Consider the following 72,089-nt stretch of genomic DNA (forward strand, 5'->3'; position numbering starts at 1 on the left):
TCACCTGGGAGCTTCATGGGAATGGAGGGTCTTGGCCCTACTCACTGAAAGAGAATCTTCATTTAAGCAGATGTCCAGGTGATTTGTGTGCACATTAAAGTCTGAGAAGCACTGCTCTATGGCCTGAGCAAATGTCCTCTTACTAACGTGGCTAAGGAGAGTGGAGGAAAGGCAGGAATCTGCCCCATTGAAATTATTGCATAATCGGTGTGATGTTCGGTCTTTAGATAGGGAAGTCTCCTGAATGTAGACTTATGGCCAGTCCCAAAGTTGGACTGTGAGAGGTGAATGAAATCATGCCAAGCAAATCATGCCAAGTTGACTCACATGGGGAAAAATCACACTATCCAAACAGGGAAATGGAAAGGCTAAAGTGTAGGAACTGTTTGTCTACAGTATACTTATAACATTGGCTGAATTTCAGGGAAAGGAGAGAGAAAATGAGGATGAATGAGCAAGTCCTGGGAGGTAAAGAGTTGGTTGGGGGTTCTTGAGGGATCCTTCAGGAAATGACATGGAGGTAGGGGAGATGAGAGGGAGATGGAACAGGAGGACATATTTAGCCAGAAGAGCTGTTTTATATATTTGGGTTTTACCAAGTACTGGAGTGGTATAAAGAGAACATGGATTGGCTTGCATGCCATGTCAGAAATGTGACTGAAAGAGGGAACAGTTTTAATCTAAACAATTATAAAAGTTCATGAAGTGTTTTCAGACCCTCCTTTTAGGAAATGAGAGAAAATACAGAGACTGAGGACATTTATTTTTGCAGGTACCTATTATTTAATACAAATACAAAGCACCCAAGGCATCATCACAACTTGATCCCAGATCTCTTTTCAACTGAGCCTGGAGTTCATCTTAACATACAACTCTAGCAGGCACTAGCAAATGATTAGAAATGGATCTGGAGGTGAAATTCATTTACAATTTTGGGTTCCAGGAAATAGAAAAACATGTGAATAATTTCTCTAGTTATCTATATTTTAGTAATGTAGTGATGATTTTGTATGGGGACAAGAAGTGAGCATGTGTCAATTTTCCTAACTACTCAGTGCCATTGAACACCCTTCCTATTCCTGGGGTATTTTCAATTTTATGATAACACCTTCCCAAGAAGGTGGCCCACAACTCATTTTTCCCCATCTTCCCTTGCAAATAGACTCCACCAATCATGTGTACCTGTGCAAGATTTCTGATTGGAAGAGAGCAGCAAGATGAAGCTGGTACATCACAGATTCCATTTTTGGTGAAGGGGGTTGTGAAGGCATCCAGGTTCCTAGAATATTAATGGTAGAGATTCTGGCATCTGGCTACCAACTTCAGTGGTGCAAGCTGAGGTATCTTTACCTAGCTACAGCAGGAATGGGGTCCTGGCTGGAGCAGAGGTACCCTGTGCTTTGGGCATTGTTGTTGACTTTGTAGCCTCTAGACCTTATGCTCTGGCCCTTCTGGAGATTCTTCAATACTCTTTCATATGTTTCTTTTCTGCTTAAACTAGCTAGAGTGGATGTTGTTTGCAATTAAGTTTCCTGAACCTGTGGTTTTAAAGAAAGCTCCAATTCTTCATCTTTCTTTATGAGAATTGATAAATTACTCCATACTTTTGTGATTTACAACAATAATAAAACTATTATTTCTCATGTTTCTGTGAGTCAGGAATATTTAGGAGTAGCTTAGCTTAGGATCTCATTTGCACTTAAGATGTGTGCTGGGGCTGGAGGATCCACTTCCAACATGGTGGCAAGTTGGTGCTGGTTGTTGGTATTTGGCCTCAGTTCCTCTCCATGTAGACTCCTCTACAGGTCTTCTCGACTGTCCTTGTGACAAGTGGCTGGTTTCTCCAGAGGAAGAAACTCACGAATGAGAGAGAGAGAGAGAGAGAGAGAGAGAGAGCCAGGCAGAAGCTATCCTTTTTATGACCTAGCCTGGGCACCGTCACTTCTACAACATTCTATTCATTAGAAGTGAGTCACTAAGACCAACCCACATTCAAGAGGAGGGGAAACAGTCCCTGCCTTTTATTTATTTTTAATAAATTTTTTTATTTATGTATTTATATTTGGCTGCGTTGGGTCTTTGTTGCTCCATTCAGGCTTTCTCTAGTTGCAGCGAGTGGGGGCCACTCTTCATTTCTGTGCACGGGCTTCTCATTGTGGTGGCTTCTCTTGTTGTGGAGTGCAGCTCTAGACACGTGGGCTTCAGTAGTTGTGGCACGTGGGCTCAGTAGTTGTGGCACATAGGCTTAGTTGCTCCACAGCATGTGGGCTCTTCCCGGACCAGGGCTCAAACCCGTGTTCCCTGCAATAGCAGGCAATTCTTAACCACTGTGCCACCAGGGGAGTCCCAGTCCCCGCCTTTTAAATGGGGTAGTGTCAAAGACTTTGTGGGCACATTTTAAAACCACCAACCAGGCTCTTTGCCATGTAACTCTGCAGTGCCTTCTCACAGTAGATGACCTGAGCCATTTGACTTAATTTGGCCAACAGGATCTTTGGAGACAGGATGCAAGTAGACATTTGAAAAGTGCTTGCATGCCTTCTTTCACTTGCTCTCTCGCATCTCTACTGTCATCATGAGAATGTTCCCAGGGTAGCCTATTGCATGATGAGAACTACGTGGTACAGAGTCAAGTGTGTTAGTGATCCATGACTGCATAGCAAATTATCCCAAAAGTTAGCATCATAAAACAATAAGCATTTATTATCTTTCAGAGTTTCGTGGTTTAGGAATTCAGGAGTGGCTTAGCTGGTTGGTTCTGCTCAGGGTTCCAGCTCAGGGGTTATGTTCATCTGAAGGCTTGGCTGGGGCTAGAGAGTCCACTTCCAAGATGGTGCTTGCATGTGTCTGGCAAGTTGGTGCTGAATGTTGAGGCTTTGTTTCCTCACCATGTGAATCTCTCCATTGGGCTGATTATGAATCTTCATCACAAGGTATCTGGCTTCCACTTAGCTGAGTGATCCAAATGAGCAAGGCAGAAGCTACAGTGTCTTTTGGGACCAAACTTTGGAAGAACTGTGTTGGCTTTGGAATATCCTATTAGTTACACAGGACAGCTCTACGTCATGTGGAAGGGGACTGCACAAGGGCATGGACATCAGTAGGCGAGCATCACTGGGGACCATCTTGGAGAATCACAACCACATCACGTTGCCCCAGTCATTCCAGTTGAGGTCAACTTATATCAGACAGTAGCTAGCCTGACCCCAGGCACAGGAGCCAGCCCTGGACAATCAGCAGAGCTGATCCAGATGTGTGAGCAATAAACAAGGTTTTGTGCTTGTTTGTTTGGCAGCATTACTGTGGCACAGTCACAATTATATGCTGATACAGGCGCATTAGTGACCCTGGGAGAAATTTAGATGATTATGAATTAGAATTGCAACAGGAATCCCTAGCCTCAGTTTTCCAGTTGGCTAATGCTAAGATTCATGTATAAACAGAATCACTGCCTTTGAGGACTTTATTCTAATAATTTATACACATTTAAACATTTGAGCCATTGATTGTTTGTTTCTCCTGCAAAATAAAGCTCAGGAATAAATGCATGAAGTTGCTTTTTTTTTTTTCCTTGTCCCAATAGTATATTATTTATCTAAAGAATTATAGAAAATTATTATTTCATTAATTTATAGTAATACAGCTTTAGAGTATAACTTAAGACTTGAATATATAGTATATTTGTTGTATAACTTTGCTACAAAAAGGCAAGTATATTAAAATATACATATATGGCTGCATGTATTCTTTTGCTATTTTCAAGGGTACGAATTTGTTTTATTTATTTTTTATTTATGTATTTTTTAAAATTTAATTTTATTTATTTTTTTACAAAGCAGGTTCTTATTAGTCATCCATTTTATACACATCAGTGTATACATGTCAATCCCAATCGTCCAATTCATCACACCACCATCCCCACGCCCCTGCCGCTTTCCCCCCTTGGTGTCCATATGTTTTTTTCTCTACTTCTGTGTCTCAATTTCTGCCCTGCAGGCTGGTTCATCTGTACCATTTTCTAGGTTCCACATATATGCGTTAATATACAATATTTGTTTTTCTCTTTCTGACTTACTTCACTTTGTATGACAGTCTCTAGATGCATCCACGTCTCTACAAATGACCCAATTTCGTTCCTTTATATGGCTGAGTAATATTCCATTGTATATATGTACCACAACTTCTTTATCCATTCATCTGTCGATGGGCATTTAGGTTGCTTCCATGACCTGGCTATCATAAATAGTGCTGCAATGAACACTGGGGTGCATGTGTCTTCTTGAACTATGGTTTTCTCTGGGTATATGCCCAGTAGTGGGATTGCTGGGTCATATGGTAATTCTATTTTTAGTTTCTTAAGGAACCTCCATACTGTTCTCCATAGTGGCTGTATCAATTTACATTCCCACCAACAGTGCAAGAGGGTTCCCTTTTCTCCACACCCTCTCCAGCATTTGTTTTTGTAGATTTTCTGATGATGCCCATTCTAACTGGTGTGAGGTGATACCTCATTGTAGTTTTGATTTGCATTTCTCTAATTTTGTTCTGAATTGTTCTCAAGCTCTTTTGATGTGTAGAAAGTAGAATTACTTTCCATAAACTTTAAAATTTTTTTTAAAAAATCAGTTTTACTAAGTCTAGTTTACATATAATAAGTTCATCAATATTAACTGTGCAGTTTGGTTAGTTTAATGAATGTGTATAGTCTTGTAATCACCATCACAGTTGAAATATAGCACATTTCCATCATCCCCCAACATTTGCTCATATCATATGCATTTTTAAGTAAACTTTTTTTAAGTAAAATATACATGCAGAAAAAAGCACCAGCCATACTTGTGTAGCTTGATGAATTTTCACAAAGTCTATGTGTCATTCAAATCAAGAAATAGAATGTAACAAACATGCCAGGGGTGCCCACATGTCCCCTTTCCTCAGTGGCAACCACTAATCTGGCTTTCATCACCATAAATTAGTTGTCTGTTTTTGAACTTTAATATAATTGGACTATTATAATAAATATTCCATTCCATCTGGTTTCTTTTGTTAAACATTATCCTTGTGAGATTTTCTCATATTGTTGCATGTAATTGTAATTTGTTTATTCTCATTGCTATCATTGTATGGATATGTCTCGATTTATTTATCCATTTTATTCCTGATGAACATTTGGGTTGTTTCCAGTTTTTGGCTGTTATGAATAGACCTGCTGTGAACATTCTGATACCTGTTTGCTTGCACTTTTTGATGGCTTTGCTTTTTTTAGGGGATAGAAGGAATATAATGGAATCAAACACTGCTTGTTCATTTTGATCCAATTTACTACTGGGGACTCTGGCCAAAAAACAATAGACTTTTCAGAGGAAATTTTACCTAATAGAAGATTAGGCCTCAGGTTTGTATTTGCTATATTTTATGAGAAATAAAAGAGTGGATTTTGAAACTTGAGAGGCAGGTTACTGAGATGGTAAAATGTTCTTCACATTCTGGGCTCTGTACCAGCCTTTGATCCCTCTCTCCCTCCCCTTTTCCCCCTTTCCTTCCTTCCTTCCAATCATTTTTAAATGGATGTGAATTTCAAAGACTGAGTTGAATTGTCCTCAGATGGGGATTTTTTTTTTCCATGAAAGTGAAGATGAAGTCAAGTGGTTTTCAATTTGTTCTAAATGACTTCTTTTCCTGGGAAATAGTTTAGGCTTTCATAAACATTGAGACATTTTTGTTGTCTCAAATTTTGTTCTCCTTATTACATCCTTCCAGACAGGTCTCTGTAAGCCATAATGAAGGCCACAACAACCATCATAACACACATCCGTTCCATCACCAAGGCGCTGGTAGCCCTGCCATTAGAGAAACCTAACATTTCATCTGCCAGTGGTGATGAGCAAGTTTCAATCTGGGCTGGTCAGGCCTCGAAATGATCTACAAATGGCAGGTTGCAGGCTGTTATTTCATAGACTATAGGCTAGTTGGAAAGTCCTATTTTTTTCTAGGGAAGGTCATCTGTTCAATATTGAAATTACTTTTAAACAAGGGCTACTGAAGGGCAATCCCACGTCCCACATGCTACACGTATTTTAAGGAAAAAAATTGCAAATTCTAACTGCTTCTAGTTCTTTTCTTGGATAAACTACCAGTTAACCTATTTTTGAAAGGTCCTTCCAAGCCATGTAGACATGTAGTGAGCAGGTGGGGTCAGCTCTCCAGTCACCACTCCCTATCAATCCTTTCTCAAGGACCCTTAATGACCCAATTCGGTTCATCCTTACCCACAACTTCACAGTTGGCCCCAGTGGGTTAAGTCAGCTGCTCTTTAGCCTCTGATATGATCATCACTGGCTACACGTTGTAAGTCAGGCTAATCAGGTCAGCACAATTCATTTCTGGACCTTTGGTTTGAACTATTGGGACAGTTTACTGTTTCCATTTTGTAGGATTTGGAACTGGGAGCTGGGAATCTTAGGGTTGCTGACAACTATCTTTGATGCAAGGTTACCTGCTGTTGTGTAAGGAAGGAACATCAAAGAAGCAGTGTTTGTAGTATTTAGGCTCTGTCATTTCTGCACTCTCCTGAGTGAAGCTGGTAAAAAAGAATTTCTTCTTTGTTTCTCCCAGTTGTGTCCATTTCAGTAAACAGACCCATTTTTGACAACTGCCCTAAGGACCTGTGAATGACCATAGAAGCTAACTTCGCCTTCATTTATGAAAATATCAATTTGCATTCACAGGAGAAAAATTCAAGTAGCATCAAGGGTTGGGGTTTGTGTTTCTCCCCCTTAATTCACATAGGACTCTGAATCACACAGATTTTGGTGTTACAGTTTCATTCTCTTTGAGGCAGAAAACTCACTCAATGGAAGTCATTTGCATTTCTGTTTGAGCAGCCTGGAGACAAATATAGTGAAATGAATAGCCTTTTAATTTAAATGGCTTCCCAGTATGAATCCAAAAATAGAAGGCACAATCGTCTTGAAGTTACTGGAGAAATCACTAGATCCAAGCCCAGCACATCAGCACAAAACTACCCCCCAACCCCCAACCAGGGTGTTAGCATCTTTCTCACTGATGCCAGACCTTCCACAGAAACCCGGGTGAGTGGGAGTTTCCGGCAAGGGGATGTCTAGTCCCAAATGGACACACCTGTGTCTCTTTATTGGTGATTAGTTTGATTGTCTTAAAATATGACATATTTGTTATACATATGTGTGTGTGTTATTACATATTTGTGTACTTCTCAAAATCAAAATAGAGCCAATGACGAGAAAAAAATCTAATACATTTTGACTTTTAAAAATGAAAATAGGGACTTCCCTGGTGGTTCAGTGGTAAAGAATGCACCTTACAATGCAGGGGACTCGGGTTCCATCCCTGGTCAGGGAACTAAGATCTCACATGCTGTGGGGCAATTAAGCCTGCGCGAGCTACAACTACTGAGCTCGAGGGCCTCAGCTAGAGCCCGAGTGCCGCAAACTACAGAGCCCCCGCGCTCTGGAACCCGTGCGCCACAACTACAGAGCCCACAGGCCCTGGAGCCTGGGCACCACAACTAGAGAGAAGCCCATGCGCCGCAATGGGAGATCCCGCATGCCTCAATGAAGATCCTTTGTGCCGTGACTAAGACCCGACGCAGCCAAAAATAAATTAAATAAATAAATAAGAAAATAGAAGAGGGTATCATAGCACGGTTAGAAGTGAAAGCCTGTTTCAAGGGATGCCAGAAAGTCCTGACACTGCAGTCTTCTGCCTCTGAGAGCTAATATCCTGTTGGAAATTCCTGGGGTTAATCTTGCCTTTGGGTTGGAAGGGAAGAAAAAGGGAGAGGTGTATGCGGTCTGAGTTCAAGCCAACATTCTGAATTCCTTATACAGTTGAAACATCTCTAAGCAGAACACTAGCATCTTGTGGTCACCCCTTGTTGGGCTACACCCCGAAGGCCCGCAAGCCTTGTAGTTGCCCAGCCTTGAGACCCAAGAAAGAGACCAGAGACAGCAACAGAAACATCCAAGGTTTATTGGACAGGGGGGGTTTACACAAAGGGTCCTGGAGCAACACCCCACCACGTGTGGCAGACGGTGGGCAGGATGTGGCAGCAGTCTTTGCTATTTGAGGGAGAAGGAGGCTACCATGTATAGGGGAAAGTGACGTCAGGTGCGCTCATCAGTTACCAGGGACAAATTAAGCCCTATAATTAAGAGGTTGGATAGTCATGTGAGTGAAGCAGGGACTGGTCGAGCAGGGGATGTACAGAGAACAAGAGAACAGCCCCCTGAGTGTCCTGACCATACACCCCTAGAGCAGGATTTGGGTGGGAAGACATGCGAGATGGTGATGGATGTTGCAGGAGAGGGGCTGACGGAGAAGAACGTTAGGCACTGAGGAGAGCAGGCGTTTTCTCCAAAGGACCTTTCATTTCTCTCTGATGAGAAGAGGTGCTCATGTCTAGCTTCTCTGAAATTTTTTTCTCCACTCTGGAATGGAAACAAAATGCCTTAGGTTGAAGGATTTAATTCTTCTCTAGAATTTTAGTGGAATGCAAATTCTGAGGGAAAAATTGGATAGAAACACCATTAAAATAAGTTCATTTGATTAAAACAAGAGAATAAATTGCATGATCTGGCAGAATCAGAGGGTTCCTGAGAAGAGAAAGATCGGGCTCCCCTGCATAGCATAGAGTCCCCACTTGGTTCAATTCCTCTGCTTCCAGTTGGAATACATAGCAGAGTTGAGCTCCACCTGACACACCTTCCTGGACTCGTCCTCCCCATGTGCAGGAGCAATTCCCTTGATGGAAGTTTTGCCTTTTAACCCAAGGTCTGTATTTCCCTTTTTATTTACTCCCCCAAGACCATGGTCCTCGGCAAAATTATTATAGGAGGTGTCGTGAACTTTGGTTTAGTCGTCTGCCTTCTGCCTCTCCAAGTCCTTGGGTGTCTCTCTTCCCTCCCAGTCTATCCTCTATTTCCCAGCCATCCTCAACTACCCTCTACCTGTGTTCAGATCTTCAGTGCATCTACTCATTTCATTCTCAGGACAACATGATGGGGCATGTCCTATTATTGACCCATTTTACGGATGAAGAAAGTGAACCTCAGAAGAGGAACCATCCCAGGTTCCCACAGCACTCACGGTCTAGTTGGAGATTTCTGAAGACAGAGCAACGTCTACGCTCCTAAGGAATATATTCCCATAAGAGAATTCCAGGTGCTAGGAGGGACTGAGGCCCTCAGGATGCTCTTTAGGAAAACCACAGTTAGATTGGCTCCACCCATGCAGGCTGGTTCTTTGCTCGCAGTCTCCAGGGGAGGAGGGAGTGGTTCTATTTGGACTGGAGAAGCAGCCATGAGCTTTGGAACAATGAAAGTGGGGACTGATTCTTAGGCTTTGCAAACAATGAGTCCCTCTATTTTGGAAAACACTTCTCATCCTCCCTTGATGTCAAGTGTGGCATTGAAAGACGTAGAATAGAATAAAGAATAGGACCGGCAGTAAAAAGAAACATGTCTTGCTGCTAGCTCTTTCCATGACTCTCTTGAAATACAAGGGAGGCCCTTCTTTGGGCTTCAGATTTTTTTCCGTCTGTGACATGAGAGCTTTTCATTAGGTGATTGCTCAGGCCCCCATGTTAGCTAAACTTCTTCTTGCTCCTTGAGAAAAGGAATTAAATCCCCATTTAATATGCGTAGTCTAAATTGGAAACCTTCCGGTACAAAGGTTTCCAATCAACTTTTTTTTCCCCACTAGTGCCTTTATCTCTCTCACCTTTGGGATCAATCCTGACTTCCTTCTTGGGCTGTTAATAATTAATAGCACAGGCGTTTATAAGTCAGTGGTAATATGTTTTGATTTTATCATTTCTTTTCATGAATTATGGATATCATTAAAAAGCAATTTTTAAAAAGTCCAAGAAGGGAACAGAAGTTGATGGGAGGTCAGAGGAGATGAGAGGGCACACGATCTTGCTCTGCCATCTCTGTCAGGTTTAATAAATAGCTTTCAGCTTGAAGGAATTTAAAACTGCTGGTAGCTCCTGCTCTCTTCTCCTCAATTCTCTGCTTATCCTTGCCTGTGATCTCACACATGAGTGATGTAACACATGCCTTTGGTGGTGAAAGTATCAAATGATAATCCTTTTCTAGAGGACAATGTTGGCAGGATGCTTATCATTTTTGGTTTAGTGGTTGCATTTCTAGAAATGCACTTAAAGAGAATAGATGAGAGTCTGTGTAGTATTTGGCTCTGAGACTTTACAATGAAGCTCTGTCTTTAATGTCAGAGAAATGGAAGCAACCTAGGTATCAACAATAGGGTCTGTGGAAATGATAGCACACTCCTGTAATGGGATACATTGTCGTCATTAAAAAGAGTGTTAAAGACTAACATATTTTGATAAAAGAAGATGTTTATAGTCTATTGTGAGGTGCAAAGGCAGGCCGTAAAGCATAAATAGAGTATGGTCTTCTTTATTTCAGTTTTGTAGTAGGTAAAGGAAATTTCTGCTTGAACCTTGCCCATACACAGAAAGGCTTGACCCCTGCATAACCCAATGCCTGCTTAAGTCTTCAACAATTCATGCTGGACCCAGTTGAGACTCCAGTAGTAAACTGGAAATGCAAATGGCATCACACAGTGGTAATGACCTATCTCAATAGCGACTTTTCAATCCCCTTCTGCCACCAGTCTCAAGGAGCCTTTTGCATCCTCCCTTATTTGGAAAGGACTTCTCTTCACTGTGGTCTATCTGGCTCTCACACTCCCCATCAGGAGAGCCCAGCTGAACTCTCTTCCGATGCAGCTTTCTTTGTCCATCAGCGTAAACAGAGACCATTTTGGGGCTTTAGTTATTTGGTGACATATTTGAATGTAGTTTTTTACTAGTGGTAGTCAAACAATTATTATCTACAAGTCTTCTCCGACTACCTTTTGCATGCCGTACACCTGTAAACATATACCTTTGAGTTACTGACCCAAGGGGACAGAGGACCTTGAGGAAACGATTTGAATCAGAAGTGAAAATTCTTCTCCCTCCTACCTTCTCTCCCCCTTCAGGAGGGCAAGGTAGGTAGGAAGTGAAAATAGGGAATTTACCGGCAGGATTTGGACCACTTCTTCCTTCCAGAACAAATTCATTTTCCACCCTGGTTGGGACATGCTCTCAAATGAACAGATAGAATCTACACCCTTGTAGGAATTTTGCCAGTTTGGATGGAGATGGATTTGTGGCCTGGTACACAGTCTTCCAGTTCCTCTAATATAATAAACAGAAACAGACTCACAGACATAGAAAACAAATTTATGGTTGCCAAAGGGGAAAGTCGGAATAAATTAGGGACTCGGGATTAACAGATACACATTACTATATATAAAACAGATAAACAGCAAGGATCTACTGTGTAGCACAAGGAACTATAGTATCTTGTAATAACCTATAATGGAAAATAATCTAAAAAGAATATATATGTGCATATATATGTATAACTGAATGGCTTTTCTGTACACCTGAAACATTGTAAATCAACTATACTTCAATTTTTAAAAAATGAAAATAGAACTATAGGCTGGAAGCTGTTTCTGTCTGGAGTGGGTACCAGGTGGGACTTGGCTCTGCATCTTATGTAGACCAGAGGTTTCACACTTCATTTTATTTAAACCTTTTCCCTCCCTTCTTTCCAATATAAGCTCACATCACAATATTTTGTCTGCTTTTCTAATTAAAAAAATGGGGCTTCACTGTTTGGTAAGACTGACAGATTTTCCTCATCATTTGTTTGATTAAAGACTCGGGAAACTTTGAGGAGTCCTGCTGATGGTTTCTTCCCACGTTCGAATGAAATGCAAAACAAAAAGCTTCAAGTGCCAAGGAGTAGGCAGGTGTATTTATATCGATGCTATCTATAGCTGCTGTTTCTTTGGCTGTTAGGGAATGAGTTGCTCCCTGCTGCAAGCTTTGAGATTGTGGACTTTTGGATAAAGTTAGGTCAAAATGCTCTTTTACGGTCTTCTCCTCTTTCCAGCTTTGCCCACTTTGGTCCTTGAGCCAGTCGTGTCCCTGGAGTTGTAGTGAGCCTGCATTAGAGCTCCCATCAGTGGGCAAGCAGGAGACCCCATCTATCCTGGAGACCTTGTGGTTTGCAGGTAGAGGAAGGGAGGCCTCCAGGCCAGGGATTGGCAAACTTTTTCATGAAGGGCCAGAGAGGAAATATTTTCAGCTTTGTTGGTCTCTGTCACAATTACTAACTCTGCCATGGTAGTGGGAAAGCAGCCATAGACAAATGAGAGTGGCTGTGTCCCAATAAAACTTTACTTACAAAATCAGGTGGCTGGGCTGGGCCGTAGTTCACTGACCTCTGGTCTGGGACATTTGGAATGTTCATGGTTAATGTACAGAGTGGCGGCATAGTAAGTGTGCTCACTAGACAGGCCTGAGTTTGAATTCTAGATTGTCCACTAACCAGGAATGTGTCCTTCGACTAGTTGCTGACTTCAGTAATAAAATGGTAATAAAAATCCCCACCTTGTAGGAAAACTGGAAAGAGGGCTGGTTCAAGTCCTGGATTGATCTTCAACTACTTGTAGAAACGTGGCCAGGGTATTTACATCACTGTTTCTAGAGACTAAACTAGAAATTAGACTTCAGATGCTGGGGCCTGTGGGCCATACTCAGCTAACTGGTGTTTTATTATTTGGCTTATGGAGTGTTTTAAAGACATGGGTAGCACCGAGTATGAATGCTTTTAGATATATTGTATGTTTTGATTTATCTGTCACTACTACTCTGTTGTCTTATGACTGAATAGTTTCACATTTTAAAATTTCCTGCCTGGTGTCTATAGGCGTTTAAATTTATGACCCCTTAATGGAAGGAGTCTAAAGTCTTGTCAAACTTGGGAAAGAATGTGACTCCCCCACTCTCAGAGGATGATGCCAAATATAGTTTCAGTATATGTTTCTGTGGAACTAGTCACACAAGTCATAGTGGTTTAAAAAAAGAGTCACGCGTTACTTCTGAGTCTAGGAGTTAGCCAGGCTGTTCTGCTGATGTGGGATGGGTTCAGTTGATCCCGCTGGGCTCTCTCATGCCAGTTGGGGCTCAGCTGGAGGAGGGCTGGTGTAGGTCTGCCTTAGTTAACATAACTCCACTCTCCTGCATGTGTCTCATAAACCTCCAACAGGACAGCTAAGGCCAGTACTCAGAGAAGCAAGAGGGGAAGCACATACCATGCTTTTACAAGCATCTGCTTGCATCAAGTTTGCTGCTCTCCTATTGGCCAAGACAAGTCACGTGGCCATGTCCAGAGTCAGTGTGTGAGGTCACTACCAAAGGCACAGGGAGCAGTGGAGAACTGGGACTATTAATGCAATAAATCCATCACAAACATTAAGGCAGCGGTTTGTATGCGGGTAGTGGAGACAGCATTATTCCCTTTGTCATTGCTGAAAAATGTGGTAACTTCCCCCAAACAAAGACAACAGTGAGTGTAGGTGTGTTTGAGGATGTGTGTGTGTGTGTGTGTGTGTGTGTGTGGAAGAGATGATGTTTCATTCTTTTCTCTTTTTCCCCCAAACCAAGAGCAAAGGAAGATTTGGAGACTTTGTTCTTTTGGGAACTGTTAAGAGGATGCTTTTAAGGACACTGTCAACTGGGAGATCTTTTTCCAAACAAACACAGCCCTCCTTTATGACATCTCGATTTTGACATCAAGAGCTACCTGCATTCTTAGTTTGGAATTCATTTTCAGAAAGTTGGTCATTTTTTTTTCTTGCACAAGCCAAGAAAAACTATTTATTTTAAAGGTGACAGTGAATTAAAAAAGAAACATGGATTGATCATGTTTGCAAAGTAAAAATTGTGAGTTTTCCATAGACCTGTGTTCAAGTGATGACAGCAAAAGATAGGGACCAATACTGACTTTGTAAATCTTTTCCTTTGGTACAAGTGTTGTGGATAAGGTCCCATAGGTAAGCACTGAGATAAAACTCAGAAGGCTGAAATGTTGAGACTATATAGCACTTATATTTATTCTTTAGAAGATAACTTAGGGTACAATGAGGAAAAAAAAACCCATGTTTCCAAAGCACAGAACTCTCAGTCCATTGTTCAGCCACTAGGTTGGCTAAGTGCTTAGTATCACAAGAGAATGAGAGGAATGCCACAGCTGAGAAAGCTGAATCCACTCAATGTCAGAGCTGAGAAAGCTGAGTCCACTGAGGTGAGGATGAGCTCCTTGATGCCCAAAGTGTGGTCCGTGGACAGACAACATCACATCATCCTGGAGCTTGTCTCTACCCAACCTTGGCTCCACCCAGACCTGCTGAGTCAGTCTTCATTTTATCAAGACTTCAGGGATTTGTGTGCTCACGAGCATTTGAGAAGCACTGGTTTATAATGAATTATAACATAAATGAGAGGCTACATCTGGCTTTAATAGAAACATTGATGTTACAAAACATTTATTCATAGATCACTTTAATAACGGCCCTGGATCTATTATCATTGGGCCTCAGTATTTACATCCGTCTGAAATGGAGCAGGACGCTATGGTCCTTCCCCACCATGTCCTCTGCCTGCCTTTTGACTGTGGAAAAACTTTAGCCAAAGAACAAGTTTAATCAGAGAAGTGAGAAAATGCAGAAACAAAGGAAAGCAGTCAAACAGGACAAAACAATAACAGTTTAGTCACTAAGCAAAGTCAAGGACCTTTAGTTCCTCTTCAAGGGCTATAGATAATATTCTGAGCCATATCCTGTGAGCTGTCTTGTACATACTGAAACCCCTGCCAGGTGGAAGAAGTTAACTACATGAAGACCAGACAGTAGCCATGACAGAAGCCACCACAATTCCAAGAATTGGCCTCAAGGAAATGGAAACAAACCAACCCTGAAACTGAAGATTAACTGTACTGAAAACAATCAAGATGATTCGGATCAGACCGCTGCATGACCAATTTCAAGATGACTGTCAGAGCTGACTGTGCTGTTACGGCATGTAGCCCTCTCCCTCTGTCTATAAAAGCTCTTGCCCACTGACTGTCAGTTGGCAGGAGTCAGCCTTCGGACAGGCGTCTGCCCTCCCCTCCCCCGGTTGCCGGTATCCAAAATAAAGCAAACTTTCCTTTCCACCAACCTTGCCTCTTTATTGGCTTTTGAGCGGCGAGCAGCCGGACCCCACTTTCGGTTACATGTCCAACAGGGACCCGTAACTCTCTTGAATGCTTTCCAAAGCAGTTGAGGCCATCAAGCAGTTGCTATAATAAAGTGCTCTGAAGCAAATGAAGAGGTATAAATATTGGGTCTTATTATTTTATTAAAGAAGTACTTGGATCTAAATATCTCAGTGCAAGTCCCAAACACTGACGAAGCTAATGAGGTCAAGAAATGCTGCTGTACCTTCATGATGCCATGAACTGCCCACCCTAGTAGCTGGCGTTCTAGCCACTGTGGTGTCTGTGAATCTGCTACATCTGTCAGTGATGACCCATCACTTCAAAGGAGAGTCTGCACACCTGTCACTTGATTCCCTCTGAGATTTTGTGGCTGAGAATGTCCTCTGACCAGCTGCATCACCTGGGGGCTTGTTGGAAATGCAGAGTTTCCAGCTGGATGCCCATCCACTGAACCAGAACCTGCAATTTGATGAGATCTTCCCTAATCCTTGGGTAAATTAATGTTCGAGAAACACTGATCTAAGTGACTATTTTCAGCCTTGGCTGCACATTAGAATTCATTGGGGGCCTTTAAATATCAATGCGTAGGCCCCACCCACTCTAAGGCCAATTAAATTAGAATATTTGGGAGTGACCCCTGTTATCTGTATGTTTTTAAAGGTTCTAGATGATACTCTGAGATACTATTTGGGGGTGCAAAGTGAGACGGAGATAAAGGCCAGGAACAGTCAAACGATACAAGTCTTAGAAATATTTAGCATTTGAAGTGAACTGGAGCTTGGATGTGAGAGGAGTAAGAAAAAAGAGTGATGGCAAAAAAAAGAAAGTGGAGCCAAGTAGAATCCCAGTTGTGGAAATGGCAGAGGACCTTTTGGGAAAAGCTAGACCTCAGGCTGAATGTTAAGTTATATGTGCTGCTGTGATATAAAGACTTATTTTTTAAAATTAATTAATTAATTAATTTCATTTTTGGCTGCATTGGGTCTTCCTTGCTGCATGCTGGCTTTCTTTAGTTGCGGCGAGTGGGGGCTACTCTTCGTTGCGGTGTGTGGGCTTCTCATTGCGGTGGCTTCTCTTGTTGCGGAGCACGGGATCTAGGTGTGCGGGCTTCAGTAGTTGTGGCATGCAGGCTCAGTAGTTGTGGCTCGTGGGCTTAGTTGCTCTGAGGCATGTGGGATCTTCCCGGACCAGGGCTTGAACCTGTGTCCCCTGCATTGGCAGACAGATTCTTAACCACTGCATCACCAGGAAAGTCCAAAGACTTCTATCTTCCTGGAACTTTTAGTAAAGGTACAGGTGGTTGGCTTGTTTTATGGAAAATAAGGAATAAGGACTGAGCCCAATGCCTGAGTTTGTGTAGAAAATATGCATTAAGGGTGGGGTGATGATGCAGGTAGCAAATACAGGACACCTGATTAAATTTTTAATTTCAGATAAAGGATGGAAACCTTTTTAGTATGAGTGTGCACTATGCAATATTTGAAACATCTGAAATTTAAATTTATCTGAGAACCCTGTATTTTTATTTGCTCAATCCAGCAACCTTATCGTGAACTCGAAACTGGTTCGTGAGAAGCAGGAGCTGAGGGCCAGAGGCCATCATAAGAATGTTAGTACTGAGCTGGCAGAAATCTTGGCAAAGACATTGGACTTAAGATGAACTGAGACATCTTACCTACATTTGGTTTGAATCAGAACCAAATGTATTCAAATCTTTATTCTCCATTTTTCGATTTTCTTGCGTCTCCTCACTTTCCCCTCTCCCATTCGCCTTTGCCTTCCTTTTGTTTATTTGTAAAGTGAGCTTTTTCTTGACTTGGTGTTTGTTCTTTTCCCAGTGTCCTCCAGTTCTAGCTAAAGTACAGCTCTGATTCTTCAAGTCAATTCAAATTCCTTGGTATTTTCGAACCAGCTCTTATTTATTTACCGTCTTCTCCACCACAGCATTGGAGATGGTCCATAAATTTACATTTCTAAAGTGCTTCCATTCTACTCTATTTGGTGACAGACGATTTCCTGAGGGCAAGAAACAGAGTCAGCTCACGGTGGTGAGAAACATCTGTGGGTGGAGATGAAAACAGCAGCAAAATGAAAACAAAGAATGTCTTCTTCAACCAGCCCCCACTAACAGCCCTCTCTCCCTGTGCTGGCTACAAAGAGCTTTTTCAGATGGGGTGGCAAGCAGGCAGGGACCTCTCTCAAAACCACCAAGTGTTTATGTAGATATTATTTTCTTTTGAAAACTGCCTGAAGAAGAGCCTTGTGAAGCGTCTTTCAAGAAAACCATGGGCAAGCTTGGGTGGTAATGGAGATGCAGAAAGAACAAAGAGGCAAGCACCCCGGGGTGTTCTTTTTTTGCCTGCACCACAAAGAGGAAAGAAAAAGGGAAAGAAATGGGATAGATCAGTGCTTCTGAAAGTGTAGTCTTTAGACCAGTGGTATCAGCAGCACCTGGGAATTACTAGTAATACAGAATCTCTGGCCTGCTAACTCAGAAACTCTGAGGGAGTCCAGCAATCTGTGTTTTTAACAAGCCCACCAGGTGATTCCAACAAACGCTAAAGACTGAGAACCACTAGGACGGACAGTTTTACCTCTTCACCCTCAATAAGAAAATCTCATTTCTGCTACCAAGCGCCACCATCTTGGGTGATGTGGATTGCCCGGATGTGCAGGGCTGAGCTATGAAGACGAGGAAGGAGGAGGCTTCCTTTTGCCTAGGGAATCTTTTTCTTTAGTTGAATGATAAAAAGGTGTCCAGGATAGGTAAGGACAGAAGAAATAGCACAGACTGAAATGAGACTTACTCTTTCTGTCAGTTTCCAAGAGCCAACAAGAGTCACACAGAAGGGGAAGTTCCCATTAGATACTTGACTTTCTATCTAAGATCAAAAGTTAGTTCAAGGAGAAATTTACATTTTTATTTAAATATTACATGTATCCATAATAATAATGGCTACTTTGAACAGATGACATGCACTGCTGAACATGATCAGCCTTAAGTCATTTGTTGAGCAGAAAACTACTCAGAGAGTCTGCAGAGATACACACATAACCAATGGAGTAAAGCCCTTGCCCATGGGTCCACTGTCCTGGAACCAGGCTTTGAACCCACTGCTGGGCAGAGGTCAACTCTCATCCCAGTGGTTCTTGGCCTTGGCTGCATTCTGGACTCACCCCAGGAGCTTTAAGAAATATGGATATTTGAGCCAGGTCCCAGAAATCCTGATACATTAGGTCTGGGGCATCACCAGAGCCTTGGCATTTTATAAGCTCCCCTGGGATTCTAATGAAACCAGGGCGGAGGCCACTGTCTTATCAAGTCTGTAGCTAAGTGGTTCTCAGCCCTGGATGCAAATTAGGATCACCTGTTTCCTCTTTAAAACAAGCCAGCAGTCAATCAGGCTCCATCTCCTGGGATTGGGATTTAATTGATGTGGGATGGGGCCTGAACATCACATTGTTCTAGAGTGTAGCCAGGGTGGGAATCACTGTCCTGAGAGCACAGGGGGGCAACGAACAAACGAGCTGGCCTTGTAATATGGCCCCGACCCTGACGTTAACACTGCAGATAAAGTCCTCACCCAGAATGGGTTGTCCCCGAACAGCAGGAATCAGACAGTTTAGTTCAGGATTATTGACAATTCAAATAAGTACGGTGTGTTGCAAAACGACCTCCTGTTTTCTGGATAAAGTCAATTGGCTAGCTCTTAGATGGTCACCCCAACTCCCAAGTAAAGTTAGGATGAACTGTGTGTCACCAATAATGCTGTCAAGTCTGCCACCCCGAGAAGTAGTTGTTGTTTATCTTGAAAACATGTGTGTCATCAGTTGTAGCTCTGGTCTGGATGAAAGGGCGAGCATGACTGCTGTCAGTCTCTGCATCTCTTACCTAGCAGATGGCCTGTGACGTGCATCACACGCTGGTTTAATGCTTACCTGGTAATAAATGACTTTGTGGAGAGGATTTCTGGATTGGGAGGAGACTTTTTAAAAATTACATTTCCCTGGCAGTGCTTGTGTCTGTGTGTGCATGTGTCTGCGCACATGTACGTGTGTTGAAGGTGAGGGACTGAGCATATTAAGATTCCGCCCCCTTCCCCACCTCTGTGCCCCATTTCCGCAGCTTTTATCACTTTTTCATTTTGGTTTTCCTTGCAAGGCTTACATGCGAAGAAGCTTTGCTCTACTTTTAAAAAAAGGTTGAACACCAGTGAGTGTAGTTTTTCTTGGTCCCTGTGGCCCTGACATTCCGGGAATCTAGGGCTCCTGCTAGGACCACAGCCTCCACCCTCCCGGACTTCCTGATGCATCCAGGGCACCACGTCTGTGCAAAGGGAGCTGGGAAGAGGCCCTGTACCACCCTCAGAGGAGGGAGGGGTGCTGCTGGAATCGCTCCTAGTGGTGGTGGTGCTGTACCTTTAGGGTTGGGACAGACATAAAGCAGAGGAGGGGGAGGGGTGCAGAGAGGCAGTGATAAAAGTGGAGAATTGGAGAATGATCTTCCCTTTGGGAACAAACCTGTGTCTTCTGGAGCCCAAGACACATGGTTCTAGCCTCATTTATGATAGTGTTTTCAACAGTCCAAGACTAGAACAATATCTGAGCTGGTGAGAACAGATGTGGTTGAGTTTGCCTTCTATTAAGGACAGTTTGGTCTGGATAGTGGCCTCCAGAGCTGCTTCTGATGTTCCCAGTTCTAGAGTTACAAGAATGTTATTAGACTTGATGGGTGCTCTATTTTCTCTTTTCTTTTCTACTTTCACTATTGCTTCTACAATTTTAGTGACTCTTTGGGGGTCTGTGGTAGACAGAGAGAACACCAGACTTCCCAGACTCTCTCTCTCCTCTTCCACCCACCACTCCACAAAAAGCCTCATTGTGTTCACTGACCTCTGGGGCCATGAATGGAGCCTTTATTCCAGCCCTATTTCTGAGTGTGCTGCAAGTTTCCTTAAGTCCAATGGTTTTGACGTCACTTACACAATTAGAAAACAGAAGAGCTAGAAGGAATTACTGAAATGGTCTGATCCAACTTCATTCTTTTCCTCTCTTTTTCTTTTTTGTAACAGAAAAGAGGACAGGACCAGAAAAGTCAAGAGACTTGCCCAAGATAAAGCAGTTCGTTGGCTACGGAGCTGATCTGCTGCCTCTGAATCTAGAAACACTTGGCCAAAACTCTGCAGATTATTTTTTTTTAATTTTGTCGTGTTAACATTCCCATGGGAAAGCTAATGGATATACAATCCCATTACATGATAAATGGTTTTCTCCCATTTACGTGTCAGGGAAAATTTTAAAGCTGGAACTCAGAACTCTTCTCTGGTCACCCGTCTTACTTCTTCAAACCCTCAGTCCAGGGTGAGGTTTGCTGTAGAATTTGTTTGTTCAACTGATGGATTTCCAGCTTGAAACATTTCTGCCCCTTTGTCACTGTCCAAGCAAATGGACGGATGTCTGTGGGAATGAAGTTGGAGTCCTGGCTAGTTAGAAACATGCATTCTTTTTGCTTGAGTCTTCGAGTTGCAGACTTAGGTTTGCCTTGGTCTCTAGACTAAAGTATAGGACACTTTGCTGTTCAGTAGCTTCTCTTTTTAGGGAGGAAGCTCTTTGTTTTAATGTCTCCTCATCCTTGGGCATTGATTCCTCTACCTGTAGGTTCTTTCCTTACCTTAGTAATCAGTGTTCAGCTTCTTTGTTGATCTGAGTCAAATTTTTCTTTCGCTGAGAAGACTTCTGTGACCTGTTGGCAATGTTTGTGAGTGTCCACATTGCTTCCTGGACACACCTTAGAACAGCCTTGTCACAGTGCCCTGTAACTGTTAGCTAGACTGTGAAAAAGTGAAATGGAAAATTTCACTATTAACATGCATTATTCTAAGCGAAGGACATCAGACAAAAAGGAAAGATACTGTATGATTCCATTTATATGACATTCTGGAAAAGGCAGAACCATAGGGACAGAAACCAAATCAATGGCTGCTTGGGCGTAGGTGGAGGGCTTGATCACAATGGGACGTGAGGACAATTTTTGTTGTGATGGAGCTGTTCCATATCTTGACTGTGGTGGTCATTACAGGATTGTATGTATTTGTCAATACTCACAGGACTATATGCCGAAAAGGGTGAATTTTATTGTATGTAATTTATACCTTAATAAATGTGACTGCAGAGAAATAAACAAGGACACAAAAAGACCAGGTCTTCAAACCAAAAAAGTTCCAAACCAACCAAAATTGCCAACTCTCATAACTGAACTAAAACAAACATAGCCTTCTTTGTTCTGGGATCCCTGTTTTTATGTTTAGAAATAAACTTCACTTAGTCTCAAAAACTGCCTGAGTTATTTTGAAAGTTAGCATGAGGTTCCCCCCAAGATAAGCATGAGGATTGTCTCCCTGGAGCCAACTCTATCACCTGGCCAAGAAGGGCCCTGCAATTGGCTGCCTCTCTCCTTCTAGAAGGGTGACCCAAGGTCCAGTTTACCCTGTGCAAATGGGGATACCGAACACACATTGGGTGGCCTCAGAACCCAAGGAGTTTGGGTCTGTCAAGTGGGCCGTGCTGCTGCAATTTGCCAGGTGTTGTGTCTGTACAATTGGATGGAGGACCCTGCTGGAAGCCGAGAATGAGGCATCATCACGGCCATATATGTAGGCTGCTGCTCAGTGCTCCAGACCCAACAGAGATGCAGAGACAGAGTGAAAACCAAGGGAATTAGGGAGCACTTTAGTCGCCCAATCAGAGTAAACACGGCAGGGATCAGATGGAGGCCGCAGATGATTAAGTCCCTGGCAGAGCCTTTGATTTGACAAGTCAAAGGATGTGATTTTCTGCCTGCGTCAGTCAGGATGGACTCAAGAATGAGGCCAGATGCATCCAAGGGCTGAGGAACTCGTGACAGAAGCTGGGAGAGACGAGCCCACTCAGGTGCCTCCCGACCTACCTCGGGAACATGATTTCCCATGATGCTGATTGAGGTGGCGAGGTTGTGATGAGACTGGGTTTTTCAGAAATCTAACAGAAATTTAGTACTCAAAGTGGACCCTGTAATTATAGTTGTGTAGCTGAATGAGCTGAACTTATGTTAATAAACCCAGACACACCAAGAAACTACACTTTGTTCTACTAACTATATCCCAACTTTATTACTTATATTTACCCTGATTGAATGCCAACTGTTTTCAAGCTTCAAATCCACAAGAGCCACATTGTCTAATAGGATAGCCACTAGCTACACGAGGGCATGGAAATTTAAATTTATACTAATTAAATGAAGAACAATCTAAAATTCAGTACCTAAGTTGAATTAGTCCTATTTCAGCTGCTCAACAACTCGATGAAGTGGCTGCTATTTGGAGCATTTGGAGCGGTGCGTATGGATAGGATGTTTCTATCATTGCAGAAAGATATTGGTCAGTGTTGCACTAGAGACTATTTCCTCAAAAATCCCCTAACCTAAGACGCCTAATTGTCAACTGAATAAAAACATTTAATCCTAAAAATAAAGTTCGCCTCATGCACCCTAGCACCCAGCCCACCTTTCTCAGCTTCCAGGTGGTTCTGTCATCCCTGAGATGGTAGAGATTTTGCACTTTTCGAGTCTGGGTCCGGATTATTTCTGGTTCATGGACCATCTGGTTTATTTGCCTTAACAATCATCTGGTTGTCTTTCTCTCCTAGTGGCCAGTGCTGAGGCACTACGGCAGCCTGTTCTGAGTTGTATGTCTTTTGAAATCTGGGAAAGCTCCCCTTCAAAGGGATCCAACCACAAGGACTGCAGGCCAGTCTGGCCGGCTTGGTTGAGAAGGTTGCTCCGTGTGATGTCCTACACCACTGGCCTTGTCGTCATCCTCAGGTTGTCTTGGCTGTATCTGTTTGCTCTGCAGGTTTTTTTTTCACAGCTGTGTCTGTGCCTGTGTTTGCTTTGGGCCTGCGGTTAAAATTATGCTGCTTGCAATTATCTGGGAGAAGAACCTTTTCCCCAGTGCTGTGCTGGTCAATGTTTAACAACTGGCTCTCTGGGGAAAAGGGCCTGGATTTGTAGCATCTGCTGAATATCACGGTATAAATAATCACACCATGACTGATTTCACGTTACCAGCCTGATGTCAAGGAGCCGAGGGCTAAGTTTTCCCACCACACAGATCCGCTCGCTGCCAATAACCTCAAGAACGTAGTGATACGAAAACATCGTTAAAGAATTAGAGGGATGTTTGGGAGATTGGGATTGACATATATACACTAATATGTATAAAATAGGTAACTAAGAAAAAGAAAAGACCTAAAAAAAAAAAAAAAAAGAACCTGCTGTATAAAAATAAAATAAAATAAAATTCAAAAAAAGAAGAATTAGAGGGATGAGTTTTGAATATTTATTACTTGTTTCTATTAGTATGTATGTGTTTATATAATTAAATTTAAAATAATGGCTGCATTTAACAACCAGCTCCCAGAATTCCTGAAAATTTAACAATTGGCTCTCGTGTGAGCTAGTATGAGCCAGCTCTGCCACACTGCTGCCCCCTCTTTTTACTGAGGAAATATAATTAGCATCTACAATGGGTGGTCAGTTCCTAAGTGTCACTAGTACTCTTGGAGATCCATGGATTGTGGGGATCCGTCATCTGTGAGCGCTACAGGACTGGCTAGTTCAGTCAGACCGATCTGCCGTCAAAAGGAGTAAATAGATACAAAGATTTAGAAAATTAAAAATGACCAAGAGCGGAAATCTCTGCCTTCTAAAGGAGCTTTGCCTGCATGACGTTGTATGAATGATCCAGAGTATGCGCTGCTTGGGAAAGTAGGTGGCATGGGAGTGACTCCTTCTGGCTTGTCCAGAGCTTGTTGACCTCCTGTTAACAAGACTTGAGAAATCTGAAGGGCTTGGAGTCTATGCCATTTTCTGTTTTTCTTTGGGAAGCCCAGTTATTCCAAACGCTGGACTCTTGCATTATACGTTATTGCACTTACAAACACCACTCAGTGCTTCAAAGTTGTCTAGGACTTTTTTCTTTGTTAAGTGGGAACTCCTGAAAGGTGAGGACAAGTGTCTGTTTGGTATAGTCATTTCTCCAGTTCCTGGTCCGATGTCTCGGGTGGAGAAGGTACGTGATAAATGTGGGCTGAATAAATGCGGAGATGCTGGGGTTGGGAAGGGGAAACTGGCTTCATGCTGTTGGCTTACTTTCCTGTTAAGTATAGGCATAGTATTAAAACTGTTGAGTACCAAGCACATGCTGAGTGCTTTTCTGCTATATTTCCCAGGTCCTCACACCCTCATGGAACAAGACGTGAGGACGGCAGAGTAAATAAGATTAGAGTTCAGAAGCTGAGAGCTTTGCAGACAGATCCTAGGTCTGTTTCCTAGCTGTGCCACCCTGGGCATGTCATGCCTCCTAGCCTCAGTTTCTACATCTATAAGGTCACAAGATCTCTCCTGCTCCACAGAGTTGTTAAAATTGCACGAGATGATGCATGCAAAGTGGCTGGCACATGGCAGGCACTCAAAAGATGAGCGTTGTTAACATAACGAATTTCCATATTCTCATTCCCGGGTAAGATGGAAGTAGCCCGCTTCCCAGTTGCATTAGCAGAGATACAAACACGGGGATACTATCTTGACCCAGTGGAAGCCCAGCAAGAAGGGTTAATTCACCCCTTCTGTGGTTGCAGGTGCTATAGACTGAGGACAGAGCGATAGGCAGCTACACCTCCCACCTTCAGGGAATTCAGAGATCAGTGGGTAAGTGAAATATATACCCGAATTATTATGATACAGTATAAACTAGGAAATGTAGCTACTAGAACAGAATTTGAAAGAAAAATTGACTAAGAGAAACATTCTGATTATTAACTTTGAACAAATGGGGCCAAATATCTCCTAGACCTCTGTCACATGACCTCTTTTGGGTGCTCTTGGCTGTCAAAATCAAATCCAGGTGCATCCCCAAGGGACGTGGGAAGCTCCATGGTTTTTCTCTGGGTCATTTGGAAGTAAATGATGCAGCCGGATATTACAGAGCTTTGTATCTTAAGACTTGATATCTCTGCCAGCTAAAGGATCAAGCCGACGTCTGACCCCTCAGGGTTTTTACAATTTGATTATTTTCGGTCGGAGGCAGCACTGTTGTTACCCCCCTGTTTCTCAGTTACGCCACATATCTCAGCTGTTCGAGACCCTTCACAGAAAAAAGAGATCTCCTGCTGAGGTTTTCACAGATCTTTGTAGAGTCTCTTTGGATTTGGGCATTTTGAGGGCAATGCATTGAGTGTTCTTTCCTATATTTGTACCTTCCTATTTCCCTCTCCAACCCTTACCCCCATCTCCACCCCCAAATAGTTTATTTTCTACTTTTATGAAACATGCATGATCAATTCTGTAGCTGACAGCACCTAAGAGCATACTTCCAAGATCCAACTTTAAGAAAAAATTATTATGCCCTCTCCACCCACCCTTGCCGGTCCCCAGTATGCTGGGCCCTCCTGAAACAAACGAGACTCAGTTTGAATTGCATATCGGGTACGCGGTTACCTTCACAGAGCAGTTTGGGTGGCACAGAGCAGGTAGAATCTCCAAGCGTGCAGGTTTCCCTAGGGTCTTTTGTATTAGTTTTGAGTTTTTTTGGAATTTAAGTGTATCCTATTAAAATGAAATCACTCTGAAGAATGGAGCTACCTTCAGCAATTCTGACTTCAGCCAGGAATTGTTAAGGGCTAGGAAACATTAGAAAGATTTCAGGGCTTGGAGATGGGCGAGAGCAGGACCGTAAAAGAACAGAAAGGGCCTTGAAAGAGAAACCACAGCTGTTCATACTCCACTCCAGCCTGGCCAGCTGCACATCCTTGAAGCCAGTGGTCCTTACAGGATGGTCAGTCTAGTGGCAGCATCAGCACCACTTAGGGCTTTCATAGAAGTGCAGAACCTCAGGCAGCTCCAGATCTGCTGAATCAGAATCTCTGGGGATGGGGCCCAGAAATCTATGTGTCAACAAGCCCCCCAGAGGACCCTGATACACATGCAAGTTTGAGAAGCACTGCTCTAAACTACCGAGTCGGACCCACTTTTTTTTAACTTCTCTACACAGGTAGCAGGAATTTGGTTTTTACAAAATACTAGACCTTCTCTGGCATAAGGAGAATTTCATGAGTGTGTATCCATTCCTCAGTATCCTTACAGTGTTTGTGCTGAAAACTTACATTGTGAATTAAGGCCAGCTCTCTCTCTCACTCTGCTGCAGTGTTCCCCTTCCTCGTGGTTCTTACAAAAGAGCAAGTTTTGAGACAAATCTTGTTAATGATAATTGAGAGTGATGCAGGAGATAATTTTCCACAATCCTCTGATCCCGAAGAAGTCAGCCACGATTCAAGAATCAGGCAGGCTCTCAAACCCTTCACTAGGTACACAGAACTGAACACCTGAGTACGAATACAGAATATGAAGAAAAAAATATACAGTGGGCTAAAAAGAGGAACAGCTATTGAATATCTGAGATTCCATTTGCTTTTTTGCTACTAAGATAACAGGAGAAGAGATTTTTTTCCTCCCATTATAATACAGCTGTGGATAAGTAGCTTTCTGAATTCAAAATATCAAATAAGCAACAAATAAGCAACAATTTATTGAAGAATCGAATCATTAAACTCAAGTTAGTAGAAACATGTTACTAAATGGACAAGGCCTTTCTCTTTGTAAACTAGAAACAGAAATTATATATTCTTCCGTATTTTGATGGAGCAACTGATAGTATTGATCATGTACTTAGCCATATAGAAAATCTTAATAAAATATCCTAGAGAGATTTTATAGACCACATTCTCTGATTAGACTCAATTAAGCTAGAAATCAACTAAAATTACACACTTTTTAAAGTATTTGGAAGAGAGTGGGGAAAAAAAGAACACTTTGTAAAAAAAACTATGGGAGGTAGTGAAGGCTGTATTATGCAAAAATATGCCTTTATTGCTTTTATTATTTATAAAGAACTATAAAAGTGAACTTCATTTTCAAACTAAGAAATTAGGACAAATAAGTTAAACCAAAAGAAACGAGAAGGAAAGATGTAATTGTAAGTTCTCAAAAAAAAAAAAAAAGAAGAATAGAAAAACAACAATAGAAAGGAAACATCAAACAAAAGCAATTTCACTGAAGAGATGAGTAAGATTAAGTGACAAGCATGATCGGTGAAAAAAAGACAAAAATGTTCAATGTGTGACATGAGGAAGAAAAACCACAGATCTGTGAGAGGTTTAAAAATTTATTGGAGAATAGTATATATAAATATATTGTAAAAATTTTATTAGTTGGAAAGGTATAATCAAGTAAAATGGACTTAACAAGAATTAAAATATCTTGTTAGGCCAATAACTAGTAAGTTGATGGTAAAATAATTAAATATCTACCATTTTAAAAAAGCACCAGGCCCAGACAGTTTTACAGTCAAAACTTGACCTAACTTTTAAAAATATAAAAATTTCTCTGCAAGTGAAGTGGTTGGAGACTGCAAGAAAATGACAGAAAGCTAAACAATTTGTTTTATTAAAATTGTATAAACTCAGTACTCTGATACCTAACTCTGATAAGGTTTATATAAAAAATAAAGCTCAGAGTTAGTTTGTTACAGATGCAGATTTTCTAAAGTGTCAGCAAAAAGATTTCAGCCAAATAGTAGAATAAGAATGCCACACCCCAATGGTACTTATTCAAAGAATTCAAGGACATTTCAAATTCTGAAATATATCAAAAGTTCCTTACCTCAATGAATTAAAGAGAGGAAAAGCCATGTGATTATACCATTATGAACTGAAGAAGTACTTTATGAAATCCAGCATCCATTCTCCTTACAAATTCTAAGTAAAATTTGAATAGAAGGAAGGAAGTAGGCAGGATAAAGACATACTTAACAGAAAACATGAAAATAAATGGTAAAACCCTGAAATGAATCCCATTAAAATATGGAAAAGTTAGGGGTAACTTCTATTACTATAACAACTGAACAATATTTAACAAGTGCTAATTGATGCAATAAAACTGGTAAATAAAATAATCAACACGAATACAGCAAAGAAAGAGACTCAATTACTGTACCCTTACAAAATTCAAGAGACTCCACTAAAACAACTATTAAAACCATTAAGAGAACATGAAAATTGGGGGTGAGAGGGATTGGATAAATATACAAAATCAATAGCCTTTCTCCATACTGAAATACCAAGTTAGAAACGGGAAAATTATTATTCATAATAATGAAAAAAAAATATTTAGGAATAAATGAGAAAATATAGGTCAGAAATGGAGAAAACTATAAAATCTTTCAAAAATAAATGAGAAAACTATCATACTCCTGGTTAGGAGGATGTATACCATGAAAATACTGATTCATCCTAATTTAATGAAATTTGAATCTGAATTGAATCTGGTCCAAATAATTAAAATTCCATTGGAAGACCAAATGATTAAGAAAAGCCAAGAAATTTTTGAAAAAGAGTAATGATTAGGGACTTGACATAGCATTTAAAAATGCAAAAATTTACTGTATTAGTTTCTTACTTGTACCATAACACGTTACTATAAACTTGGTAGCTTAAAATGACAGAAATTTATTCTTTCACAACTCTGGAGGCCAGAAGTCTGAAATCAGACTTAATATCAGACAACCAGGCCATCCCCCGTTGTTTGTAATTAGAATGCCAGTACAGACTTCTCCTTTTCTCATCTACTGCAGGAATGGTTTATATTTTATAGAGGTCAGTGGGGAATCTTCTTTCTACTTTTCCTGAATCACAGAGAGCTTTTATCAAGATCCATAGAGCTAGGCTTGGGTCTATCCAAAATCATGTTTGTTCCTATCTAAGCTTGGGTTCCCAAAAGCAGATACTTGAGACTAGGATTGGGGTGTAGGTCACGTGGGTTGTGGATTACCAGGAAGTTGTACAACCTCCTGGTTGTAAGTATCAGGAGGTTACAGGGGAGTGAAGAGTTGAGAAAGGGAAGAAGAAACCCGGTATGTGTTAATGACGTGTGTTAATGACAGGTTACTCCAAGGGTAATCGTATCTCAATACCACTGGGGAACTCTAGGGGCAGTGTAGAACAGACTTCAAGAGTTGTCCCAACTAAGTGCTGAGAAGCTAGGGTAGTTTTACCCACCAGTTCCCACCCCTCATTGATTGAGGCCAGTTTCTGGGGGATTAAGCCCCCAGCACCTGTGACCAGCTCTGTGTTGGGGAGAGCAGAGAGCGAGCCCACAGACAGGGAGCTGCCAGCTGCTTGCAGCAGTCTACCTTTACTTGAGCACCAACACCATCTGCTACAATGACCTAGAAAGATGGTTCACATCTTAATTTCCAACAATTTTATTTCATAAATAGGTTAGGGCTTCTAACTTGACCTTATAAAGATAATTTAGCCTATATTCTTAAGCAAAGTGCAAACACTAAATTCATTCATTGATGAGTATTCTGTTTTTTTGCTCTGATATGAAGAAAATTATATTTTAAATTAAGATTCTAAATCTTTTTTGCGATTACCTGAAAACATTGGGAGTATCTGGGTGCTGACCGAGAAGTTAAAGATCCATGCATTTCACTCCAATTGTAACATTTAAGCCCATCCGATCTCGTTAACAGGCAGTGAGGCTCCCACAAACACTCATTTTTTAAACTGATGAGCAATTAGAGCTGACAGAGACATATAAATGAAAATATTCACTGTATTTGTATTGGGACTGAAAATCACCATAGTTATCCTGCTCACAAAATCTGGCCAGTGGGGCAGACATGGTCCCTTGGGTATGTGCTTCTCTGGATTCTTCTCTGTTCCTTTCTCTGTGCTTCTTACCTTTCCAGGAGCTAGACCCAAGAATGGAGGCATTAAAACCAATCTTGTTTTGCTTTGTGGCAGAATATTCTTTGGCAATGACATACTTCTCTTTTTTTTTTAATTTGATGATTTTCCTCAAATCTAGACTTGCTCTTATATTATTAAGGCTGGCACATGCTTGCTGCAATGCCATCTGAGGCTTGTCTCATTGCCAGCAGGTCTCAAATCCTAGTTTTCTGTCTAAGATGTAAGGGTGGAAATGTTATTTATGAGTAATTACAAAATCACCTTGCTCCATTTGATTTATTGGAAAAATTTCAATCAAGGTTTAGTGCTCATCTCAAGCAGACAACTATGCTGATAGTATTTAATGATTTATTGAATGCTGTCAACTCCAGCTCTTTCTCGCTTTCAATTTTTAGATGGTGGATTCAGGGAGTGTTTCAGATGCACTCCACGCTATGGAGATGTTTGGTAGGCCCAGAAACACAGCCCGGCCCTTCCGCCCTTCCTCTTGCTGGTAGTTGATTTGATTGACTGTGTTTTCTGCCTGTGTGCATAGCTAGGAGGGGCCTGAGGTATCACCTGAGGTGCTCTGGCTCCTCCTGATTGTAGAATCTATTGCCAAGGTGTTGGGATGTGAGTTTAACTGGCGGTGACAGTGACAATCAGAGGCACTGAGTTAGTGAGGAATTTATTGTTTAACAAAGTAAAACTTATTTACATTGAGTGTAGATTCCATCTGTGTCATGGAATATATTTTCCAGATATGCCAATATTATATTTTTAATTAAATCTTTCTGATATTTGAGGTATAGTTTACATAAGAGTGAAATGCATGGCTATTAAGTGCATGGATCAATGAGTGTATGTATTCATGTAACGTACACCCCAGTCAACATACCAAACATTTTCATCACCCCAGAAACTCCCTTATAACTGATTCTAGTCAGTTCCCCCACTTTCAATCACATTTTAAGCTTTCTATCAGTACAGAACAGTTTTGCTTGTTCTTGAATTTCATGTAACTAGAATCATATAGGATGTACTTTTTCGTATCTAGCTTCTTTCACTCAGTATTATGTTTGGTTTTTGAAATTCATCTTCGTAGTTGTGTAAATCAAGTTTGTTTTTTTTTCATTGCTGAATAGCGTTCTATTGTATGAATATACAATAAGGTCTTTCTCAGATCTCTTGTTGATGGATATTTGGATTATTTCCAATTTTTGGCTAGTATGAATAAAGCTGCTATAAATATTCTTGTACAAGACTATTGTGGGCATATGTTTTCATTTCTATTGAATAAAACCTGGGAGTGAAATTGCTGGATCATAGAAAAGGTCTATGTATAAATTCACATCACTTTTATGGTTTAGAAAAGTTTCCTTAAGCTTACATGATGAAATGTAATAGATTTACAAAGCCACTCCTAAAATTTAGAGTGAATTTTTACCTATATATAGTATCCCAGCCATTTCTGCCTGTATGCAACATATTGTTCAGTAACCCAAGGTGTAGTTTGCTTTCTTGGCCTGTGAGGATGTCACCTAGAGGTCATTTTGAGGAGTATATTCAGCCTGCCATGTCCCCCAGTACAATTATGCCCTCGATCAAGGGAGGAGCCCATGACATAAATGAATGCTTATTGTGCTGTCCTGATTGCATATTCAGGTCTTTTCCCTAGGAAGAGGGCACTCTTGGGACCGGGTCCTGCAGGAGCTAGAAAAAGTGACGACTGCTATGATTACCTACAAAAGATGTGTGTGAAGGGTGCTGGTTAGAGACCTTGTAAATAACAAAGGAGAATGTGAAGTCAAAAAGTCTTTTGGAGGAGCAACTAAGAATGGAGTCAGGATTGCATTATAGACAATGGTGATAGGATTTTAAGAACTGTATAAATTGCTCATTTATTTAATTTGATTTGCTGTCCTCTCTGTTTATTCTGCAGCAATTTATAAGAAGTTAAGCAAGTAAGCTTCTTGATGGGGCCAGGGTAGGGGGTCTTCTGGAGAAACCATATTTCCTGCTGGGGCTGGAAAGATACCGTATGGGGCAGAGTAGATTGCAACAGAAAGGGAACCAGACATGGAAACCAGCCTGTGTGACCTAGGAATACATGGTCTACAGGTTGATGGTGGGAGGCATTCTTCAGTGCCTGGAGGCTCAGGTACTCTTAAATTCTCCTCTGTTACAATGAATTGACCAACTTCTAGCCTTGTGCTGGTCCAATTAGTCTGTACAGCTGTATCTCTGACTGTTATGTCATTGTGTGACCTTGACAAATCCATATGACATTGGGTTTTGGCAGGTTTCCTTGGGCATTTGTGCTTGGTGAGGGCAATGCTGGAGTTTTCTGCTATTATCCAGGCAAAGGCGACGTAATTCCTTAATTAAATGATTGGATTTCAATCTAGGCTCCCTTTTAACCTATGAATTTCCTACATAAAGATCACCTAATTTGATGATGTGGGAATTTTGTTTCTTGGCCTGAGTTCTTGCTGGCAATTCAACATGATTAAAATGTCTGGAGAGCATCTTCAAGTAGAGCAGGCTTTGGTGTCCCATTGTCCTCTCATCCTTGAATGGATGTCTGTTTCTCTTGGCCCTCTTACTCCAACTTTTGATCATTTATGAAATACTGCCAGGTGAGAAGGTAGCCTCCTGGGGAAGATTTGGAGAGATTAATTCATGCGTTAGTTATTTGGAGGCTAGAGGGCTGTAACTCTCCACTTGCAGGAGTGCTGGACAAAGAACAGGTCCCCATGTTCTGAGAAAGTACTAGATATCAAGACTCCCTTCCCTCCATTGGTGGGAATTGCAGTTTTAAAAAATTCAGTATTGGATTCTAAGTTTCTTTAATATTTTTCTTTTTTAAGGAACTGAACTGAATATGTTTGCTCGATCTTTTGTCACCATATGTCCCCAGTCACCTGGCGAGAGTGGAAGCAGCAGGCAATTTAATTTGTTCACAGTATAATCTTGGTTTCTTTTGAGTAAGAGCTTTTAGCAGCTCTGCTCCCTAATTGTGGAATTTACTACCAATTTCTAGTCACAGTGCCCTGCCTGTCTCTGCTTAAATAAACTAAAACTTTCTGCATTCCCAGAAGAATTTGAAACACTCCAGTGCGGGGGTTGGCGGGAGGTTGGGGGGGGGCGTGAAAGGGCATCTGAAAGAGGCAGGGAGAAATGTTTGTTGTTCAGTGCTCAGGTTTTCCCCTGGAAAGAGGGATGCACAAATTCACACTCACTCTTATTTCTGTTTCAGGAGACTGTGTAAGGAAAATAAGAGTAATGATAATAAAATCAAGGAAAACAGTAGAGGGGAGGCATGGAGAAGTAAAAGAGGTAAAAATGGAGAAGAAAGCAAAGTTCTTGGAAGAGCCAAGGAGGGAATGAATCAACCTATTCTCTCATGTCCTTTCCTCCAACTTCTCTGTAACTGCAGTGAATTTAGTGGCTTTCTTAAATCAGTGACATTCACATATATCACAGGGCTGTTCTTTTTGCTGAAATATTTATTTGCCTTGAGTTAGACTGTATGAAACATTAACCACAGACTTAGTAACTGACACTTAATGTTCCCTTGTTTTGCTGGACGCCATTGCCCAAGGATTAAAGACCCCTGAGATGGAGTAGAGCCCCTTCCGACACCCTGTCCACCCCCAGAGCTGCTGCAGCCAGACCCCAGACTCCAATGGTGGCAAGCTCAAGTTACCTCTACAGCCATCGCACCCTTAAGCCGCTGAGATGTGCTCTGAGATTTCCTTTGTTTGTTGCTTATTCATTTAATTTATTAACTGTAAGACGGAGAGAGCACATTTGCAAGAATTCTGGTAAAAGCAAAGTGGTGGAAAGAGTGAACAGGTTTATGAATATAATTTCATCATAAGCTTCCCAGGGGAGTTGGAAATCCTTTCCCATTGCTATACAATGGGCTATAGAAAGACTCACTGAAAAGATGTCACAGCAGAGGGTGGGAGAAATTTTGTGAATCCTAAGGCTCCTGATGACCTGTATCAGGGACATAAAGTGACATTCAGCAAGTAAAGATTTCAGCTTTCAGATGGTTACATTTCAGCTTTCAAATGGTTACACACACGCACACACACACACACACACACACACACACATGCAATCTGGACCTCAATAAGTGAAGATCCACCATCTTGGCACAGTGAGAAAAGACGTTATTCAGGAAGCCTAGCAGGTAGTTGGGATTCGGAGACTCTCTACCCAGCTTTTCATGGAACCGGATTGTTTATGAGACTCTGGGGATTAAGGGCAGCATCTCTTCTTACAGCTGAGCTTGGAGCCCTCTTGTCTCTCTTGCAACGTGTGAAGAAAATCTGCTACAGAGCTCTCCACTCTGCATAGAGAGCCATGGTGCATCCACCGTGAAGGAGTTTCTTCATTTATAATTAAGATCAGGAAGCAGACTAGTGTGTGTTTTCTAAGATAAAGTAATGACCTTCATACTGAGAAAATGTAACCCTCCACCTCTGTTAGGTGTCAGTGTCCTTTTGAAGGAGAGTTGGGCCAGGTGAGGTGGGGAAAGGTCTGAGAACTGGACAGATTTGGAGGATGGGATGGTCACAGGGGTCATCAAGGTTCACGTCAGAAGAAGCAATGAACTGAGTCAAAGCCAGGCAGGACCAGAGAGGCTGGGAGGAGGGAGGGATCACAGGGACTGTGGTCTGGGCTAGAGGTAGAACTCGAGTTCCTGAGCTAGACAATAACCTCAAGGAGAATGGATGATGTTACTGCTTTAGTCCCCGATACCACCTCCAAGCTTAGCCCGCAGTTCAGCACATAGTTAATGTTCAATAAATATTTACTAATGGGTTGAATGAATAAATGAATGAAGTAGAAACAGGGACTGCACAATAAACTAAGACATGTCCCGGTGGGCCAGGGAATAAAACAGTGATACTATTAGCAGAGTAGGGGCATTGTATTACATCTGGTCCCAGGCACAGGCAAGGAGGTCTTTTTGGAAGCAGGCATGAGTTCTAATCTAATGGGCTTAGATTCTGGGTATTTATCCAGAAGAATTGAAATCAGGATCTTAAAGAGATATCTGCACTCCATGTTCACTGAAGCATAATTTACAATAGCCAAGATGTGGAAACAACCTAGATGTCCATCAGCAGTTGAATGGGTCAAGAAAGTGTGGTATATACCTACAATGGGATATTATTCAGCCTTAAAAAAGGAAATCCTGCCATATGCAACAACATGGATGAACCTGGAGGACGTTATGCTAAATGAGATAAGCCAAACACAGAAAAACAAATACTGTATGATCCCTCATATACTGTATGTATATGAGGAACCTAAAATAGTCAAATGGATAGAAACAGAGAGTAGAACAGTGGTTGCCACGGGCTGGGGTGGCGAATGGGAAGTTGCTGTTCAATGGGTGTAAAGTTTCAGTTATAAAAGATGAGTAAGTTCTGGAGACCTGCTGTACACCATTGTACCTGCAGTTAATAATACTGTACTGTACACTTAAACATTTGTTAAGAGGGTAGATCTCTTGTTAAGTTTTCTTACAATAATAATAATAATAATAAAAGAATTAGATGCAAGGATGGTTTGATATTGAATGGCCTATCTTCAGGCCCATGGCCTTTACATTCTTGCTGGGCAGACACAGGGCTGTGATCTGGGCCTGGTTTGGAGGATTGTGTAGGGCAGGTGTGAAAGGTCTCAGCTAAACAGATCTGAAAGGTATAGAAGACACTTTTCCTTGATTCAGCTGGCTCTGGGAAAACTCACATTTCAGCGCCATGTTTAAGGGTGCAGGCAGGAAAGGAGAGTTGGTGTAGAAGTTTGTGCCTCCAAATATTAAGTGGGGTGTATGTGTGCGTGTGTGTGTGTGTACATTTATGAGAGAATTTAAGGTGCAGTACATGGAAGGAGACATCAGAGAAATAGTCACACCTGGAGATAAACAGAAATATGGAGAGAGAGTGAGATAGCTACAGAAGTAACAGACGCAGAAAGAGAACAAGAGAGACAAAGGTATAGAAAGAGTCAGAGATAAGTCTATTGGAATTTCTCCCCCCCTCCCCCATTATTCACAATAATTGGCATGACTGAGGATGGAGTGGTTCTTATCAATAATGAAAACTCTAGAGGTCTATTTCTGTTAGATCATAGAAGGTTTAGAGAAGTTAAGATTAAAAAAGAAGAAAATCATCCTCAAAATAGAGAAAAGGTATTCTTTAAAAAAGAGAATTCGGTCACTATGAAATAATAAAATTATTTAAGTTCAGAAACACAGAAAATGCACCAAGAGGGATCCCAGTTCCCCAGGATGTGGGCTGGGTGCAGGTGATAGGCCTTACTGGCAAGCCACTGTGCTGGGTATTTTGGTTATGAGCTCTTTACTGAGATTCCCTCCTATATCTGTACCCATGTACAGATGGGTACAGATATAGGAGTAGACTATAGCCTGACACTATGGTGACTAAAAAAATATTTATGGATCAAAATATTAATACGCAGGTGCTCTTTTCTTTGCTCTTATTCACATCCAGGTGAGCTCCAGGCCAGTTTTCTTCCTGGCATCTCTTCCCCACCTTGTGCGTAAACAGAAATAAATTATACTGCAGGCTAGTCAATAGGAAGTCTTCCAAACCCAGGCTTTAATCCATCTTGGGTGATAGTTCATCTCACACAGTCCCACCAGACAGGAATAACTTATTTTAATTGGCCATCATTCGTGAACTGGAGCATAGTCTACTTTCGAAATGACACAGCCACTTTATTGTCACTGTATTTCTCTGACTCATGGTGATCTAACTGAAGGGAGTAGATCAATTTTCCATAAATCATAAAAGTATGTAGAAAAATAAAGTGGATTTCTTTCCCCAGCCGTTTCTAGCTCTCCACACAATGCCCAAAAAGAAAAGATCATTACTTTCAGTGACCATCCAGCTATACTTGGAATTCCCCCAAAAGGTGGCCTTAGGAAGTAAAAGCCAGAGAGACAATGGCTGGGAAAGGGAAGAAGGTGGGCCATTCTCCAAGCTTCATTGGCCCTTTGTTAACTGGGTTGACACAATCAAGACTTTCATAGAATCTGTGTTCTTTATCAGAGACCGTTGTTCCTTGGGACTGGGATGGTCATTTATGTAATGGCGTTCGGACTCTTATACCCTTCAAATGCCAGGAAGGTAGCAAGCATATGCCCAAGAGTGTGGGCAGATGGACGATGGGAAGTCCCTGCACTCCCAGTGGAAGCCTCTGGAACCACATCATCACGTGGACAGAAGACCCTGCCCTGAGCCTCAGTGTCATTTTCTTTCTCTCCTTTAACCAAGGACCTTTTTGGAAGAGGTTGGGAGGGGAAGGCAGGCACACCTACTCTGTGGTTAAGAATTGCCATCTTAATAAAGACAATCTCAGTGGGCAGGTTAATCCAAATAGAGACAGTGGAATCCTGTGAATTCCTCCCATGATCGCTCTGGATGCCCCCATAGTGGGTGAGGCCAGGCCTCCGGGGTTTCCTATGCTGCCCTTTTCCAGGGTCTCTATGCATATATCTCTGTGGCACTGGTTTAGAAACCCACATCTTCTCCCCATGGAAGGCAGTCACTAAAGAATTTTAGTCATCTGCGTCTAGATTATAGAAGTCCTATGGGTAGTTAAGAAGGATTTTTTTCAGCTGGAAAATAATGGTTTTCAAGAAAAAGGAGGAACATGATTGTAAAGGAGATGTAGGTATGTGTGGCTATGGATGTGTGTACAAATGGTATCTAAATTATGAATCTAAATTATGAATATTTAAAAGATAAAATTTTAAACAATGCCCAAGAACCATTAAGTATCCATTCACACACATAGTTTAGAAGGTGTATTTGGAGGCACTAAATCACTTCTTGGAGGCACTCAGGCTCCCCGTCCCTTTCCTGCAGCTTTTCTGAGCAATTGAAGCCTCCACTCACTCCCTAGTAAAGCTAAGGTCTTACTACCTTAGCTTCATACATCAGGGAATAAATGGAGGCCACCAGGTAAGTCTAAGGTTGGTGCCAAAGTTTGTTGTACTTTGGGGCACCTTTTCATGTGTTCACATAAAACAGATTCATGTGTATGTGTATGTACACGTACATCATTACACATGTGTGTATTTTGGGGTTTTAGATAAATATAACTAAGACATAGTATAGCTGTCATCTGTAAATGTTCAAGAATAACCATCCTTACGTAAAACTGGTATACTTTGATTTGAAGTATTTTAGCAGGCAAAATTTTCTTATAAATTAAACTTGGAAATATTTTTACCTGATCCATTCCAGCAATATATTTCAAGTACATTTACTTTCCCTACTTTCTTTCTGATAAATGGTATAATTTAGTAATGAATAATTGATTCATTGAAGCATATAGGGGTGGGGGGCTTCTTAATTCTAGTTTTGTAAAGAGTTGTCTTGGCTGTTTGCCCAAGGCTCCCAGTTCTAGAACTGCTAGTTTAGTGTTCCAGAATCATGAGTTTGGTGGCCTTCCCTGCTAACACACCTCTGGGCTATGTCTGTAAATAAAATGACTCTGACTCACTTTTGCAGTGTCTGTCTTCCAGGGTTTCAATTTAGTGTTCAAATGCTGCTCTGTGGGCGTACCTTTAAGAAATGGGTTGCCAATAGATAGACATAATACAAAGACAGAATTACCCAGTTAGAAATGCCAGAAGACATCTCTGAGCAGTTATGGAGATGAAGACGTCTGGAAAGTTTATTGCCCTTAATTTGATGGCATTTCCTTCCCTGCCCCCTCCCCCATCTGTAGGTGTTAGGAGATCTTTAAGGGAGCTTGACATTTAGCTTGGAAATGAATACACTTTTTGTTTTTTTTTTTTTTTTTGGTTCTTCTTAACAACCAGGGTAAGTTTTCATGGGTAATTTAGCAAATGTCAAACTTTTCTAATAATGTAGGTTTGATTTATACAGCCAAGCTTGTTATTCTCATTACCTAGAAGCCTCAGAACTTGGGCAGCTTTCAAGCCAAGTTTCACCACTAGCCTCAAATGCCCACAGCCTCCCAGGGAGACATGTGCCTTCTTCCCTCTTAGCATTTCGGCTGCTGCCTCTTTTTTACCTGCTCTGATTTCGAAATCCACCAGTCAGGATGCCAGTAGGTACAAATATCAGCTGCTTCTTTTTCTTTCTGATTCCTACTTAATACAACAAAACACATCAACAAAAGTCACTTCTCTTGATAATCACACAATATCTTGTCTTTTAATGATGCGAGCAAAGTGGGAAATTTTGGTTTGTGACCAGTCAATCAAGACTTATTTGTTGAATGGCATTGCACGCACCGTCCTCTCTACACACAATTCTTATTTGCTTACCCAGTATCAATTTCCTTTTTTTTTCTGGTAATCCTTCTTTTTTCTTGGTGCACGTCATTTGGTTCGTGTCAATGTCCTCCCAGGGTGAAACTGATTCTGCTCTCACTTCCTTGTCATGTGATCCAGCCTGGCCAATTGGAGCCTAATATCCCCTGGTCTCTGTGATTGGTTAAAGATCAGCAGGTGACCTGATGAAAGCCAACCAGAGCTGAGAATGACCATGAATAAGAACCTCTTTTCCCACTGGGGTTGCTGGAGAAAGAAATTGCAAGCCTGAGACTGTCAGTGTCCATCTTTGGGTATAGCCTGCCTGAGAATAAAGCTACCTCAGGGAAAATCAGTCAAGAAATAGGGAAAGAGGCACGCTTTGAATCCTTGGACTGCCACACCTAAAGGCAGAATCCACCCTTAGCCCCTCCTTCATTTTTCTTTAAGCCAGTTTGGGTTGAATTTTTTGTCATTTGCCACTGAATGAGACATATTCCTCTCCTGCAAGAGCTGGTGTGGGGAGATAAAAGTACCAGGTCAGATTTGATATATGGGGCGATGGAGGCAAATGGCGGGTGGCAAACATCCCTGTGAGTGAGGGGTGTCTGTGAAGGCTTCATATTATGGAAGATTTTGCGTTTCAGCCAGGCCTTGAAGGGTGAAGAGGATTTGGAGAGCAAGAGAAGGTCCTCATGTGAGCATCTGTTCCTCCTTCCACTCCACCTCCCTGAGACCACTTGGTCTCTGCTGGGTGTCTTCTCTCTCCATTGATCCTTTAATGCTCCTTTTTCTCAGGATTCTGTGCTTGGATGACTTACCATCATGCCCTCTAGCTCTTGGTTCAATCAACACCCAGAGTTTTTGATTCCCACCTCTGTATGCAAATGATTCCCAAATCCATTTCTCCTAACAAGATGTCAGTTTTGAATTCTAGCCCACATTTACGACTGGCAACAATTTTCACCTTTTAAGTCTTAGAGGCTTCTCACACTTAATATACTAAACTTAAACTCATCACCTTCCCCACCCCCACCTCTTTCCTTTCTTCCAGGTTTTAGTCCTAATTTTGGCTCACTGTATTGTCCACATCAAGGAATAAACCCTGAATTCATCCCCAATTCCTCCCTCTTTGAACTTAAAATAATCAAAAATTTTTTTCTACTCCCTCAATATCTTGGAATGTTATACCCCTCGCTTTAGTCAAATATCTCTGCAGATTTTTGCAAGAGTTCTAGCTGGTTTACCTTACAACATTTGCCTTTACTGACAGAAAGATTTTTTTTTTTCAGATCTATTTTTATCATAACACACCCATATCTTGGGTTCCCTTTTGACTAACAAGGTTACATGCAAATTCCTTAGCATGGTATATAACACTATTCATGGTCTGGCCCCTGAATTCCTTTTCTTGCATTATCTTTCACAAATCACCAATGTACTCCCAGCTGTATCAAGCTAATTGTAGTTTCCCAAACACACTGTGTTCTATTCACAACTGCTGAATCGGCAAATGATTATTGTTGGCTTAGATGGGCAGAAAGACCAGGAACCAGTAATCTTTGTGTAAATCTAGGATACAAAGAGAAGTCAAGCACGGTCAGCACTCGAGGCAGACTAGCCATCTTCTCCAAGATGGATGGAGGTGCATCTTATGGGCTACAAGATCCTCACCAAGGGGGTGCCCAGCAGAGGATAGTCAGGCATGAATAAGGGAACCTCATGGTAGACCTTCAGGAGGCCTAACTACTTCTTCCAGGCCCACCCTTACTTACTGAAGACTGAGCAATTTCTTCCTCTAAGTTTAGATGGAAATATGTCAGGAATCATCTCGCCTGGGCCAGGTGCCCCACATAAATCTTGGGGTTAAACTATGTAGATTGTAAAACAATCAGGCATGAACACAAACATCATGCATCACTCTTGGATTAGGTTGATGCTGCCTGGCTCAAAATCGTTCCTGAACTTGGGTTGGTTGTCCAGTCACCTCTGGGGTCGTGCTAATCAGTCCTTAGATCAGCCATAGGGATCATGCTGCAAGACACCATGGTCCCCACCTTTGGGCCTTTGCATGCTCCCTATATCTGATCTGCCCTTTTTCTCCTTCTCTACCTGTGAACTGCTGCTCACCTGTTAAAATTCAGTATGGATGTCACCACCTTTGTAAAAATGCCTCTGTCCTTTCACTGTTGTTAGAGAAGCAGCTCTCAGGTTCTTGATGCACTTTGTATACCCCCTCTTGTAGAGCTCACTGTGTTGCTGTGATTGTCTCCCCTGACCACATTCTGTTTATCTTGGCATCCCCAGGATATGCGTAATGTCTGGCCCATAGCAGGTGCTCATAAAGAGTTTTTGAATAAATGACTGAATGAGGCGAGGGATGGAATGAGCAAAAGTAACAAACCCAGAGAGTCAAATATACACAGCTTGCTTGTGAGAGCTTGTTGCAGATGTGGCGGAAAATACATTGCAGACATAGATTGAAGAAGTCAGCTTTATTTTTGTAGTAAAATTGCTCTAAATGTACAACATTGTGAATCTGATTGAAGAAAATGTGAACTATCTAAACAAATGAATTAATGGTGTTATAGAAATGTATTTGTTGCTAGAAATGTTCAATTTCGACATCAATTTAAAGTATTGATGCAGGACAAAGTCTCACAGGGTTGATTCTGGGAATGAACTAGATGTATGCGTCAGTGTAGTTTAGCTGTTATAACAAACACCCCTCGAATCCAATGTCTTGACCCAATAAAATCTTAATTGTTGCTCACGCTTAATGCAGTGAGATTATTCTTGGTTGGGTGGCTGTGCTCCAAGCAGTGAATTAGGGACCAAATTGTTTCTATCTTGTGACTGTACCACCTTGTAGCTTCAAGGTTGCTGGCAGCAGGCATAGGCAAGAGAGCAGGACAGTTCCACAGGACCTTTACTCTCTGTCTTCCTTTGGGGGTGTGTGTGTGGCTGACTAGGATTATAGACTAGAACTCAGTTTTGTGGCCCTACTGAAGTTCAAGGGGGCTAAGAAATGTGGCCTTCCTTTATGGCTAGGAGGAAAATGATGTGGTTTCATAACCATAGAATACTGTTCCTTCTGTGCTAGAAAATTAAAAAAAGAGAGAGAGTATGCATTTAAAACAAATTATAGCTCAATGGAAATAATATTCACAGCTCTAAGTCTTCCTTAAAAAGACCTGTAAAAAATTACAAAAGGCATGTGGCATTATTTTTCAACTGTGGAAATGGTTGCTTTGTACTCATTCAAGTGGACAGGATCATTTAACAGCAGTGATTCTATCAGCATCACCATCATCATCATCATCATTATCACATCTTCATTGAAAGCTAATATGATGGATAGGTCACTGCACTAGGTAATGGAGTTTCAAGGAGGCATAAAGGCCTTGAGGGTCTTCTAATCGAGTTGAGAAGTCAGAGTAACTACACGTATAAGGTAAATCATACTGCAAGACTGTATGTGCTTAGTGCTAAATGAGTGGCACTGATATTTTGGAGAAATGGGCTTCCTCAAGATGGATATAATGGACTCTAATAAATATGGGTATTGCCTGTGTCAGAGCATCGTGCACTATGAAAACCATGATGGCCTTTAGGGATATAGGCCACCTCCTTCATTTAATAGGTGAGTGTAGCAACTCTTCTCTAAAGATGCCCCACCTTTCCAGATCTTATAGAATTATAATCCCACTCTTATGTAAGACCCTCTCCTTGAGTCTGGGCTAGCCCCCTGACTTGCTTTTTACCCAGAGAATGTGGCAGATGTCACACTGGGCCAGTTGCAGGGCTAAGCCTGGCAGCTTCTGCCTTGGTTTGCTACGAATGCATACTCTGGGGGAAGCCTGCCACCGTGTCAGTGGGCAAAGCACTGTGAGGTGCATGCTGTGAGGAAGCCCAAGCTAGCCATGTGGGGAGGCCATATGGAGGGAGAGATGCCAGCCAGCCATTAGCCATCCCAGTTCAGATGCCAGGTATGTGAGTGAAGCAGCCCCAGCCAAGTCCATCATTCAGGTGACTCTCACACCGCCGCCACCTGACTTCAACCACATGAGAGACCCTGCGTGATAACTTGCCAGCTGAGTCCAGCCAACTCACAGAACCACTCTTGCCTTGAGCCTCTAGGTTTTGGAGTGGTGTGTCACGCTCCCGTAGATGATCAGAACAACGAGGAAACTGGGATCACAGAGGCTACACGAGCTCCCCAGGGGCAAGCACTGTTTGTGACAGAGACAGGAGGAGAGCCACGTTCCTCGAATGATTCACAATCATGTGTATCTGAGACCAGGGCTTCATGAATGGTACTTTAGGGAGGGTGCTAAGGCTTTGATTCCTGGGCTCCACCCTCAGCTGTTCTGACTCAGTAGGGCTGAGAGTCTGAATTTCTAACAAGCTCCCACGTAACATGGATGTTACTGATCTGCACGGCACTTTCAGTAGCCCTGCCTTAGACCAGGCCAGAGCTGATCTCTCTCCCAGCACAGGGTTGGCAGACAGCAACTGCTCCTTTCCCATGGTGCCTTTTCACAACTGCCTGCTTGCTGCATTTCCAGGTAAGTAATTGAAAAGTGCAAAGTGACAGGCCTTGTTCAGGAAGTGCCCGGTCGCAGCTGAGCCAGATTTTAGCTTTTCCAGCTGTAGGTTGAAGAGGCCCATATGGTCTGTGAGAGGAGCTCCACTTCTCTGAGCTCTGCTTTCTCTCGCTATGACAGCCTGAGTCTCATAACCTTATTACCAGAAGCAATTAGGGGCATCATCCAGATTTGCAGATCCATTTCCCATGGAGACGCATGTTAGGAATCTCCCACAGTGAATTTAATTAGCAGAAAACGCGGTTCAGCCAGCGACCTGCCGTGCAGAAAACAGTCATGGCTGCCCAGCAATCGAGGCTCCCTTTTCTTAAAAAATGACAAGTTTTCTTAAAAGGTGGTGATGAGTCCCAGCCAGACATCAGGTGGGACTCTGTGCAGTCTGATTCCCTGTAACCAAGCAACTCACACATCTTGCTTCTATTCAGTTTAAAGAACTCACCTAGGCAGAGATGCCGGTGAGAGACAATAATGGCTTGCAAATGATGGTGTTTCCTTAGTGTACGTGGGCCTAGGTTGGCCACTGGTGGACCTCTGCAGATGTTTTGGATGTGATACCACAATCATATTTACTTCTGGGATTGTTAGTGAAGATTATCTAATGAGTGTTTATATCCTACCTTAGTGACGGGTGCACTGTGAATTTGCTTTAGCTATCTCTGCATAAAAAGCCAGAGGATTATAGTCTTCTTTCACTGTGTGCTGGAGATGAAAGGTGACCTTGTTAGGCATGAATGAAAGTCATGGGCAAACATTTGTCAAGCATCAGTGGGGGAATAGACCCCTCCTTTGCAGAATATTCATGCTATTGCAATACCTATTATGTATGATGTGAGAAATTGATTGAATATGCTTCTTGTACTAGAATCCTATATGAGGATTAACGAATATATTAGGTACCAGATGGTATAATTTGGCATTGACTAAAGTTATTGGTAAACTGAGAATTTTTAATGTCCCCAGTGTTTCTGGTTTGGACTAATTGATTGATGATAAAATTTAGCCAGGGTTTTTGCACTAATGGGGCTGTGACTTAAGGGTGGGTGTTCATGGCGGTAACTCCAAGGGGAGGATTTAGTTGTGAAAGAGGAGCTCTTGGGTCAGTTGGTGAGTGCATCTTACTTTCAATTATGATACCAATTTACATTACCATAAGCAGCCATACTTGAAGATGTCCATCCATTTTTCTTCATCATTTCTAAGATGGAACAGTATTATTAAAAAAACAAACAAACAAACAAAAAACCCTGGTTCGTCTCACACCTCTTAAAAATCACACCTATTTGTTTTTATTACATTTATTTGATCACTACTGAAATATGTTTTTTTCTTACATTTATTGGGTACTCACCCAATAAATGGTCTATTCATGAACACTAACTTTTCTGGTCTATTTATGGTCTATTCATGAACACTAACTTTTTTTTCTCTTTCTGGTCTATTCATGAACACTAACTTTTTTTTTCCCATTGGTATTTTTGTCATTCTTTCTCATTGATTAGAAAGCTTTTAAATATAAAGGTTGTTGAGCCTTGAACCATGTTGGTAAGCATGGGTATTGAGGGCACTTAGAAGTGTGCTTGAGCTGTTGGGCCAGATAAGTTGGTTATGCAATGGGTGATGGGACAAAAATGTGGGCTTCTGTGAACCCCACCTAGGTGTTTGCATGCCGAGCAAAGGAAGAATATTTGCAAAGGTGGGGCTAGCGGGCAGCTGTCTAAAAAAGTTGAAATTTGGGGTAATGTATTACTTTAATTTACATTCACTTTACAGTCTGTGCACATGAGAATTATTTGGAAGAGGTTTAATTTTACTAGCTGCTGAAAGCAGGAAGGTAGCTAGCAACAGACCAGAAAGAGCTAGGCAGTTTGTTAATGCACTGGGGCAATATTGTAACAATGCAAGGCAGGGCTAATGGCTCAGCGGGGGAGTCCATCAACCTGCAGTTCTCTGGTTTTGAGGGTAATTTGTTTTACTGTGCCAATATGTTTTTTTCTAGCTAGCATTTTCTGTAGTGTTCTGTTGTTGCCTTGGTTTGAAAAGCTTGTAAATACAGCTTGAAGGTGCTCTGGAAGGACAAGGTATTGCCAACTTCATCCTGGTGGATTAAATTCACTGCATCCCACTTCTTTTCCCATGAAACCCAAACGTGCTGACCTTGTATGTCTTTCGAAATACGGCAGAACTGAACTTAAAACCTGGACCTTTTCAGATGGGTGGGTCCTCATCTTGAGTAGACCCAAAAGAACTCTTAAAATAGCCAGAAAATCTAATTCTGTTCTATCACAACCTACCCAATTTTGTCACATTTATTATGTTTAGAGTGACTTGAATGTTTAGCCATTTTAATCAGTGAAAAAACTATATTTGGTCGAAAATTTAGTTTGTGACTACTGGGAAATTTGATTTATCTGTTTTAAGCAACCATCTGGAGTAAGTTTATTTGTACTACGTGTCATGCATATATTTATGCTGCAAGATCAAAATCCTTAAATTGCATCTTTTTGAAATTGTATATATTATATAATGACAATTGCCAACATCACAATGAAGTGATTACATGGCTTTAATCACTTAAAAAATGTAAACATCGTGCAACAAAAAGATTACAGTGTATAATGAGCAAGTTCATTTACTAGAATATAAATGTGTGGTGAATAATGAAATGTATACACTGTGAGCTGAGATGAATCTTCTGTCATTAGAAATACAATTACAGTGTGTTGAAATTTCCAAGGTCTAACGAAAGTAAATAGATTGTTATCCAGCCAAAAACAGATCCAATTCATTTGTGAAAGTTTTCCTTAATTATGCCATAAATATATTAAATAATTTATACTTAATAAAGACTGAAAAATATTGATAATGTATATATACATATGTGTATTTTTTTTTCAATCAAAGAGCAGAGTTTGTCTGGGTCTGCTCTGTGTACAATTTGAAGACTTCCCAGGTAGCTTTCAGTGGTCTACTATTGTCCCTTTACCCCACACCCCCCATATCTTCCTGAGAGCACCATTACATCCCGTTATGCTTTATATTCTCCCTATCAAAATCATTTCATAGCAAAAGATCTGAGGAACACAGCCATACAAAAGGATGAGCTAAGGGATACTAATTCTTCATGCATATGGCATAGCAGATCCCTCCTGTCACTGAAGTCATACCAGCTTGTGCTGAAATTCCAAAATTGCCACTTCCTACTTGACCTTGGGTAAATTACTTAACCTCTCTTGAGTTTTCTTTTATGAAATAGACTATCCATAATATCCTCTTCGGGTTTTGATGAGGATTAAGTGGTGTATTTCATATATTGCTCTTGATAGAGTGTGTTGCTCATGATGGGTTAATAATGTTACTTCCATTCCTCTACTATAATGCTAGTTCCTTTCTTTTGCTAATTGCAGTGTGATCTTTTTGGTAATTAGCTTCTCCTGTCTTCTTTCCTGTTGTGTCGGGTAGGACATTTCAGATATGTAACATAACACCCACCTAAAAGTAGTTTAAACTATGAGAATATTTATTATATCACATAGCAACAAGCATAGCAATTGGGGGTTCAAGGATTGGGACAGTGCTCAATGGTGTCATCAAGGATCCCTCTTTCTGCTTCCTACCTTCACCGTATTGAATTGGTCCTTTAGCTGTCTCTCCTCAGGGTTGCAAGATGGCTGCTACTGTTCCAGGCATCACGTGTAGCCATGACCATATCCAGCTGAAGAAGAATAGTGTTTCTTCCTTGCATCTCTTTTTATTGAGGTGAAAAAGTTTTCATTATTTCTTACCCCTCTCCCAGCAGACTTTCCCTCAGGTCCTATTGGCCAAAGTCCTGACATTGTCCCATGTCTTAGTTTCAAGAAAGGGTTGGGAAAGGATATAAATATTTATTATTTAGAATAAAATAAGGATATTTTAGCCTCCTTTTTGAGGAATAAGACAAGGAAAATTGGGAAGGCTCCCACGGGCATTTGTACCATCTCTAAATCATGTAAAGTACTTATCTTGATGGGGTAGTATGGAGATGAAATGAGGCATGTGGCATATGTATGGTTATCAATAATAGATCATTTTAAGGAAACCCAAAGGAATGTTTCTCAGAGAGTGAGGTTATGTGTATTCAACATGTGATTCATGGGGCATAAATTGATTTGAACAGCAGAGAATGCCGTCCAGATGTTCTTCCATTGCACCAGGTGGGTGGGAAACACCTTGTCCTAAGGCCTTTGCAGGAGAGTTTTGGGGGCTACGGGAGCCTGAGACTTTGTCTTGCCTTAGTTATGCATAGGAAACATCCATCTGGGGGTCCAAATTGATGGGTCTGGGATGGATAAGGAGCTACAGAGAAAATGATGAGTGGTGATCCCTGTGTTCCACCCAGAGTCCCAACAGGGAGATTTTTGGAGTTTGAGGAAACCACCAGCCATTTCTGGAAGGGCCAGCCCTGAATATTTATATTTTGTTTATTTATTCTACAAATATTCATTGAGAACCTATAGTGAGCAGACATTGGGCTAGATGCTGGGGATTTAATGGGTAACAAGACAGGCCTTGTCCTCAGGGAGCTCCTGGTCAAAGTGACCAAGGCAGCCATGTGACAGCTCGGTTCAGTTTATGGGGCTGTTTCAGTAAGCTGTTTCACGGTGTGCTAGTGGGGAGCATGTGGCCTGTAGCTCTGCATGGAAGAGAGGTTATAGGGAAGTGTCCATGTTGATGGGTGTAGGTTTCAATGTTAGTGAAGGAGGAAGAGGGCAGAAGACCATTCTAAGTCATGAAATAATAATAAATTCCACCATCAACGTTGTGTTCCATGCTTTGTGTACATCATCAACAATCCTGACAACAGCCAGGAAGGGAGGGTGGCATCTCAAGGTACTTTCTTCCATTTTACAGGTGGGTTTTCTGAGGCGCGGGGAGGTTAAGTGCCCTGTCTAAAGTCGCACAGTAAGTGGAGAAGTTGGTGTGGGACCCCAGGCAGGTTTGAGGGGGAGCGTATGTTCTTTGTGAGAATGATACTGCCTTCTCATTGCCCCAGGGAGACACCCAGGCTTCAAGAAGGTGACATGAGAGTCATATCATTTGGTTGCATAGAGAAGTGCTCTATCTTACTGCTCAGTTTTCTTTTCACAGCAAGTTTTCTACACAGTGGTACTGCGAGCTGATAGTCTACACATCCATCTCTGGTTAGGGCACCCCCCAGCCCCAGAGCTACACCTGAGAAGGAGGGTTGGAGAGAAAATGCAGATCTTGCAAAGGTTGTAAGAAGAGCCCAAGGGAACCCTCTTTAGTCTAGCATTTTGTGTATATTTGATTACAGTGTGAACCAACTTGGAATCCTGTGTACTGTGATGTCCCATGTGTTAAATCTTGGTTTAGCTCACCAATGTTCCACTGCATATTTTTATAGTTTTTTTCATTTTGTATCACTTAGTTTCTGCAGTTAGCAAATAAGACACAGGTTTTCAACGAAGACCTTTAAATCCTGGCTCCACACTTTCTTAGTTTCCATCATTGCTTAAGAGTTTACTGACAGCACATTCTCAGTGTTATTCGTAAAGTCAAATGAGCTAATATTTGTAATGTACCTGGCACATCCATCTACCTCTCCTCCTTCTTTATACCTTTAAGCCACCTGCAAATTCTCAAACAGGGAGACCTGACATTTCTGGGTCTGTTGGTTTAGCCAGGGCCTAGGTTGCAGCTCAAGCTACATATTAGAATCACTGGGTGAATTAAAAAAAATACTGAGCCCAGGACTCACCCCAGACCAGTTAAATAAGGATCTTTGTGGCACACTAGTGCTTTTGTAGTACATTCCCAGGTGATTGTAACAAATGGTCTGGACCACAACTGGACCAAGAAGCAAGAGGAGCTTGAGGATAAGATTACCTTGTGGACAGAGGTATTATTTGCAATAAGGCTGGGGCAGCTAGACAATGTTCTCAAGCCCTGGTAGGCTACCTTTTATCTGGAATAAATGTTTAGGCAAGTGGACTCCATTGAAATGGCCCACAGATTTTGCCTCCTCTATGTCTTCACATCATAAAGCCATAGCAATGAGGTCTGGGGCCACAGAGAGAGAATTTAGGGTTCCAAGCATGGTAGATCTTCAATATCTGTTGGATGAACTGAGATTCTTGCTGGAGGGCTGATGTTGGCCTGCTGAGATGCTGCTGGAGGCTCGGGCACCAGAGGACCTTCAGGTTTATATCAGGAAGATAACCTTCACTCTTCAGTGAAGTTCAACACAGAGAGACCACTTAGGTCTATAAAGACAGTGCATTCAGACTTAACTTGCATAGGCTGGGGGTAGGAGTGGGCAGTTGTTCAAACAGATTCCTACCCCAGAGTTCTCTAGTCAACAGGTTTGGGTGGGGTCTCAAGAATTTGCATCCTAACCAACTTCCAAGTGATGCTGCTGGTCTTGGCCATACTTTGGGAAGAACTCTTTGAAAAGCCAGCAAAGGAACACTTGACTGGGAGCTGCTCCACAGACCACATAGATGGCTTCAGAGCAAGAGTTCTCCTAGGTTATTTCTCTGAGCCAGAGATCTTCTGGGGGAAGGTGCAAGGGTGGACCAGCCATGGTGAGGGAGGCATCATTTTTTCCCCATTCAGCCTCCAGGGGTGAAATGGAGAGCAGAATTCAGGGTGACACTACAGGATACTGGGGTGCAGGTGAGTGAGGAGGGGGTCTTCCTGAACATCTTCAGCTGTTAGAAAGAGGATGGTGGGTGACAGGACAGCTGGTTTCCGGGCTGCGAGGGTGCAAGGGTGCTCTCCTGTTTATGTCAGGACTGTCCCCCGAACCCTTGCTGGAGGGCTGATTAGACCACCCGCTGCTTAGTTACCAACAGGGAGCCTTCTTGCCTCCCAGGGATGCCTGTACTGGGAAGGCAGGGATATGAAGAAGCAGCAGTTTCCCCTGGAACCACAGAGGCTCTGGAAGCTGCTGTGAGGTGGACACATTAGGGGGCAGATATGCAGAAGCACAACTTTTTATTTTATCTGTAATTGAACTCAGCTTGCTCACCAGTGCCCCACCCCCACCCCCATTTAAGACAGCTCAGTCCCTCTGGTTTAAAGTGTAACCTCTGTGAGGCAAATACGCAGGGGATTCAGACTCCCGAGCGCTCCTTTCTAAGCAAGGCGGTTCTCTGCCTCTTCCGGGTTCCTTCTCTTCGTTTCCGAGGAGGACGGCTCAGTCAAGAGGCTGCACATCTGAAATGAGAGGAAGGGATCTAGCACATGCTTATCTTTGAGTCCCCACTTCCTTCTCCTGCGGGGGGAGGTTGGGGGCGGCCCCCACCTCCGTCCCCATCAGCCCTGGCCGTTGGATGTGCTCTGGGGTCTACTGCTCATGTCTGTCCTGGGCACTGCTTCCAGGGGAACGTCTGCCTTCCTTGCTTGGTTGGGGGTCGGGGTCCTAGTCCATCCTCTCAGAGCTTTCTAGATCTCCCTGTAGCATGTGTGGGGGAGAGGAGGTAGGTTGAGGTGGGAACTCTCGACGTTTTTGCCTGAACAGGGCTTGCCTGCCACCCCTGAGGCTGTCGTACAAACTGTGGGGTCTCCTAGGAGATCCTCCTCCCAAACTTGCAAATGGGAACCCAGGCACCTCTCCTCTGCTGACAGGCTGCCTCCGGATCCCCCCACCAGCCCCAGCCCAGGAAGGCTCATTTCAGTCCTTGTGGTTCAGGAAATGCCCCAAGTCACACCCGACTCTGAATCTTCCCTACTCTCTGGCTTTCCGTCAGCAAAACAAACAAAAGTAAAAATACTCCTTTTTCTCCTTTGAGCCCTGCAAGCTTTTTTTTTTTTTTTTTCTGGTTTTGCAAATGAAAGCTTTGTTTTTAACTAGTCTTTTCCCTCCCTAAAATGGGCTTCCAGAGGCAACTTTGGGATTAAAACCTGAGGACTGAGTCCTTTTATTCTTCCCTGGACTCGGCTCCACCCCAAGCAATGAAGGCCTCAGCATCAGTGGGAGGGAAGTTGGCCGGAGCGGGTGGTGAGAATCACTGGGAATGAAAATATTTTGGATAATATTTCAAATGATCGCGCCAGAGCACTCTTGGGGCCCATGAAGCCCTGCAGTTCCTGCTCTGGCCCCTGCAAACATCCCCATTTGCTTTTCTCCTCCTCTTAAGCCCCTTTCTCCTCTTCCTTCCTCTCCTCCTCTATTCTGGGTTCCCTGAGTTATTATAGCTCTGGCAGCAGGACCAATGTGATTGAGCAAGATAAAATCAAAGATACTTTACCTTTCCTGTCCAAAATTCAAAGAAATAGCGTTCTCAGAGAACCCATAATCTTTTTCAAATTGTCAGCAGCATCTAAAAGTTTCTCTCTTTTTTTCTTTTAATTTTTTTAAGCTAAAGCAAAAGTGAAAAGCAGGGGAGTTTGCATTTCCTATGAAATAATTTCTCTTATACCTGGCTTTAGATGTCAAGCTTGGGGGAATATTACTGGGACTTCATTGGAGCCTACTGATGTTTAAAGCTAGTATATGTTAGTAGGAAAAATGTGCACACATAGAGGTCTATTCTCTGGAACTCAGCAGATAGGTATGTTGAAAAGATAATGATGCAGCCAGAGGGAAGCTCTTTGTTTCAGCGTGCTGACGGCCATTTCCAAATGCACGCAAGTCTTCCTGTATTGAAAATCTTTCCACCAACAGCCAGGGAAAAGCACTGCAAATCTGAGAAGCAAACTGTAAAAATGCAAGCAGTTGGCCAGACCACTGGAAGGCTCAGGGGAGAGACCTTGGGAAGCCAGCGCTGGAAATGGTCATTTAAAGAAATTGGGCTTCTTCTGAATAGCATATTCCGTTTGTATTTTTTTCTGGTGACGAAATTAGTATGGACATAATTAGGATCCTAGAAATTAGTGTTAGATTTTAATGTTGAGATGATTTATCTTGATTCATCTTTTAATTATTCCCATCCAGAATACCTTATATCCAACTGGCTCTTTTCTTAATTTTTGATGGTTGTTGTCATTGTTATTGTTTGAATTAGAAGCCTAGCCTCTATGTTAACAGTTCCTTGTATGTCGTTAACAGATATTCTTTAACAGAATATAATGGTCTGAGGCTCTGAGGCACAGGTCAAGTTCTAGTCCTTGATTTGGACGGTGATTACACAGGTTACATTTTGTGAAGATTTTAATTTGTCATTGTTCTGTTTGGATGTATTATTTCACTCAAATAGCTTACTTTGGAAATTCAGAAAAATGGAGGCACATCTATAAAATCTTTTTTATATAGTTTACACATTAAAGCTCAATTTATTATTAATTTCAAACCCAGGAATGTCCCAGGACAATTGGTAAAGGTGGCTGGGTATATAAAATTTGTGAGATAAAAGGAATTTTAAAATATTATAACTCATCCCCTTCATTTTGCCAGTGAAAAAGATAGGAACCAGAGAGTCAAGTAACTTAAGAAATCCTGGCTTATAAGTGGTAGAGGCAGAATTTGAATGCAGAGCCATATTTTCCACTATGCCATTTGCATAGTAACGTATGGACTCTGTGCTAGATAATACAAGAGTCTATCCTTTATTTGAATAGTAAACATTGTGTATACATCATCTCATTTAATCCATAAAACACTCCTGTTGGGAGATGGAATTTTTATTCCCATTTTTCAGATCAAGAAACTGAGGCTTCTCTAGATAAGTGACTTAGCCAAGTTCACATCATGAGTGTTGGATTTGAATTTGTCTATCAGCATATCTTTTTTTGTATATATTTAAAAAACTTATGCTAATCCTTTATGTCCTTAGGTATTAGCATCAGCATGCTATCTACTTAAATGAGGATTTTACCAACCACAATGAGTCTAATTATGATATTAAGCCAGTGAGCACAGGGGCTGCTAGGAAGGACTTGTTCACTGAACAAAGACCTCTTCAGCCCTTGAATGGAAATTAAAAATTTCTGTGGTGGAGTAAAACTAAACTGGGCTTGGCTGCCCACCCTAATGACATGTCCTGTACCGACAGCAGTTTAGGGAAGCAAATAGTTGGCCTCAAGGATACCAGCCACAGACTTGTGTGAAAGCCAGACACCTTCACTCCAGAATTATGAGCTGAATCTAGCTCAGTGCTCTGTGAAAATAAGTACTTTCTGGATAATTTGTGATTGCTTGGATGATGGCATAGACACTAAATGCTGTCATTACTGAGCTATAACGGCTGGAAGTAATTTTCTCTCAGCCTCAGGGACCACAGATAACTTGTTCTGTGCCTGTTATGAGTCTACATCAGAGAGAAATTCATTTGCTCAAGGAAAGTTATTAAAATACTCTAATTCAATATTTGTGTGAGAAATCATATAATTGACAAATTACAGGTGAGCAGGATCAGTGAGCTCTTTTGTTTCTTCCTTCTGGGACCCACTGCAAATTTCTTGTGTTTACTGTGTTACAGCTTCTTAGATGAATGATTTGTCTATTTGAGCGTGGGATTAAAGACACATGTTCTTGGCATAAAAGCCAAATGCAGCTGAAAGATCTACTCTGCTAGAATATCACCATTCATAGTGCTACCGTCAGCATGTGTGTTTTATCCAAAGGTGACCACAGCCCTGTTTTGTATAGGACAGTCTTGATTTGTCAACAATAAATAAGAGATCATTCTTGGATCTCCTGACTTTAACTCTTACCTTATCCTTAACTTGTCCCATCACTCAAAGAGTTTAACAGTTTATCAGGGAGCCTAAAATAAGTGCACAAGTCGTTTTATCTTTTCTTGATTTTCACATTGAAATGCACCATAATTTTTCTCATGTTCCTTTGAGAGTCTTTCTATGGTATTTTTATTTTGGGTGAGGGAGAGGTCTTTTTCTTTTTTTATTCAAACAGAAAGTCACAAAAATTATAATCATCCTCATCAGTTCACTCAGTCCCATGTAATTAATTTTTTATTTCATCATGATCTTTTGTTAGCACTTTTATGAAGTCATCAGTTTTCCATTAGAGTTCTGAAAATGCTTATTCATTCAGTTCAGCAGTATAGTCAGTTACCAGAAACCTGTACTTGTCAAAGTCTTTTCCATGAATTCCTTGAAGACGAAACCCTTTTATAGGAACCTTTTTGCAAAAGCATCAGGGTACACCCAGAACTGTCTGTAAATGACAAAAGACGTAAAAATGACCATGGTTAAATATTTGATGAAAGTTCATAATAATGCAATTGACAAGAAAATTCAGTTATTTCTGAGATATACTTTTTAAAGTAATAACTAGAATTATAACTTATAACATTATACCAGAACATATAAGGTTTTTAGAAATTTCATGTAATGTCTGAAACATTTATGTTAACATATTTCCATACAAATAACCCAAAGAAAGTTCAGTATTAGTTGGTTTTTTTTCTTGTTTGTTTTTTTATACTGCAGGTTTTTATTAGTCATCAATTTCATACACATCAGTGTATACATGTCAATCCCAATTGCCCAATTCAGCACACCACCATCCCCACCCCACTGCAGTTTTCCCCCCTTGGTGTCCATATGTTTGTTCTCTACATCTATGTCTCCACTTCTGCCCTGCAAACCGGTTCATCTCTACCATTTTTCTAGGTTCCACATACATGCGTTAATATACGATATTTGTTTTTCTCTTTCTGACTTACTTCACTCTGTATGACAGTCTCTAGGTCCATCCATGTCTCAACAAATGACTCAGTTTCATTCCTTTCTATGGCTGAGTAATATTCCATTGTATATATGTACCACTACTTCTTTATCCATTCATCTGTTGATGGGCATTTAGGTTGCTTCCATGACCTGGCTATTGTAAATAGTGCTGCAATGAACATTGGGGTGCATGTGTCTTTTTGAATTATGGTTTTCTCTGGGTATATGCCCAGTAGTGGGATTGCTGGATCACATGGTAATTCTATTTTTAGTTTTTAAAGGAACCTCCATACTGTTCTCCATAGTGGTTGTATCAATTTACATTCCCAACAACAGTGCAAGAGGGTTCCCTTTTCTCCACATGCTCTCCAGCATTTGTTGCTTGTAGATTTTCTGATGATGCCCATTCTAACTGGTGTGAGGTGATACCTCATTGTAGTTTTGATTTGCATTTCTCTAATAATTAGTGATGTTGAGCAGCTTTTCATGTGCTTCTTGGCCATCTGTGTGTCTTCTTTGGAGAGATGTCTATTTAGGTCTTCTGCCCATTTTTGGATTGGGTTGTTTGTTTCTTTAATATTGAGCTGCATGAGCTGTTTATATATTTTGGAGATTAATCCTTTGTCCGTTGATTTCTTTGCAAATATTTTCTCCCATTCTAAGGGTTGTCTTTTCGTCTTGTTTATGGTTTCATTTGCTGTGCAAAGGCTTTGAAGTTTCATTAGATCCCATTTGTTTATTTTTGTTTTTATTTCCATTACTCTAGGAGGTGGATCAAAAAAGATCTTGCTGTGATTTATGTCAAAGAGTGTTCTTCCTATGTTTTCCTCTAAGAGTTTTATAGTGTCCGGTCTTACCTTTAGGTCTCGAATCCATTTTGAGTTTATTTTTGTGTATGGTGTTAGGGAGTGTTCTAATTTCATTCTTTTACATGTAGCTGTCCAGTTTTCCCAGCACAACTTATTGAAGAGACTGTCTTTTCTCCGTTGTATATCTTTGCCTCCTTTGTCATAGATTAGTTGACCATAGGTGCGTGGGTTTATCTCTAGGCTTTCTATCTTGTTTCATTGATCTATGTTTCTGTTTTTGTGCCAGTACCATATTGTCTTGATTACTGTAGCTTTGTAGTATAGTCTGAAGTCAGGGAGTCTGATTCCTCCAGCTCCGTTTTTTTCCCTCAAGACTGCTTTGGCTATTCGGGGTATTTTGTGTCTCAATACAAATTTTAAGATGATTTGTTCTAGTTCCGTAAAAAATGCCGTTGGTAATTTGATACGGATTGCTTTGGGTAGTATAGTCATTTTCACAATGTTGATTCTTCCAATCCAAGAACATGGTATATCTCTCCATCTGTTGGTATCATCTTTAATTTCTTTCATCAGTGTCTTATAGTTTTCTGCATACAGGTCTTTTGTCTCCCTAGGTAGGTTTATTCCTAGGTATTTTATTCTTTTTATTGCAATGGTAAATGGGAGTGTTTCCTTAATTTCTCTTTCAGATTTTTCATCATCAGTGTATAGGAATGCAAGAGATTTCTGTGCATTAATTTTGTATCCTGCAACTTTACCAAATTCATTGATGAGCTCTGGTAGTTTTCTGGGGGCATTTTTAGGATTATCTATGTATAGTAGCGTGTCATCTGCAAACAGTGACAGTTTTATTTCTTCTTTTCCAATTTGTATTCCTTTTATTTCTTTTTCTTCTCTGATTGCCGTGGCTAGGACTTCCAAAACTATGTTGAATACTAGTGGTGAGAGTGGACATCCTTGTCTCATTCCTGATTGTAGAGGAAATGCTTTCAGTTTTTCACCATTGAGAATGATGTTTGCTGTGGGTTTGTTGTATATGGCCTTTATCATGTTGAGGTAGGTTCCCTCTATGCCCATTTTCTGGAGAGTTTTTATCATAAATGGGTGTTGAATTTCGTCAAAAGCTTTTTCTGCATCTATTGAGATGATCATATAGTTTTTATTCTTCAATTTGTTAATAATTTGTTAATTGATTGATTTGCGTATATTGAAGAATCCTTGCATCCCTGGGATAAATCCCACTTGATCATGGTGTATGATCCTTTTAATGTGTTGTTGGATTGTATTTGCTAGTATTTTGTTGAGGATTTTTGCATCTATGTTCATCAGTGACATTGGTCTGTAATTTTCTTTTTTTGTAGTATCTTTTTCTGGTTTTGGTATCAGGGTGATGGTGGCCTCATAGAATGAGTTTGGGAGTGTTCCTTCCTCTGCAATTTTTTGGAAGAGTTTGAGAAGGATGGGTGTTAGCTCTTCTCTAAATGTTTGGTAGAAGTCACCTGTGAAGCCATCTGGTCCTGGACTTTTGTTTCTTGGAAGATTTTTAATCACAGTTTCAACATCATTACTTGTGATTGGTCTGTTCATATTTTCTGTTTCTTCCTGGTTCAGTCTTGGAAGCTTATACCTTTCTAAGAATTTGTCCATTTCTTCCAGGTTGTCAATTTTATTGGCATAGAGTTGCTTGTAGTTGTCTCTTAGGATGCATTGTATTTCTGTGGTGTCTGTTGTAACTTCTCCTTTTTCGTTTCTAATTTTATTAATTTGAGTCCTCTCCCTCTTTTTCTTGATGAGTCTGGCTAATGGTTTATCAGTGTTGTTTATCTTCTCAAAGAACCAGCTTTTCATTTTATTGATCTTTGCTATCGTTTTCTTTGTTTCTATTTCATTTATTTCTGCTCTGATGATTTCTTTCCTTCTGCTAACTTTGGGTTTCGTTTGTTTTCCTTTCTCTACTTCCTTTAGGTGTAAAGTTAGATTGTTTATTTGAGAGTTTTCTTATTTCTTGAGATAGGCTTGTATAGCTATAAACTTCCCTCTTAGAACTGCTTTTGCTGCATCCAATAGGTTTTGGATTGTCCTGTTTTCATTGTCATTTGTCTTTAGGTATTTTTTGATTTCCTCTTTGATTTCTTCAGTGATCTCTTGCTTATTTAGTAACGTATTGTTTAGCCTCCATGTGTTTGTGTTTTTTACGTTTTTTCCCCTGTAATTCATTTTTAATCTCATAGCGTTGTGGTCAGAAAAGATGCTTGATATGATTTCAGTTTTCTTAAATTTACTGAGGCTTGATTTGTGACCCAGGATGTGATCTATCCTGGAGAATGTTCTGTGTGCACTTGAGAAGAAAGTGTAATCTGCTGTTTTTGGATGGAATGTCCTATAAATATCAATTAAATCTGTCTGCTCTATTGTGTCATTTAAAGCGTGTGTTTCCTTATTTATTTTCATTTTGGATGATCTGTCCATTGGTGTAAGTGAGGTGTTAAAATCCCCTACTATGATTGTGTTACTATCGATTTCCTCTTTTATAGCTGTTAGCAGTTGCCTTATGTATTGTGGTGCTCCTATGTTGGGTGCATATATATTTATAATTGTTATATCTTCTTCTTTGATTGATCCCTTGATCATTCTGTAGTGTCCTTCCTTTTCTCTTGTAACATTCTTTATTTTAAAGTTGATTTTATCTGATATGAGTATAGCTACTCCAGCTTTCTTTTGATTTCCATTTGCATGGAATATCTTTTTCCATCCCCTCACTTTCAGTCGGTATGTGTCCCTAGGTCTGAAGTGGGTCTCTTATAGACAGCATATATATGGGTCTTGTTTTTGTATCCATTCAGCAAGCCTGTGTCTTTTGGTTGGAGCACTTAATCCATTCACATTTAAGGTAATTATCGATATGTATGTTCCTATGACCATTTTCTTAATCGTTTTGGGTTTGTTTATGTAGGTCCTTTTCTTCTCTTGTGTTTCCCACTTAGAGAAGTTCCTTTAGCATTTGCTGTAGAGCTGGTTTAGTGGTGCTGAATTCTCTTAGCTTTTGCTTGTCTGTAAAGCTTTTGATTTCTCCATTGAATCTGAATGAGATCGTTGCTGGGTAGAGTAATCTTGGTTGTAGGTTCTTCACTTTCATCACTTTAAGTATACCATGCCACTCCCTTCTGGACTGTAGAGTTTCTGCTGAGAAATCAGTTGTTAACCTTATGGGAGTTCCCTTGTATGTTATTTGTCGTTTTTCCCTTGCTGCTTTCAATAATTTTTCTTTTCTTTAAATTTTGCCAATTTGATTACTATGTGTCTCAGCGTGTTTCTCGTTGAGTTTATCCTGTATGGGACTCTCTGCACTTCCTGGACTTGGGTGACTATTTCCTTTCCCATGTTAGGGAAGTTTTCGAATATAATCTCTTCAAATATTTTCTCGGGTCCTTTCTCTCTCTCTTCTCCTTCTGGGACCCCTATAATGCCAATGTTATTTTGTTTAATGTTGTTCCGGAGGTCTCTTAGGGTGTCTTCATTTCTTTTCATTCTTTTTTCTTTATTCTGTTCCACAGCAGTGAATTCCACCATTCTGTCTTCCAGGTCACTTATCCGTTCTTCTGCCTCAGTTATTCTGCTATTGATTCCTTCTAGTGTAGTTTTCATTTAAGTTATTGTATTGTTCATCTTGTTTGTTTGTTCTTTAATTCTTCTAGGTGTTTGTTAAACATTTCCTGCATCTTCTCGATCTTTGCCTCCATTCTTTTTCCGAGGTCCTGGATCATCTTCACTATCATTATTCTGAATTCTTTTTCTGGAAGGTTGCCTCTGTCCACTTCATTTAGTTGTTTTTCTGGGGTTTTATCTTGTTCCTTCATCTGATATATAGCCCTCTGCCTTTTCATGTTGTCTATCTTTCTGTGAATGTGGTTTTTTTTCCACAGGCTGAAGGATTGTAGTTCTTCTTGCTTTTGCTGTCTGCCCTCTGGTGGATGAAGCTATCTAAGAGGCTTGATGGGAGGGACTGGAGGTGGGTAGAGCTGCCTGTTGCTCTGGTGGGTAGAGCTCAGTAAAACTTTAATCCACTTCACTGTTGATGGGTGGGGCTGGGTTCCCTCCCTGTTGGTGGTTTTGCCTGAGGCAACCCAACACTGGAGCCTACCTGGGGTCTTTATTGGGGCTAATGACAGACTCTGGGAAGGCTATGCCAAGGAGTACTTCCCAGAACTTCTGCTGCCAGTGTCCTTGTCCCCACGGTGAAACAGAGCCACCCCCCACCTCTGCAGGAGACCCTCCAACACTAGCAGGTAGGTCTGGTTCAGTCTCCCCTGGGGTCACTGCTCCTTCCCCTCGGTCCTGATGCACACACTACTTTGTGTGTGCCCTACAAGAGTGGAGTCTCTGTTTCCCCCAGTCTTGTCAAAGTCCCGCAATCAATTTCCACTAGGCTTCAAAGTCTGATTCTCTAGGAATTCCTCCTCCCGTTGCCAGACCCCCAGGTTGGGAAGCCTGACGTGGTGCTCAGAACCTTCACTCCAGTGCGTGGGCTTCTGTGGTATAAGTGTTCACCAGTCTGTGAGTCACCCACCCACCAGTTATTCGATTTGATTTTACTGTGATTGTGCCCCTCTTACCGTCTCATTGTGGCTTCTCCTTTGTCTTTGGATGTGGAGTATCATTTTTGGTGAATTCCAGTGTCTTCCTGTCGATGATTGTCCAGCAACTAGTTGTGATTCTGGTGTTCTCTCAAGAGGGAGTGAGAGCATGTCCTTCTATTCCACCATCTTGGTTCTGACGGGAGGGGTCTTTTGTTTGTTTGTTTTTTCTGCTTTTCAGCCCCTAAAGGAATTCTCCAATGTGAAAACTTTCTTTCCTTTCAGTATATACCTTCTCATTCCATGAACTCATCCACTCTCTTGCCCAGTACTTTTCAAACTTTAGTGGACATAAAATCATCTGGAGAATTTGCTAAAATACAGAAATTCTGACTCAATAGGTCTGAGGTGGAGCTCAAGAAAGTGTATTTCTTGGTGAGGGAGAGGTAAGTTAGGAGTTTGGGGTTTAACATATATACACTACTGTATGTAAAACAGGTAAACAACAAGGACCTACTGTATAGTGCAGGTAACTGTACTCAGTACCTTATAAAATAACCTACAATGGAAAATAATCTGAAAAAGGTTATATACATATATATGTATGTATATATATATATAACTGAATCACTTTGCTGTACACCTGAAACTAACACAACATTGTAAATTAACTATACCTCAATTTAAGAAAAATAGTGAAAAGGAAAGTGCATTTCTTATATTCTTCCAGATGATGCTGTTGGTCTGTTGACCACGCTTGAAGCAGTCCTGCTCTGCAACTCAGATGATCACATCTAGGTAATGATACCAAGTTCTAGGCCTTTCTCAAGAGCTTGACACTGATTTTTCAAACTGCTTTCTGGAGGGCTCTCCTGGATACACCTACCAGAGTCTCCTGTGTAGACTGCCCTCAGCATTGCCACCTCATCTTCTTACCTTCCTGTGTCTACTAATAGCACCTCTTTTATCCCAGGTAGCCAAGCTTGAGGCCTCAAAGTCCACTTGCTCATCCTTTGGCTTTTGTCATTTGGTGCCAAATCCAACAGAGCCCACCTAATTAGCAACCCTCACAGCCGCCCCGTGACACACATCTGTAGCTCTCACCTGCTCCGCTTGTGCTCCCCGATTTAGCTATAACCATACCAAGCGTTCAAATGGCTTTGTGTCTTTAAAAGTGCTGTCTCCTCAGCCTGTAGAAACTGTTTCCTTCTTTTTTACCTATTACATGGCTACAACTGATGGGTCATGGTTGGATGGAGAGCAGGGTTCTATTATTTTAGAGATTAGGATAATTTAGATTAGGGATTCCTAAAACAACCTAGTTCAATTTAGATAGAACATTCTTGGGGTAAGTTGGAATAAGGATCTGTTTCTTCCTCTGTTTTTCTCAGCTCAACCCAACTGCTTCTGAGGTCCACATGTCACCCACATTGACTGACATCCTACTTGGTGACCTTAGTTTGCCTTATATTGTACCTCTTGCTGCCCCTCCCCCTCCCCTTGAGTAATAAGCTATTCTTAATAATTAGGGTCATTCTATCTTCCAAGTAAAAATCTTTAGTCTAATAGGAAGTGTATTTGGGGGACACTTTTTCAGTTTATGAGAAACCTAGGTCAGAGTACCTGAACTGGAAACTGACCCATAGAATAAAGGTAGCTCTAAACATTCATGAATATTTCAGATTTTCACAGCTTTTCCTTTTAGAGCATGACAGATTTTTGAAACATTTGTTGAAAGCCTTGCAAAAACATATTACCAATTTCTGTGCTTTCTGAAACAAAAATTCAGAACTAAACTTGTCTTTTCTTGATGATTCACAACTGCCATAGCAAATACCACTTTCTGTGTCATGATGTGTTTTTCTGTCTTTTCTCCAGTTTCCGGTTGTGGCTTTAAAGGTAGCTAGCCTCCTGCAGCTCTCTGCCTTAACAAAGTGCTGATTTTAATTGGCAGAGGCTGGCAAGTTAGATAACCAAGAATGTAACAACCATATGCAATATATGTCAATAGGCTCAGGGCGAACCGAGGACCCATCTGCTAAACCATGATTTTCAGCATTTGTACTTTATCACAGTCATATCAACAACCCAGAGTGGCTCTGTCTTTACTTCCTTTTCCCTCTTCCCTGGCTCTCTCCTTCCTTCCCTTCCCCCCCCCCTTTCCTCCCTCCCTCTCTCTAAATCTCTCTTTCTTTTTGTAAACGACTTTGGATTGCTCAGCTATGTCTCTTTTTTCTACATAGCTGTGTTTTCTGGTGGAAGACTGACCTTCAGATGAGTACAACTCAGTTACGTTTTCACTGTTTCACGAATGTAACGTGTCTTCATTTCTGAGAAATACGCTTAAGTTTAAGGTGAGGATGCTTATTGGAATGTATTGCCATCATTTAAAATCTATAGCATGAAAATTCTGGGAGGGAAGAATTTAAAGCTCCCATTTGATACACTGGCCCCATTTGTATATTTTGTTTTTTGCAAAATGTAAGTTGAAATTTTAAATCATTTTGCATAATGAGGACTTAGAGTACACGGTCTATAAATGGCCTTTACTCTAGTGGCATAAATCCTGTTAATTACAGGAGATTTTGGAGTTAATTGGGAAAGAGGAAGGAGAGGTATTACATTGGATTAAAACTGTAGTGTTAACTACCAATCTCTATTGCTATTTACATTCTATATTGACAAACTTAACTCGCTAAGGGCTAAAAATTGATTTGTCCAGCCTCATTTCCATTACAGTTAAAGTCATATGTGAAACAGCAACAAATTTTGCAAAGGAGAAAAAATGTATCTATCCTCACAATTAACTAGGAAATTGGCATTTTGGTATTTCAGGCTATTGGGTCCTTATTATACAGAATATAATTGTTAAAGATGTGATATCTTGAAATGGCAGCTCTCAAAGACTTAGTTAACCTTTTCTATTCTCTAGCAGTAAGGTTAGATGCACCCCTTGCACTGTGAAACCTAAGTGTAACTGTAGACTTTTCCTTTTTAGCTAATCGGTTAATATGTATCTGCAAAACAAGGTACTATGGCATATGAAATTATAAGAAAGATATATTCCCTATCCATGAGGACCTGCTATTTTGCTAGAAAAGCAAGAGAAATGAATAAAACCGACGGTGAAGGCACGTCTTGTGCATAAAGCCAGCACATACAGAGTTCTTTCAGGAGCGAAATTGCATGGGTAGATGTTAAGTGAATAGGAGGTAAAAGAGATCAGTGTGGGCTGGAGTTGGGAAGAAGTTCTCCAGGAGGAAACAGGGCTCAATTTTGACCTTAAGTGTTTTCTAGAAAGAAGTGGAGTAATGAGGCAGAGATGGTTCACCAGAGTCTTGCCCAAGATGGAGGCTACCTGGGATGCATGAAGTGAGAGTAGAAAAAGAGACCTTTAAGGATGCTGAGGAAAATGGCTGTGTAGCAACCATCCCTGTGATTTGAGAAGCTGGTATTTAGAGTGTAGATAAGTGATCTACACTCTAAATACCAGAAGAGAAGAGTGCTGCTTCCTCAGAGCCAGTGGGAGGGAAGAAGGGATAGAATGATGTTGACAGCACTTCTGATGGGCAGCTGGAGACTTTTCAGGAAAGCAGATGTTCTTCAGCTGGGATCCCTAGAAGCTGAGCCTGAGACAGGGATTCTGGAACAGGTGATTTATTGAGGGAGAGAGAGCAATAGGAAAAAAGCAGGATAGGGCAAGGGAAGAAGTCATCAATACAGGCTTTCCACTAAAATTGAGCCTCAGCTGATCCCATGGGAGTTCTAGAATGTGAATGGCACCAGAGGGCTGTTCTGTCTGAGGAAGCTTCTGTAGCCTGTGTCCGTCAGTCATTAGCCAGCTGCAGGTTGCCTCCAGGTCAGAAGAGGGAGGGCATAACCTCCCAGGCATTTCCAGGCACGTGGCTTCTGTGTGCTGAAGGCCATTCTCTGGCAAAGAGGGCAGGTATGAGTCACTGGCAGCCAACACTGACACAGTTGGGAGAGGTGGTACACCTGCCCAGGAAAGGGGATTGGGATGGGGCCCCAAGGGATCTACCAAATAGATATTCTTACTCTTAAATAAAATGCTCTTTATCAAGCTCCCTCCTCCAAGTTGGTCACATACTCTCACAAGCCAACTCTCTGAAGCATCCTTAATTAGAACGTAAAAACAGTCCAACCCTTTCTGAAAGCCCCTCCCTCACTCCCCAGCGATCTACAGATGTCACCTCCCCTTTCTTCCTGGTTTTGCCAGATTCATAGCCTAACCTAAATATTAAGTAGCAAAAGGCTTTATATCTGTTTCAGTCAGCTTCCAGAGGAAAGGTAGGAGGGGCTTCAGGGGATAAATTCTCTCAACCATCCCGTAAGTGATAGTCCTGGATGTTGGCTACTGGGACAGAAATCACTGTCTTCTTGCCTGAACAAACTGATGGACATATAGAGGACCATTTTTCATGTAGGAAGACAGATTTGTCTTGTTCTCAGTGATACATGCGCAAAAGCACACACACTTTAGTGTTATCCAGACCTAAGACAACAAAGGCACACTCACCTAGAATTTTAATATTTGGAGAAGTCAGGGGCAGGAAGAGGCATATTTCTAGCCAGGAAGTTTTGACTCTGGTTGCATGTTAGAAACCTGAGAAACTTAAACAGAACAAAATAAAGTAATGTCTAGGTGGATTAAACAGAATCACAGCATAGAGACAAGAGGTGCAAGGATTGGTATATTTTAAAACTCTCAGAAGACTCTAATGTATAGCCAGGACCTAGTCTCTATCAGAGAGCTATTACTATTCAACAATCCACTAAAGCTCAGTGGATTAAAACAGCAAGCCTTTATTACTGGACCCTCTTGAGTCTGAGGGTCAGCTGGACAGTATTTCTGGTATAGGCTGGGCTTACTCATGCATCTGGGAGTCAGCTGTGCCTTAGGGAGGTGGTTCTGCTAATCTTGGCCAGGTTCTCACATGGCCGGAGGTCACCTGGCTGTGGACTGACCTAAGGGGGCCGAGGCTGGACAATTGGGCTCTGCTCCATGGGGTCTCTCCTCCTACAGTATGTTCAGATCGGGACTTGGCAGACCTCCAAGTAATAGAGCAGAAACACACAAAGGCTCTTGAGTTCTAGGCTCAGAACTAGTAGGGCTTCACTCTGTTGGCCAAAGCAAGTCACAAAGCTGGCCTGGTGTCAGAGCAGGAAGAGACCCCAAAGTTCGAGGGCCACGTGTGTTGATAGAGGGAGGCCAATAATTGAGGCTAATAGTGCATTTGATCTACTAATTAGACAGAACCCCTAACTTTATGGTAGGACAACTGATTTGTCAGAGTGGTTAATTTAAGACTTAGGTATTTCATCCACAGACCTGTTCATTGCCCCCTTCCCCCACCTCATTCACAGCTCTTCATCTGAAGTTTGGCCTGTAGCCATGGCACAGACATATTTACATACAATACGTATCTATCTCTACTTTTAAACGTCTAGTTCACTTTTGTTATGTTTGTGCTCTGGACTCAACTTACAGAGAGTAGATCCACAAATAGATGGACAAGTGAAAGCACATACTTGAAATCCATTTTCTAAAGTGTTAGCAATGGAATATTAATTGTGAAACATGAACAGCTGGGGTATGTTCTAAGAAAATAGACGTTTGCTCTCACATTTTAACAATCCACTCTAATTCTTCTTACTATATTTTTGTGGGTTTCCTTACCTGAAGAAGTGTCGATCTGAAGTTGGTGGAAAGATAATGGAGGAGTAAGTTTCCCATGTACCTTCAATCTGGACAGAAGCACGTTGAAAATACTTATACACCTGCAAATGACCTGTCATTCACTTCCCAGCAGATTTTTCAAAGTGCATATGAAAGATATTGTTTTCTCTTTGGGTTTTTCCATGACTGGTGCCTTCACCATCTGGCCCTGCCTTTTCTACTTAGCTTCACCTTCTCTGGCCTAGGATCTGTCTTGATTAGAGTCATTCCTGGCCCATTAATCTCGCTCATGTTGTTCCTGCCTCTTCCTCCACCTCCCTGGCGTGCCATCCCCTTCCTCTTCTCTCTGCTCTTTCAAATCCTACTATATTCTCAAGAAACTGCTCCAAACTGTCCTTGGGGTCTCCTAAGACTGTTTTGGCCACACCAAACCTTCCATCCTTTGAACAGCCATATAACTTATTGTCTGAACCCACTGACAACTGTCTGGCTTTTTTAGGTATGTACGCTGGCCTCATCTGATTGGCCTGTGAGTCAGGTGTGTCAAGACAAGTTGACTGTTTTGGCTGCTTAGTTATAGCTGGACACAGTCACAGGAGTGTCAGCTCCACTAGGCCTGGGAGTCCATCTGCTTTGCTCATTCCTGTATCCACCACACTGAGCACATAGAAGATGCACAACCACATCTATTGAATGAATGAAGAAGAGTAGGCAATCAATAAATACTTAATAAATTGGTGTTTCAGCAATCAGAAACAATGAACATTTTGAGTGTGGTAGGAATCCAGTGTTTGTGCATTTATCTATTAAAAATGAGCTCTTATTATAGGGGAGGCATTGGGGAGTTAAGCATAAATGAGACCTCACCGTGCCATCGAAGATCTCACAGCCTGATGGGGGGAGGCCACCGTTATTGAGTGCCTTTTGTATACCAGGTGGTATTGCAGTAACTGGCTTGTGTTATCAGCAATTGCAATGGTGTTAAAGGGCCCAAACCCTAGGACTTGAACTGTATGACTGTTGACTTCCAAACAGCTGAGGGCCTTGAACAAGCCATTTATCTGTTCTGGGACTCAGGGTTCTCAACCTGTGAAATGAGGAGAACATCAGGAAGGCACCCTCTAGTTCTCACTTTCTTTGACTGGATTGTCTTAAGAAAGGCTTAATATCCCTCTGATGAAATGACATGATTTCAAATTTATGAGGACAAATGCCAAACTGAAACGTGTGTCATCTTTCTTTTAATTGTCTGGCAGGCCTTTCAGTGCCAGCACAACCTGCCTTCACGTCAGTGTGGTTGAGAATATTAAGGTTCTCAAGGCAACTCTCTAAGACATTCACCCAAAATGCTATTCAGCATCTCACATCCTACCACCCTGAGTTGGTTAACACGAAATAAAACAGCAAGAACAGAAGTTATTTCTTCCTGACTGGGCCTAATCTAAAGGGTATTTTGTTGAATCCTGTTGCTCATCCACCTACCCAAATTCCCTTTGAACCTGCCTAGGAACAGGATGTAATGTGTGGAAATTGATCACTGTTAGCAGTTGCCTCAAACTCAACAACTCAGTAGAAGAGTGTTGGTACTGGTTCTTCCTGGACCTCAGTGTGGAGTCCTCAGCATTGTCCCCAGAGGAGTTGGACAGGATCCTAGACCCTGTGTGACCTGTCTCCCTCCAGACTCACCGTGGCCATCATCATCATGAGGCTTCATTTGCCCTGTTTTTGGAAGACTGTCCTGTTTTACAAACTTCCAGACTGAGCACTTTTATAATCTCAGCCCCAAAGGGAGCAGATAATGCACCTCACATAGGTGCATTAACCTGTTTAAAATATCAACAAGGATGGATTCTTTTATGAAACTAACACAGTATTGTAAATCAACTATGCTTCAGTTTTTAAAAAAAGGATGGATTCCTTCAATGCTCATCTTTCTGAGCCCCTCAGCATTGAAAAATGCTTTGCTGCTGGGACCGCACTTGCCTGTCCTCCCCCACGATGCAGCAAATGTCTCCATGCCAGGTGGCCATGCTGCAGTTCCCCAAAGTCAGCCAACAAGAAGCTTGTTGAGCCGGAGGGAAAACAAGGTCCAGAAGCCTCCATGGAAAGCACCCTTTGTCTCACCCCATTTGGGCATCTATGGGTCTAAGTTGGCTGAAACCTAAATGTGCATGGAAGTTGACTTCTCCCAGTGACACAGGGCAGTGCCGGCCAGCATCCCAAGGGTGTGTGCTTACCATACAGGTGACTATTACAATTTTGTGACAGGAAATGGGCTGGTCAGATCAGTCTCTGTGTGAGTTTGTCACCATGAGCGCAAAATGTTGCCTGTGGAAAGTGGAAGGAAGGCTCCCTGTCTTCGAAAGAATCTCTGTCCGAGGGTAGGAGACATGTGCTTGCTGGAGGCTGTCTTCTTGATGGCACCCAGGTCCCAGACAGTGACCAGCATTTACTTGTTGGTCAGGTGGCTTTCCCATTAGCGTTAAATGCAAAGAATTTGAAATGGTATGTAAAGCCCTCAAGGACTGGCCCCACCCCTTAACTGTCTCCTAATCCAAGGCCTTCCTCACTTGTTTGGTAACTTAGCCCTCTGACTACCCCACAACTGAGTGGTTGAAAATGACAACAATCATTCATTTTGCTCATAACCCTGGGGTTAGTGAGAAGGCTCAGTGCTGCTGTACACGGTGTCAGTTGACTGGGCTCAACTCCGGGGGGCTGGAGCACGTGCTTCTGCTTCTCATGTGGCTGTGCAGTCAGCTGGAAGCTCAGCCTCTGTCCCTCTCCATGCGGGCCTCTGTGTGGCCTGGGCTTCCTCACAACATGGCAGCTGGTCCCAAAGGCAAGCATCCCAAGAAAGAGATCCGAGCAGAAGCTGTTCTGCCTTTTATGACCAAGCCTGGACGTCACCTAACATCTTTTCTGTCATACTCTCCATACACTACAAGTCAGGGCAATCACAAGGTCCTGCTTAGGCTCAAGGGGAGGAGGCATAGACTCTTGATAGAGGGCAGGGATGGCAAGGCTCTGGAAGGTCATGTGGGGGAGGGGAATATTGCAGTGGCCATCTTTGGAATATAAAAGTGGGTTGTTCCTGTATCACACCGGGCATGTTCCCTCTCAGGCCCTGGCGTTCATGTTCTGTTTGTAATGCTCTTCCCTCGGATATGCATGTGTCTCACTTCCTCAATACCTTGGGTTCTTGACCCAAATATTTTCTTCTGCAAAATGAAAACACACACCCTAATCCCTTCCCTGCTTTCTTTTTCTCAATAGAACTCGACACCATTTACATACTGTATGTTTTACTTATTTATTCTGTTTTTTTACTATTCCTGTCCTTAAATTGTAAGCTTCCATTAAGGGAAGGATTTCTGTCTGTTTTATTCATTGCTTTTTTTCCAAAACTGGAAGAGTGCCCGGCACATAGTATGCACTCAATAAATATTTGAGTAAATTAATGAGCAACTCCCCTCATAAAACATAAGACATGGCAGTGATTATTTGTTCTCATTTCCTTTGGTCCTTAGGTCTCGAGGGCAGTGCCAGGAATATAGACACTTTATGATAAGTTAGTTAGTGAACAAATAAACATAGTGGTTTAAAACTGTTTCTTGATTTGAAAAAAATCAACAATAAACCAGCAGCCTCCAAACACAGTCACTTATTCCCCCTTCTCATCTATAAAGTAATGGCACCACCCAGTATGGATATTAAATTCTGCTCTAACAGTGCTGTTCCTGCCTCCAATTAGAGCCAGGAAGTTATCAGAACAGAAAAAGGAGAAATCGCGGGGGATGCCCAAGAGAACAGACACGGCTCTGACAGTGAACCTCTGGGCATCTGCCTGATCGTTCCTCTATTGTTTGTCATCTGAAGGGGTTGACCTGTAAGTCAAGTCGGGCGGAAGGTGGCTTTCCCCCAACGTGGTTCAATGTTTGCAATTCAGATAATAGATGTCTTAGAAAACAGGAAGAAAGCAGGAAGACAGTTACTTCACATGTTATCAGGTAGTCGACTGGGCACTTGATTGGGCACTTTTGCTGTCTGTGAGGAACGACCTCTCTTGTTTCACTGCCTTGCGCTTGTTGACACATTCTCCAGAGGTGTTTGGAGTAAAGTAGTGACATTTCAAAATGGATTAATAAAGGATGCTCTAAATTGGATCTATTCTTGAATTTTGCTGAAATATTATTCACTAAAGAATACAAGTTGGTATCAGGCTGGAATGCCCTGGACCACATCATCAGGTGTATTATTCCTGAAGTTCAAAAGGAGCCTGCTCTGAGATGTGCCGATGATGACATTTCAATGGTTGTTGCATTTGGCAAATTTTTTTCCCTGACAAAGTAAAGAGAAGCAAGAACCATGGCCCCAAACAGCTCCAACTTGGTGGACAGGATTGTGACAGTGACCTAGATGTGTCACCTGAGTCACACAGTGTCCCTGTCACTCCCTCTTGCATCAGGACCCCGAATCTGGGACTATCTAGGAAAAAGGCAGAGGGTGGCCTGTTCTTTTTGTTTGGGAGTGTATGAGGCAAAGGGCATCCCAGGACCTGCCAGGGTTGCTTCCTCCTAAAGCAAAGGTCAAAAGAATGAAAGGATCAAACATGCTTTGAGCTCCTTCTGTGACAAGGTATGGAGAATCTAAACTATTAATGTAATTTATGGGCAGGAGCACTTTGCATATAAATGAAGCAACCAATGGCCCTTTTGATTGGCATTTATATCTCCTTTTATAGAGATCACATAGAGTAGTGTTATAATTCTTGACAGTTTTGATTGTAAAATATATGGGACTTTAAGCTCCCTGGAAGAAAGCAAAGATGATTAATATTAATAATGGACAACTAAGTACACAATAGATATGAGTAATATGTTTTGTATTTATATAGCTATTGTTTTAACTCACTGGGAAACACTATATGCTTTATTGTCAGGAATGCAGTAATAATAAGACACTGTATTGTCTAGGTCACGTAAAAGAAGACATTCAAGCTAACCCCTAAATTCTATTAATTTACTTACGCACATTACAGAAAAAACAGTAGCCATTTGACTCTACTATTCAAACTAATGTATTCAAAGCAATGTGCCTGATTAAAGACATAGATCAAAATTCAAATAACTTCATGCAAATGCAGTCAGTCCCAGAATCATTTGGAAGTGTCAAGGAAGGCTGTGGATCTTGAAAGAAAAATAAATAAGAGACTGAGCAAATCAAAGCATATTTATATCACAGTGATGAGCATATTTTGTGTTTTTTCTTTTGTTTTTTTTTTGTTTTTGTTTTTCCTTCTATGTGCAGGAGGCTGAGTGAAGCAACTCTGGGCTCTGTCAGTAAAAATACAGTTCTAATAAGAGTGTGTATTGTTATGGAGAAAATTATTTCAATAGAAAATGCACATCTCCTAGATTATATCTAGCGCTTGGAAAATTGCAAAATG

Source organism: Eschrichtius robustus, chromosome 16 (assembly GCF_028021215.1).
Source record: "Eschrichtius robustus isolate mEscRob2 chromosome 16, mEscRob2.pri, whole genome shotgun sequence".
NCBI classification, from domain to species: Eukaryota; Metazoa; Chordata; class Mammalia; order Artiodactyla; family Eschrichtiidae; genus Eschrichtius; species Eschrichtius robustus.